Below are 72,089 nucleotides of genomic sequence, written 5' to 3'. Positions count from 1 at the left end.
TAAAAGGATTTGATTTGGACTTGACAGGGCGTGGTCCAGGTATGCCAGGTGGTTGACATCTCTGTACAGGTAAGAAATATCTTGTGATCCTATGTTATATATATATATATAGTAGACTTAGACACGGTGCACACGGACAAACAAAAGGCAATGCCTGTAAGCTGGTTAAAAACATCAATAGTAATAATTAAAAGGAAAACCGCACCAACGGGACTTTGTATGAAATAAACAAAAAAGTTTTATTGATCAACGTTTCGGCTCAACAGCTAGAGCCATCTTCAGGAACTAAAACCAAAGTACTGTTGGTGCGGTTTTCCTTTTGATTATTACTATATATATATATATATATATATATATATATATATATATATATATATATATATTATTTGTGTGTGTGTGTAACTGCACTAAAACAATATAGAATCGCTGCAAATATACAGAGAAGGAATGTTCTGGGCACACAATAAGCTATACCCTCATACTGTACTGTCTAAGGGAAACAATATGGCACCTCCTTCCCATATGTATAAATACAAATATACAGAGAAGGAATGTTCTGGGCACACAATAAGCTATACCCTCATACTGTACTGTCTAAGGGAAACAATATAGCACCTCCTTCCCATATGTATAAATACAAATATACAGAGAAGGAATGTTCTGGGCACACAATAAGCTATACCCTCATACTGTACTGTCTAAGGGAATCAATATGGCACCTCCTTCCCATATGTACTGTCTAAGGGGAGCAATATGGCACCTCCTTCCCATATGTATACAGAGAAGGAATGTTCTGGGCACACAATAAGCTATACCCTCATACTGTACTGTCTAAGGGAAACAATATGGCACCTCCTTCCCATATCTATAAATACAAATATACAGAGAAGGAATGTTCTGGGCACATAATAAGCTATACCCTCATACTGTACTGTCTAAGGGAACAATATGGCACCTCCTTCCCATATGTATAAATACAAATATACAGAGAAGGAATGTTCTGGGCACACAATAAGCTATACCCTCATACTGTACTGTCTAAGGGAAACAATATGGCACCTCCTTCCCATATCTATAAATACAAATATACAGAGAAGGAATGCTCTGGGCACATAATAAGTTATACCCTCATACTGTACTGTCTAAGGGAACAATATGGCACCTCCTTCCCATATGTATAAATACAAATATACAGAGAAGGAATGTTCTGGGCACATAATAAGCTATACCCTCATACTGTACTGTCTAAGGGAAACAATATGGCACCTCCTTCCCATATGTATAAATACAAATATACAGAGAAGGAATGTTCTGGGCACACAATAAGCTATACCCTCATACTGTACTGTCTAAGGGAAACAATATGGCACCTCCTTCCAATATGTATAAATACAAATATACAGAGAAGGAATGTTCTGGGCATACAATAAGCTATACCCTCATACTGTACTGTCTAATGGAAACAATATGGCACCTACTCCCATATATATAAATACAAATATACAGAGAAGGAATGTTCTGGGCACACTTCCATACCCTCATACTGTACTGTCTAAGGGAAACAATATGGCACCTCCTTCCCATATGTATAAATACAAATATACAGAGAAGGAATGTTCTGGGCACACAATAAGCTATACCCTCATAATGTACTGTCTAAGGGAAACAATATGGCACCTCCTTCCCATATGTATAAATACAAATATACAGAGAAGGAATGTTCTGGGCACACAATAAGCTATACCCTCATATTTTACTGTCTAAGGGAAACAATATGGCACCTCCTTCCCATATGTATAAATACAAATATACAGAGAAGGAATCTGTCAATGACTCACAGTGTGACTGTCTTGTTTGAAGCTAGAAACAAAGTTTGGTTGAGAAACTCAAATAAATATACAGTACAAATATAGGATCCGTTATCTGGGAACCACTCATCTAGAAAGCTCCAAATAACGTCTCTTTCAATTTAATCAAATAATTAAAAATTACATCTGTAATAATAAAACAGTAGCTTGTACTTGATCCCAACTAAGATATAATGAATCCTTATTTGAAGCAAAACCAGCCTATTGGGGTTATTTAATGTTTAAATGATATTTTTTAGTAGACTTAAGGTATGAGGTATTACAGCAAGATCCCTTATCCAGAAAACCTCAGGTCGTGAGCATTCTGGATAACTGTATATACCTGTATATAACAAAAACGATATCGATAACATTTGCATTATAATCATAGACTTCCTATGTTGTAATAGCTTTAACTGGCAGCTCTGCACTTGGGTATGACAGTTTTCATTAAAAATGCATTCACCTTGGCATAGTAACGCATATCATTTGCTTTAATTATGCGCAGTATGTGCTTTTGCAAATTCCTCCGTTCTGTTTAACAACCCGAATCATGCCCCAGCCCTAAATGATGGCGCAGATGGTTGGCATTTTATAACTTTTTTTTTTTTTAGAATGCGAAGTTCAAAAATTTCATGACAGTGCAATTCTTAATGGTTAAAAGGGCAGGCCAATTAGTTTAAACTGGAGGATGCGCGGGGCACTTTCTTTCCATAATGTCAATTATCTGCCTGCAATAATGCATAATATAACGAAATCCTTCTGGCTGTAATTATTCCTGGGGAAAAATGACTTTATGATGGCAATTTCCCTCCTATTATCTGTTTAAAAATGACTTTGCTTGAATTTGCAGCCACTTAAAACATTATTTTATTGGTGGTGATTGACCCTTAAAGGGTTTTATTTCTTGGTTGGGGTTGAAACTTCACTTTGACTGTACAATCAAACATTTGTCAAGTCCAAAAAATATTATAATTTCGTTTTTTTTTCTTCTCAAGATTAAATGATCACAAAGGGCCAGGGACCCTGTTTACACATTTATAATTCAATGCATAGAAAACATGGTGTTAATAAAAACACTGTTCTGTCCAACTGTGTTGTAAAAAGAACATGCAAATTAGGGTTTACTTATCCTTTAAAATGTCAAAGACTTTTATTGCCCTAAAAGGGGTGGTTCACCTTTAAGTTAACTTTTAGTGTGTTGTTGAATGGCCAATTCTAAGCAGATTTGCAATTGGTCTTCATTATGTTTGAATCATCTTCTCTGACTCTTTCTAGCTTTTAAATGGGGGTCACTGACCCCGTCTAAAAAAAACAAAAGCTCTGTAAGGCTTCAAATGTATTGTTATTGCTACTTTTTATTACTCATCTTTCTAGTCAGACCTCTCCTAATCATATTCCAGTCTCTTCTTTAAATCAACGCATGGTTGCTATGGTAATTTGGACCCTGGCAACTAGATTGCTGAAATTACGAACTGGAGAGCTGCTGAATAAAAAGCTAAATAACTCAAAAACCACAAATAATAAAAAATGAAAAACAATTGCAAATTGTCTCATAATATCCCTCTCTACATCATACTAAAAGTTAATTTAAAGGTGAACAAACCCTTTAAAAGAGAAATGTGATAATATTCAAAACGACATTCTGTGGCGTTGGCCTAATATAAAAATAAAACCCAGACAAAAGCAAATATCTTCAATAGAGGAGGTTTTTTTTTTCGTTTCTCTGCGGCCTTTGATGATTATTAGTACAATTCTGATTGCACCACTGGGGGGCACAGAGTTCCCTGCAGGGGGGAGTCCGTCCCCTTTGTTTGCCTTAGAAACATTAAACTAGATAAACATGTTAGAAAGGCATCAGCACAATAAATCCGATATTTTCTTTTCTCTAGACAGACACAGGGTGCAGGTCGCTGTGATGTTTCCTTTAAACCTAATGTTTGTATTTCTGATTAAAACAAAGCAGCACACTCGCATAAATAGTCCTCTTTATTAAGGAAAAAGGTCATCTTTTAAATGTTTGAGCTCTTTAGATCTTATGTTTTTCTATCGTCTCACCGTTTCTTTATATGAATAAGAAGAAAGAGTTAAAAAGGACATTGGAATCCTTTCTAGTGACTTGGAGCAAACAATAATAATAGTGCATCAAAGTGTAGGGACGCCGATGTCCTTCAGCAGCCGCTCCTAGACAATCTCAAGGTAACGGATGAATTTCCCAGGGATGAAACGTTTATTTTCCTCCCAGGGGCTCTGAGCGGCAGAACAAGCCGAAATGACTCATGATTGCAGAGTTAAACTCGCTCCTATCAGTGCTCCGATTAGCAGGTTCCCCACACTGACTGCAGATAAACTGATGGGGAAGCTCAAGCTGTAGAATATCTTATAGGAAACATTAAATCCATTTATTTGTGGTTGGCTTTTGTTATTCTCCTTTTCACCTACAACCAGTACTATGTTTGTAGTAATAAGGCACAGGGCAGAACTATCTTAATTTGGGTTCATTATTTTCTAAATTCCCATATCCATCCTTGTGATAACTCCTCTCTTCCTACTATACCTGCTATCCCACAGTCACACTCCCTTCCCAGAGACTATTATCCACTGTTACTATAGGCACCATCTCACCCTACTATACCTGCTATCCCACAGTCACACTCCCTTCCCAGAGACTATTATCCACTGTTACTATAGGCACCATCTCTCCCTACTATACCTGCTATCCCACAGTCACACTCCCTTCCCAGAGACTATTATCCACTGTTACTATAGGCACCATCTCACCCTACTATACCTGCTATCCCACAGTCACACTCCCTTCCCAGAGACTATTATCCCACTGTTACTATAGGCACCATCCCTCCCTACTATACCTGCTATCCCACAGTCACACTCCCTTCCCAGAGACTATTATCCACTGTTACTATAGGCACCATCTCTCCCTACTATACCTGCTATCCCACAGTCACACTCCCTTCCCAGAGACTATTATCCCACTGTTACTATAGGCACCATCCCTCCCTACTATACCTGCTATCCCACAGTCACACTCCCTTCCCAGAGACTATTATCCCACTGTTACTATAGGCACCATCTCTCCCTACTATACCTGCTATACCACAGTCACACTCCCTTCCCAGAGACTATTATCCCACTGTTACTATAGACACCATCTCTCCCTACTATACCTGCTATCCCACAGTCACACTCCCTTCCCAGAGACTATCATCCACTGTTACTATAGGCACCATCTCTCCCTACTATACCTGCAATCCCACAGTCACACTCCCTTCCCAGAGACTATTATCCCACTGTTACTATAGGCACCATCCCTCCCTACTATACCTGCTATCCCACAGTCACACTCCCTTCCCAGAGACTATTATCCCACTGTTACTATAGACACCATCTCTCCCTACTATACCTGCTATCCCACAGTCACACTCCCTTCCAGAGACTATTATCCACTGTTACTATAGGCACCATCTCTCCCTACTATACCTGCTATCCCACAGTCACACTCCCTTCCCAGAGACTATTATCCCACTGTTACTATAGGCACCATCCCTCCCTACTATACCTGCTATCCCACAGTCACACTCCCTTCCCAGAGACTATTATCCCACTGTTACTATAGGCACCATCTCTCCCTACTATACCTGCTATACCACAGTCACACTCCCTTCCCAGAGACTATTATCCCACTGTTACTATAGACACCATCTCTCCCTACTATACCTGCTATCCCACAGTCACACTCCCTTCCCAGAGACTATCATCCACTGTTACTATAGGCACCATCTCTCCCTACTATACCTGCAATCCCACAGTCACACTCCCTGTGGATATATAGGAACTAATACTAACATGTGGCATGGTTTTTGCAGCTCCTGAAAAGATGAAATCTTTGAGTAGAAAGCTTTACTTAACCAGATGAGACCTATAATTGCTTGTCTCATTTTAGTCATATATTCCACCTATTTGCAGGACGAAGTAAAGAATTAAAATGCTTTCTGCATTCTGAAAACACTTATCATGGAGATGGTTATTATGCCTGGGTTTTCAATGACTCATCTTCATAAAAATAAAGTCAAGTGGCTGAAAGATCCTTTTCCCTAATTGCAGCCCAGTCATTTCCCAAACTTGCTCCTCAATTCTGCATATTTAAACAGCCTAAGTAATGAGCTGAGTTTGACCTGAACATCATCGAATTTGTCTTCAGAGGAATTTTATCTGCTGCGGGGAAAATTAACTTTTCATATTAGAATCGTGCTGTGATTCATTTTTTACTCAGGTAGACTCTCTACATTATACTAACAATTAACTCAAACCCCTTTAATTTCACAAGGAGAGCCCTTCAATAACAGTCATGATGGGCCCTGAACCCCGCAGTCCAACCCTCGCTATCGTAGCAAGTGACAAAATCCAGGACCCCCATGTTCTCTCAAACTCGGCAGGTGCTCCTCTTAGTTGGTTCATCCACATTTTGTTTCCCCATAAAATAACAAAAGTCTAAACTAATGTGTTCTCTGGTGCTAATCCGTGGTACCAAGGAGTCTACTAGGCCTAACAGACATATTTTAGGATCCAGAGTCTAGTTCTGCCAAAAATGTTAGACCAGGCTTTCTGGAAATAGTGGTATTTCCATAACAAATAGACAAAGCTGCCTACATCTGTATGTGCTACATCTCTAAACAGTTGGGGGAGGACATTCAGTGGTGTGAGATATGTTTGGTGTAGTATCTTGCAGGCTTTCCCTGGTGCCTTTATATAGTTTCTACTACTTCCTCCCAGTTGTCGTCCTCTAATGTTGGGCTGATAGGGTCCCATTTGACATTCACTTAGGACAGTGGGTCATATAAATTGCCCGTCAAGCAGTGTCGCACTGGCCCACCAGGATACCAGGAAAAGTCCCGGTGGGCCAAAGTGTCAGTGGTCCCTCATGCTGCTAAACATTTGGCCTATTTCATGGTCATTCCCTATTTCTATGAGAAAAAGAGGCTAAATAGATGGAATAATGGATTATAGTATGTAAAGAAAAGAGGTTGAGTAAGGAAATGGGCCCCTGGTCTAAGGTTTTTGGGTGGGCCCCTGGTGTTCCAGTCAGACACTGCTGTCAATACATAGTAGGTGTACTATTAGGAGTAGGTGTACATTATCAGTCCTCTAGTGAGGAGTATGCACTTCTGCTCCAGTGGACCTTCTTCACTCCATTATTCCTAGGTGGCAAAGGAAGGCAACTAAATTAATGAAGAGACTTTTAGATTGCAGGTATAACGACAGTTCATCTAAATACGGATGGTTAAAAAATATGTATTATTAATGTGTCTATATAACTGTTACATAACATTCTCTCCAGGGTCCAGTACATGCCTTTGTTGGGGTGAAGGATAGGCTCCCCTAAGGGATAAAAAAATCTTAAGTATTTTTTTTATACAATGTTTAAACATCATTGTCCTTGCTTTGACCGCTGAGTTACTTTGAGTAAGTGCTTTATCAACGTGAAAATATGTTGAATCCTCCATATTTTAGGGATATAGAAAGGTTGCCAGTTATGCTGATGCAGCGGAATAGATAGTACAGGGATACCTGTCAAGGCTGGGATATTGGCAAAGACACAGAATGAGCTCAGGGCTCTTAAAGCAATATGAACAGCCTTTGGCAACTACTATAATATATATAAAGTATAATTTAGTGAATAAAGTACCCCCTCTTGTAAAATATAAGGATATTACTAAGTTACCGAGGAGTATCATGACCATATAAAAACACAAGGCCGGTACAGGTCATGGAACTCCGAGATAACTTCTAATATCCTCATATTTTGCAACAGGGGGTACTTTATTTATTATAATACACAAGTTTCAGTGAGTCATGTGACAGAAATGACACCGTTTATAACTGATGACATCAGAACTCACCGTTACAAGATATTCATAGCCTTTGTGTATTATATATATATATATAGAGAGAGAGAGAGAAATACAAGAGTCCTCTGCACTCAACCCAATATCAATATATTTAAGACATTGAGACATTTTGTGCATACAGCTACTAAAAAATGCCTTACCCTTTAAACAAAACAGGGACTGTTTGTCCATATTTTGCAATATATTTAAGCTGAACAACTACATCAAAGTCATCCCATATCTGGCCAGTCCTACACTCAAATTGCATCTGATTCATTAAGAATTCTATTGCCTCCTTTGTAGAATGTATAGGGACTAGGGATGCACCGAATCCAGGATTCGGTTCGGGATGCGGCCAGGATTCGGCCTTTTTCAGCAGGATTCGGATTCGGCCGAATCCTTCTGCCTGGCCGAACCTAATCCATATGCAAATTAGGGGCGGGGAGGGAAATTGCGTGACGTTTTGTCACAAAACAAGGAAGTAAAAAGTGTTTTCCCCTTCCCACCCCTAATTTACATATGCAAATTAGGGTTCGGTATTCGGCCAAATCTTTTGTGAAGGATTCTGGGGTTCGGCCGAATCCAAAATAGTGGATTCGGTGCATCCCTAATAGGGACGCAATAGAATTCTTAATGAATCAGATGCAAGTTGACTTAAACCTCATTTTTCCACTGAACTACCTAATTAATTTCTTCATTATAGTTTTAAAAAAAAAAATACAGTATTGGGGGTTTTTAAATCCTTTGTCAGCTGATTTGTCAATAACTTTAGTAAGTGGCTTACTGGCATTCTTTATACTTCTTTATCATTTTTAATCATAATTATTTATAATACATGTGTTATAAATATCCTGTAAATTATATCCTTATAAAGGGTGCTTAGTGATATCTTTTGTCACTTGACTCACAAACTTGTGTATTAAAAATAAAGGCAAAATATGAGGGTATTAGAAGTCACTGTGAACCACAGTGACTCTAATATCCTTATTTAAATTAAGGGCTACATTATCCCTTATAATACATAAGTGATACTCAGAGTTCCCTGTATAACTCAGCCTGCAGCCTTGTGCCTTTATATGGTCACAGAACAACCCCTCAGTGACTTCTAATATCCTTATCATTTACAGTAGGGGTACATTATCCCTTATAATACACAAGTGATACTCAGAGTTCCCTGTATAACTCAGCCTGCAGCCTTGTGCCTTTATATGGTCACAGAACCCCTCAGTGACTTCTAATATCCTTATCACTTACAGTAGGGGGTACATTATCCCTTATAATACATGAGTTATACTCGGGAGTTCCCTGACCTGTAAATGCAAACACTGAAGGGTCCTTTCTTTGCTGATAGGGTCCCAAAGACCTTTAGGGGATGCTGGGAAATTGTAGAACTTCTTCCATGATTTATTTATTGTAGAGAAGATGCGGTTGGTAACAGGGCAGCTACTTGCACAGATTTGGAGACTAAATGCTCATTGGGTTTTCCTGGTGCCAAAAGCTGGTTTCTCTGGAGTCAGTGCTTTCAAATATTAATCAGTCCAGACTAACAAATAAATAGATTTATCTCTGCGCCACTTTGTTTCCTGCAGTTTTCTGAATTACAGGCATAGATTACCAGTTTATTTTCTTTACTGTGTTTTTTTTCCCTTTTTTTAGCAGGACAAGACTGTCCATTTTATGGGCTATATTTTACTTTAATAATCCTGCAAAAGTAATCTTACAGGGGACATGCTGATATCTCTATATCACAGATAGCAACAAAATGGCTATATTCACTGCAATAAATACTGGCTGGCGTTAAATATAGCTTGGGGAAAATATTTATAACTTTATTTTTAATACACTTTTCCTACTTAAACTTTAATGGTCACTCTTGTGTTTTTTTTTTATAGGAACCAGTATTTTTTTTTCAATAAAAGTCTGCCCTTTTCAGAGAATCAGATTTCTTTTCTGGTGCCAATGGCCACTAATATAAATAAGAAGTTTTATACTATAATAGTAGTCCTATTTTAGCAATTTCATTGACCAATTTGTTCTGCAAGGGAACTGGACAATACTGGGCAAGGGTTGAGATTTGGTGAGAATAGAGAGGGAACTTATTTAGATTAAATAGGTTGGAATGTGATCTGGCTAACTTTCAGGCTGAAGGATAAGAGAGAAAGATGAATCTGGCATAACTGGGATTAAATGGGGTGAAATGAGATCTGGTTAACATTCAGGCTGAAGGATGAGAGCTAACGATGAATCTGGCAAAACTAGAATTGGATAGAATTGTAGGGGGCATGACCAGAATTCACACTGAAAGCCAAGAGAGAGAGAGAGAAACCCCCTGGCCGCAAAACCCCTCCCCTCTGTTGCCCCCCTGGCCTACCTGTCCCCCTGGGCAAATGCCCCTAACTTGTTACTCACCCCTCTGCGCAGGTCCTGTCCACGGAGTTCACAGGCGCCATCTTCTTCCACGAGATCTTCTTCCTGCTTTGACCGGCGTCTTCTGGCGCATGCGCAGTAGGAACATTTACAGGTATGGATCTACTGCACATGCGTCGAATGTCACGAAGTGAAATCGGAAGACTTTGTGACATTCGGCGCATACGCAGTAGATCTGCTGCTACTGCTAAAGGGCTGTGGTTGCCTTGGGCTGGTACAGAAGCACAAAACATAATGTACAACATTTCTAGCTACTTCTTTAGTAGGTTTTAGTTCTCCTTTAAAAGTTAACCACCCCTTTAACACATATGGATTTAATAAGAAATGCCAAAGACTGTTTAATACCCATAACCGTGTGTCTTAAAACATCTTCTGCATCTCAAACAGACGCACAAACTGCTGAAACCAAAGCGAATGTTAATGATGCAAATGCCACTTTCCTATTTAGGGTAAGAACTGAATTCTCTTAGGAAGTTTATATTAAAATTGCATGTTGCCGTTTGAAAGATCCCTTTATTCCACTCCAATTCCGTCTAATTACATCTCATTTTTGTGATTAGCAGCTTTTTCATACACAATTCTCAATTCTCCTGTAAAACTACATTAGGCTGAAATTTGAGATTCCCCCAGCACAACATTTTATAAGTTTTTTTTGTAATCCACCGAAAAGATTCTTTCTCTTGTGACTTTGTCTCCCTCCAGCCTGATAAGTGATCGTGATTTTCTCCGTTCAGGAACTTAACTATGCAAAGATAAGTCTGAATGTCTATTTTATTCATTCTCCCGGGGCCCAGGCTAAATTAAATGCAAAGTGAGTAAAACTGCCAGCTCTTTATCAGAGCAATCTATAGACCATGTATTGGGGCCAACAGAGCTGAAAAAGAAAATTAGTTTTGGCTGCACCTCCCAAATGCCAAGTCAGCATTAAAGCATGAAAATATATCTTGTGCCTCTTGTAGACAGAATTGTTAAAGCTGAAACTTTTACTGTATGGCTTAAATCTGCTTCTGTGAGACTCCTGCTCATCCGCAGCTTTGAATATGTAACTAACACTGCCCAATTGTGATGTCTACTTATGCGGATGTAAATATGACATTTTATCTGAATCTCATTGGCTGTCACATTATTAAGTCAAAGGTTACTTTCTAGAAAATACATTTGGAATGCATTAAATCAATTTTTTGGCCTATAGTAAAATTTAATAAATGAGGTTGGAAAAAGACTCGCCGCCATCAAGTTTGGCCCTTTGCTCCATTCCTATGAACAACTAGGGGGTCCAGACGAAGGCAAAAACAGTTTAAACTTGTCACTGGGAGATGGGGGGTGGTAGATAGGAAGTTAAAAACCATTCCATCCTCCTATAGTCACCCTGCTATAGTCCCAGGGGTACCCAGGGCACTAATAAGCACTCACCCCAAATCTCCCCCTAATTGGCCTTCAGACTGGGCCCCCTTAGCTCATGACAAGGTTACAGATATATAGAAACATTGGGGTAACAGTCATCCTGCTATATTTCCAGGGGTACCCAGGGTACAAATAAGCACTCACCCCAAATCTCCCCTTAACTGGCCTTCAGGCTGGGCCCCCTTAGCTCATAACAAGGTTACAGATATATAGAAACATTGGGGTAACAGTCACCCTGCTATAGTTCCAGGGGTACCCAGGGAAGAAATAAGCACTCACCCCAAATCTCCCCCTAACTGGCCTACAGGTTGGGCCTCCTTAGCTCATAACAAGGTTACAGATATATAGAAACATTGGGGTAACAGTCATCCTGCTATAATTAAAGGGGTACCCAGGGCACAAATAAGTACTCACCCCAAATCTCTCCCTAACTGACCTTCAGTCTAAGCCCCTTAGCTCATAACAAGGTTACAGATATATAGAAACATTGGGGTAACATTCATCCTGCTATAGTTCCAGGGGTACCCAGGGCACAAATAATCACTCTCCCCAAATCTCCCCCTAACTGGCCTTCAGACTGGGCCCCTTAGCTCATAACAAGGTTACAGATATATAGAAACATTGGGGTAACAGTCATCCTGCTATAATTACAGGGGTACCCAGGGCACAAATAAACAAATCTAAGAGAGCAAATATTCATTCTCCCTAAAAGTGAGCCGAGCCCAAAGCCAGGGTCCAGTCGCACAGTTTGGGAACCACTGCCTTAGGCAATGTCTGCTGCAAAAAGTTATTCTGGGTGGCAGAATATAAACAGACAATTATATAAAAGGAGAGAGCTGTATGATAACCAAAACAAGCCATGCCATTTCAGGGGGATACTAAAATATTTTTCTTGATTTTTACTTATAATAAAGATGATGAGAAAAACATAGATACATACAGTAAATAACGTCCCCAGCCACCTAGGAACAGATGCACATTCCAGGCTACTTAAGAAATCTATGTTCTTCAACTCTGGTTAAAAAACAAAATCAAATCCAAGTGACACCTCATAAAATGTGTGAGCTCTGGCCTAAAGGCTTCAAGCAGAACAAACGGAAGGGAAATAAGGGATGATGCATGTACTTTACAGGCACACCGGGCACTCGTATGGTTGATGTTCGTACCTAGGGTTAAAGAGAAATAAGAAACTTTCTAAATATAATCAATTAAAGATTCTGTACCATTTATGAAATAATCAAGTTACTCCACTTTCCCCCTCTGCTCAGCCAGTCTCTTTCTTCATTCTGTCTGTATGCAGTAGGTGCAGTGGGTGGATACAGTTGGGTCTAATACAGTGATCCCCAACCAGTAGCTCGTGAGCAACATGTTGCTCTCCAACCCCTTGGATTTTGCTCTCAGGGTCCTCAAAGCAGGTGATTATTTTTGAATTCCTGACTTGGAGGCAAGTTTTAATTGCATAAAAACTATGTATTGTGCCAAGTAGAGCCTCCTGAAGGCTGCCAGTCCACATAGGGGCTACCAAATCGCCAATCACAGCCTTTATTTGGCACCCCAAGGGACTCTACATGCTTGTGTTGCTCCCCAACTCTTTTTACATTTGCATGTGGCTCACGGGTAAAAAAGGTTGGGGATCCCTGGTCTAATACATCCTTTGGGGGGGGGGGGGTTGCACCCTTAACCTAGGTGCTCACTATTTTTAAAAATAACTGGCTCTGCTGGAAATCCTGTTTCTCTGCTTGCAGGGTGTTTGCCAGAGTATGTTATTTTGTTACCTGCTGGTTGAGTTAATTTGTTAAGAAAGGGAGTGACCCTAAAGAGACGTATTGGAGCTTCCTGTCAATCAAAATCTGACCCAGACCTCAGCATGAGAAGAGCATGAAGAGTGACAGGTTGTGGAGCGTGAGATAGTGAAGCGTAACTGGATTATTTCTTCAACGGTACAGAATTTTTATTTGATTGTAAATTTGTTGGCATTTTTCATAGGAATGCACCGAATCCTAATTTGCATATGCAAGGAAATAGAAAATGTTTTCCCCTTCCCACCACTAATTTGCACATGCAAATTAGGATTCAGTTCGGTGTTCGGCCCAATCTTTCGTGATGGATTCGGGGGTTTGGCCAAATCCAAAATAGTGGATTCGGCGTAATTTTTGCGATCAAAAATAGTAAATGGGATTTTCAGTATACAGGGTTAATAGGGGAACTATGGGCTCTTCTCTATAAAAACCGCATCTAACTCCCATTTACATACATGCTTTATTAAAAATCCATCTTAATGGGCTGATTAATTAAATGCCATCAGTATCTTTATCACTTACTGGGAATACCTTACAGCGGTGCAAGAAATGAAGGCAATTACATAGGGTGTAATCACTGGGCTGGGTTAAAAATCTCTTATTAACATGCTGTGAGACTAAATATTTTATTCTGTATTGATCCCCCCCCCCCCCCCCAAACTGTTCTTCATTAAGTAAACGCTGATCATCTGCCCGGCTTATAGATTCTTTAGGGAAATTTGCACTCAAATATTTATTTATTGAGATTGAAATGCATTTTGGGACTGTGAGTAGATTTATGTACCTGTAAGGTGTATGGGCAGGGATTAAAGGGGTTGTTCACCTTTAAGTTAACTTGTAATATGTTATAGAATGGCTAATTCTAAGCAACTTTTCAATTGGTTTCCATTTTGTATTTTATACAGTGTTTTATTTTTAATTATTTGCCACCTTCTGATTCTTTCCAGCTTTTAAATGGGGGTCACTGACCCCATCTAAACAACAAATACTCTCAACAAAAAAAACTCTCTAAAGTTACAGATTTATTATTGCTATTACTTTTTATTACTCCTCTCCTATTCATATCGCAGTCCCTTTCTCAAATCAATGCATAGTTGCTAGGGTAAATTTGGACCCTAGCTACCAGATTGCTGAATATGCAAATTGTAGTGGTTATGAATAAAAAGCTAAATAACCACTATACATTCATTCCACATTATTCTCACTGGTTTTAAAGTTACTGATAGAGGTAATTGCTATTTAAAGCAGTGACATTTTTAGCAATCCTGTCTCTGACTCCTGAAACAGTGTAGACAGCCATCTGATAAAAGCTTTTAAAGGGTCTGTTTATCTTTAAATTGACTTTTAGTGTGGCGTATTTTGAGATATTTGTGGTTTTTGAGTTATTTAGATTTTTATTCAGCACCTTTTCAGTTTGCAGTTTCATCAGTCTGGGTGCTAGGCTCCCTATTCCCCTAGCAACCATGCATCAATTTAAATAAGAGACTGGAATATGAATAGGAGAGGCCTGAATAGAAAGATGAGTAATAAAAAGTAGCAATAACAATAAATGTGTAGCCTTACAGAGCATTTGTTTTTATATGGGGTCAGTGACCCCCATTTGAAAGCTGGGTAGAGTCAGAAGACGAAAGGCAAATATTCAACTACAAAAAAAAAAAAAACGGTTGAAATGTTGCTTAGAATGAGCCATTCTAGTTAACTTGAAGTTCAAAGTTAACTCAAAGCGGAACCACACCTTTAACATCATCCAACTGTTTTTAATTCCAAGTTCTAGTTGATTAACACTACTACCACCTCTTCAACCTTAGGGTGACGGCAAGAGGGGTGCTTGGTCACCCGTGGGAAATTGCATCTTTTATTGACATACTGATTTTAGTATATGACCATAAATATTTCTGTTAGATAAAATACAATGGAACAAAGTGTTTGCTTGGCCTTTATTTCCATGACTTTGCTGCAGACAAGGAGCCAGGCTGAAACACCAGGAGTTGTTATGGCACAAAAGCAAAATCTCCCCCCCAATGACAGAATACCTTGATCTAATTGTCATTCACCCTGACGGGATTCTTAATTAATGTTTTTACACAGTGTGCCATTTAATTAGCGGAGGCAGGAGTTCTGAAAGGCATCCATTTTTAGCAGGATCATTGTATGAAACGACTTCTCAAAAAAGGAGCAGCGGGCTCGGTTCCGCTGAACGGGAGGTGCTCACTCAAGCGCCCCGTGCCGAATAGAGGCCTTGGATAATGGGCACGGGATAATGTCGGAGACACATGCTTCCTGCATTCTGTGCTTCACTCCATACACCATTTGGCTCTGTTGCACTTTCAAACTGACTGCAAGCTGCCCAAATGCTTGCGCTCATATCGAGTCCATTTGGCATCAAGAGCGTTCTCATTCGTGCTTAGCCACATGTGAAGCAGAGATCATTGTAGAGGATTTTGGAAGCAGAGCAGGAGACATGTGCCTACTGGGGAAATAATTGTGTGTATTGTAAGGCAAGATATCAGGGGAAAGGCTGTAACATATTTATCATAGGCAGGGGCGGATTAATGCCTAGGCTACCCTAAGCTATAGCACTAGGTTAGCCACACACTCGGTCAGATGCAGGCAGAGCAGACACGCAGTCTGATTGTCTGTCTTCTTCGTGACTCCACTGTCACTCTCACTCACCATCATAACTCCTCTGAGTCTTGCCTTTTTTTTTTTTACCAAGAAGCTGCTGCCCAAGTTAAAGTTGCCTATTACTGGCTGCACTATGCTGGAACTTGTCTCAGTCCCAGGCAGCTAGCCTAGCTAGAAAGCAAGACACGGGGGGGGGGGGGGCCCAATGGGCCACGGGGCCAGCCAGCCAGAGTGGTGGTAACAGTACCTAGGTCCAGGGTCCTGCAGGCTGCAGCAGTCAGTGCCAGTGGGCACCGGGCAGAGATTTTTTTTTAAAATTAAAAGCTACTATGAGGCAGGGGGTCAGCCAGCAGCAGGGGGCACCCACCGGGCCCAGCAAGCTCTAGAGGCACAGCCAGCCTGCGCCTAAAACAGTCTCTGTCTGTGAAGTAATTTTTGCTGTACTGCACTGCAGCCAGAGAAAATTTGCAGCATGCAATTTTTGTAGCCTGCAGAGAGTGAAATAATTTCTGCAGACAGTGAAATCATTTTTGTAGCCTGCAGACAGTGAAATCATTTCTGCTGACAGTGAAATCATTTTTGCAGCCTGCAAACAGTGAAATCATTTCTGCAGACTGAAATCATTTTTGTTATTTTTTTTTCGCTGCGTAAATACGCTAGCGTCATGTGCCATTGCCTAAGTTTGAATCTGCTAGCATATTTACACGCTGCGCGTACTACTCCGAAATAAAGTCCAACCCGAGAAGGGGGCCCCGTGGAAAGTGTAGCCTAGGGGCCTCACATGTCCTTAATCCGCCACTGATCATAGGCACTTGAGATCCCTTGCCAAGGGCAGCCACTTCAGGGTGGTGGTCTTCTGTAGCTAACGATTAGGTCCTTGCGACTTGGGGTACCTGAACTCCACTAAAGGATTATGTGCATTTTATCATTTTGATCATGTGCTGATCAAGACGGGTGGGGGTTAGTACCCAAAAGTGGCAACACACACGGGCCAATAAAAGCTGCAGACAGACCGAGTTGGCAGCTTATTGGCGTGTGCAGGAGACCCTCTGACTGGCTTCCCTGGTCAGATGTCGATCAAGTAGGGGTAAAAATCCTTTTGGATCGTGGACTGCATCTGTTCGTTGATGAGATCCCGCAGTCCACCACCTGTATAACTTTCATTGTGGAGGCCGATATGCCCCTTGTGAACCCCCCACCTCATACCTCCACTCCCACCAGGTTCCTATTCATTCCGCTGCAAAGTTCAACAGAACCATCACCCCAGAGATCTCAAGTAGCCGAAACTAGGTGTTGCACATATGAAAACGAATTCAGAGTGCGAGGGTAGGGTAAGAGAGAAGTAATTCCATTTATTGCAGGGAGCTGAAAGACAACAGGAACACTCTCTTAATCCTGCACATGGGAACTGGTGCATCATGTAAAAGTTCCTAAACTAGGTAAATATGTATACTTCTATACAAGTAATTCAGTATACAGGTAATATAACATAATACTGTTCTAGCAATACTGTTCTGGAAATACAAATAGCAATCCTATAAATATACTAGTGTGGCTTTTATAAAATAATAGACGTTATATCATGCAACATAAAGGATCTATCATCAGCATTAATTACTGTGCAACATGTGCACTGATTCTGCAGGTGTAACTATCTGTCTGCAGGCTGTATGTGCTGGAGTATAAGTGTTCCTGGCAAATATGGTTTTACAGGAAACAAAATGAAAGTAAGTGCTGAACTTGTTCTCTTGCACAAATTTTATTAGGGGGGTACAGTTGCCACCTTTCTAACCAGTGGAGAACTGGCAGGGGGTGGAGCCAGGACCATGATGTGGAGGGGCAGGGATGTGACATCGGGGGTCGGGCTATGATGCTGCGATTGATGAACATGAACCAAGTTGTCATCGAGATAGGGTTGACAAATCTCATCTATAAATCCTGGCAGACATTCTTCAATGCTCCTTATTCTGCCGGTGCTGAGCTGAGGCTAAGGGGAATACAAACCCATTCATACAAAATGCATGGTGTTATGAAAGCTGTTAATGGTCGACTGGATTCTTCTACAAAGCCTTGATGATAGGCCTTCCCTTGGTCAAGCACTGCGAACCATGAGCTTCCTGCCAAGCTATCAAGCATGTCTTGGATTCTTGGTATTGGGTGACAATCGGGGGGTTGACTTTTGGTTCAATTCTCTGTAGTCACAACAAAGTCTTATGCTGTCATCCTTTTTTCTTACACATAAAAATGGGTGAAGAGTATGAGGATTTCAATGTGTGATCCACCCATGGTTTAGTAAGTCCTGCAGATACTCCACCTCCTTGTGCAGTGGCTTTGGGACTGATATACTGTATACGTCCGCTTCACAAGAGTGTTATCCTTGATCCGGATACTTGGCTGTAAGGAAGGGATACATCCAATATCGGAGTCATCTTTTGCAAAGGAATGACACTCCTTTCTTAACATTTGCCTCACAGTGTCTTGTTGCTCTTTTGTTAAGTGTTCTAAGGACACTGGTGGGTCCCACAACTCTTCAGTAGGACTTGGTGACCTACAATTTAGTTTTCTGCCAGTAGGCTCTTTTGCGATTACTGTAGAATGCTCAGTCTCCTGGCTTACTGAGCTGACTTGTGCCACTGGACATCCTTTTGGTTCCACTTCTGTTGGTATAGATAATCTGTAAAGGGTACCTCTCTGGAGAGAAATTAAAGTTTCCCTTGCAGCGCCTCACAGGTAACTGACACAAATCATAGGGTGTGAACAGCATAGTCTGCTTCTGCTGGGATGTTACTGTGCGGACAGTACATTTTATTCTAATGGTGGAATTTGCAGAAATCATTTTGTCTCTGGTGCCAGTCTTTAACATTGAACCCACAGGTTCTGTACAGTTAGTTGTTACTAGTTTTAGGAAACTGTCTTTACTTTGGGCAGAGAAAAGAATGTTCCTATAGTTTCCACTAGACGTGGAACTTTCAGTTGTCCCTGTGGAGTCGTTCATGATTTCTTCAATCACATTGTATCCAATGAATGGCCGTTCGGCAATTTTTGGGTCTTCAGAAATGAATACTGGCACTAACAATTGTTTGGTGCCGTTGACCTTTGAAGCGAGTTGGAACTGGACTTCAATCCATCCTGTGTAAGGAATGTCTGTTTGCCGCTTTTGCACACAGGGTTGCAGGTTCTAGCAGTTCCTCTATTGCTGTGTGTGGAAGGACTGTTTTTCTCCAAGCATCATTGATAATGGTAACTTCACAAGATATCTCTTTCTAATGAGTTGAAGCTTGGACTGGTACTTGGGAGCAATACAATTTACTTGACCTACTATACTTGCAAACATTTGTCTTTTTTTGAGGGGTTAGGCGCTCTGGAGTCTGGGCTCACCCCTGATGTATAGCTGGTCTGCAGCAACCACCACCCATTTCCTGAATGCTGCTTCATTCTTATGTATCCTTTGGTTAGATGTCCACACTGACCACATTTAAAGCAATGGTTACAATTTTGCTCTTGATTGGCTGCTTTGCAGTCTTCACAGCTGTTTGAAAGTTCTTTGCATGGTCTTAAAATGTGTTTTCCCTGTTACCAACTGCTGTTATGAAGAGTGCTTTCATCTGATATTTGTTTCTGTAGCTGCATGATTGCATTCTGCATGTCAGATTTGGTAACTGATGTAACTGCATATGGGCATTAGTATTCTGCTTTCTGTTTGCCATTGCTGGGACAACACTGGGTGCTGAACTTAACTCCATAGAACTGGATTGGGTCACTTGGCACTCACTTGATTTGCTTGGAGGTTCTTTCTTTTGCTTTTGTTCCGTCTCCAGCAGTTTCATTCATTTTCTCTATCAGTAACTCATCATAAATTGAAAGATTGTCCAATTATGGCTTTAACTGAAATTTGAGATTAATTTGGATTTGGATTAATTCTGCCCTCTTACCTATCTGGCAACAAATCTTAAAGTCTTTCCTTATTGTGACTTCAGGTAACTTACTGTAAAGGGAGATTCTCTGAGCTATATCCTGTCCATTGCTCCCTGTACACTTTACCTTTTTGCTTAGTACTCTGGTGTCCTGCTGGCCAAGTCTAAACATAGGCAGGATGTTGTCAGGATAAGAGCCTATAATTGTGGATGAGTACATATAGATAGTAAGATCCAATGGAAGGGCATTAACTTTAGTTAGTATCCAATGCACACTCTACTTGTTTAAAAAAAAATCACCAAAAATTTCCTTCTTTCTATTAGCATATTGAGTTCTGTTTTATATTGATTTTGGTCTATGTAGGCAGGGCCGCCATTAGAAATCATGGGGCCCCATACAATAACATTTTCTGGGCCCCACCCACCCTGGCACCCGAGCCCCGCCCCAGACCGCACCCACTCCACACCACAGTTAAAAGACCACACAGACATCAGCACTAAAAAAGTAACCCGCCCCCCACAAACACAAGTTATAATAAGCTATTGATGATCAGTGCCCCCTTATAAGTTTAAAAAAAAAAACATTGGTGCCAGGGCCGCCCATAAAAGTTTTTTTTTAAAAAAAGCATTGGTATCAGGGCCCCCCTTACAAGTAAAAAAAATAGGGTCCCAAAAAAATATTTATTAAAAAAACATTGGCACCAGGGCCCCCATACAAGTGCTGGCAAGGGGGGCCTGCCTCTTTCTAAACTGCAGCACTGCCTGGCCCCCCTTCGTGCCTGGGCCTGGGATACTTGTTCCCCCTGCCCCACCCTGATGGCGGCCCTGTATGTTGGTTCCATATTTACATAGTAAGTAATATAGTAAATTATGTTGAAAAGACACGTCCATCAAGTTCAACATTTTAACTATTTTAATCTGCCTAACTGCCAGTTGATCAAGAGGAAGCCAAAAAAAAAAACATTTGAAGCCTCTCAAATTTGTCTCAGAAGGTGAAAAATTCCCTCCTGACTCCAAGATGCAATGGGACCAGTCCCTGGATCAACTTGTACTATGAGCTATCTCCCATATCCCTGTATTCCCTCACTTGCTAAACACCATCCAACCCCTTCTTATACCTATCTAATGTATCAGCGTGTACCACTGATTCAGGGAGACAATTCCACATCTTCAAAGTTCTCATTGCCAAAAACCTTTTCCGAATATTTAGGCAGAACCTCTTCTCTTTTAATCGGAATGGGTGACCTCTTGTCAGCTGTAAAGACCTACTGGTAAATAAAGCATTAGAGAGATTATTATATGATCCCCTTATATATTTATACATAGTTATCACATCACCCCTTAAGCGTCTCTTCTCCATTGTGAACAACCCCAATTTGACCAGTCTTTCCTCATAGCTAAGATTTTTCATACCTTTCACCAGCTTAAAGTCAAACCAAAGACAACACAAAGCAGTATATGGAAACTGCAGCAATATCCTATGTAATATTCCATTGTTTGTACCATAATAAGAGTAAGAGCGGGGGAGGTAAGGCAGGAGGAACTGCGCCAAGAGTCTTAGGGAGATGGTAATTACTGGTTGGGAAATACAGGGATCTTGGCCTATCTGCCATGTAAGTGTTCCTTCAGCAGGCAGTATGGTACTAATTGCCATTCCAATTTCAAAATTGTGTGTGCTATTAATAGTGACGGGCGAATAAATTCACCTGTCACAAATTCGGGGTGAATTTCCGCATTTCACCTCCAATGAATAAATTGCTGAATCTCCCGAGAAAATTTGACTCCATCAAAAAATCACCATGTGTCCAACACTATTTGGACGCCCATTGACTTTAACGCCAATATCAGAATTGATGCGAGTGACTTTTTGGATGCATGCCCAAAATTGGACGCAGGCGTCAATTTTCGATTTTCACAATTTCACAAAGCAAAATTCAGTTTCTTCCCCCCAGCCATACTGAAGAATAACAAGTACGGGCAGCTTAATTAATGTAATTATCAACCAGCAAGAGATTACGGTTCAGTTCTTGAATAAAAAGCAGTTCAATACATCCGATGGCAACGATCATTCTGTAGACTCTGGCAAACGGCATCCAATTAATTTCCTTTCTTGGTTGAATAAGCTTCTGATACAGACATAAAAACGTGAAGTACACTTGGGGGGGATTGATGCTCACCCACGGAAAACATTTAAATCACAATTCTAGAGAACCAACGTATTTCCTTTAGATCCTCAAACTGACGCCACTGTTTATTAGTGATTTGTGTTGGCCCATATAGGGTACAGTAGGTCAATTTATTGAAATTGCAAAGGGCGAATCAATAAACACAATACAGAAATTAGCATTGGCATTTGACTCTTTGTGGAATTGTTTTAAGGGAATCTCGTTTACTTGCCAAGGTCTATCTAATTAAGGTTCCTGCACTGGTGGAACCTCCATGGGGTTGTGGACTCCACTACCTCCACTCCATTCAGTGCAGAATTGGGCTGAGGGGCCCACCGGGGCTGCTGCCTCAGACCCCCCACACATGCCCAGGTTCCCTGCCTGAGCCACAATGCCCCTCCTGTTGCCCGTTTTTCTTGATGCAGCCATTACAAGGGGCTGGTAGGGAGGTCGGAAGCAGCAGCAAAGGAAGTGCCAAATGGGTTTTTTTTTTAGTTACCCTGATTTAATCTGTCATCCATGACTGAAACTTAAAAATTTGAATTCAAAAAGATCAACCGAAATTAAGTTGGTTTTTTTTGGCCGAATAGGTCAGTTTTCAATAGAATAGGTCCCTATTTGGCTGAATTCGAATAGAATAATATCAAATTAATCGAATGATAAATTTCAATATTCAAATCTTCCCATTTTTTTCAAATTCGAATCGAATTTGGGTTATTCCCTAGTCAAAGTACACAAAAATAGCTCGAAATAAGAATTTTTTGAGTTTAAAAACTCACCTTGACCTTTGGTAAATCTTGATGTATCTTTTTAAATGTCATGGTATCTCTTCTATTCCCAAGAAATTCAAACAAATGCATCGTCGATGCCCCCAAGACTCCACATTAGTCACTAATAATAAAATCCGTCTAACCGGGTTTCATATTTTCGCTTTCATATATTAAGGCTGATTTTTTTGATTTATCAGACCCCCAATCATCAGATTTATCAGACTCCGATTCATCGGACGTAGATTTCGCTTTCTCCTTTTCGTTCTCACTATCAGTTGTGGTCTCCATCCGCAATATTGACACTATCCTTCCTGCAAACAAAATAAGGACAATACATTCTAATACTCTTCAGAATAAGAGGGACATTTATCAGACAAATAACCTAATGAGGCTGATTTTTTTTGGATTTCTCAGACTCCCAATCATGGGATTTATCAGACTCCGATTCATCGGACGTAGATTTTGCTTTCTCCTTTTCGTTCTCACTATCAGTTGTGGTCTCCATCCGCAATATTGACACTATCCTTCCTGCAAACAAAATAAGGACAATACATTCTAATACTCTTCAGAATAAATAACCCAATAAATCCATATTATAAAGAATAGAAATAATATAAAGTGATGCATGTAGAGCTCACCTGAGGCTTGCTTTTGGTCTTTAATGGTAATTTTGGTTTTGGAAAAGACTTCATGCAACCTGCCATCTAGCAGAGCAGGGCCAACCCGGCCAGGCGTTCTAGGCAACCTGGCGGGCCACGGCGCCGGCTCTGTGCGCGCTTGACTGTGCAATGCGCGAAATATGTGCACATGCGCAGAAGAGCATTTAACGCAAGCCACCAGCGGCAGACGGGACCGGACACGGGGTAGGCGACAGAGCAGGTACGTGCCTGGCGCCCCCCCTCAGCTTTGCGCCCTAGGCACGTGCCTACTATGCCTACCCCTAGTTCCGGCCCTGCATATAGTGACATCCAAACTTTAAAAACCCCGCTGTCTTTGGCATCGGTGGGATTAATAATCAAGGTGCAGTTACCTTTCTTTACAAGAGGTACAAAGAGCCCAAATTTGTGACCGCTCTCTGGGTGCCTTCTGATTCCGTCGCTATTCAGTAAAACATTGAAATTTCGGATTTTCATAGCTGAAAGAGAGTAAAAAGCATTGTACAGTTACTGTCGCTAAACATTCTCTATATTCACACTCAAGCGGTTCAGCTTGAACAGCCATGTAGCTTACTAGTGGCCAATAAAGGGGTATATATGGCTTTAAACACATTCATTATCACTAGAGAGAAATCCGTTAGAATGTGACACCTGGTGCACAATTAACGACTGTATGAACAATGATTATTAAAATGTAGATGAAATAATTGTATCTGGGAGCCATCACCGCTGCACAGATCTTGCGCTTCTTCTGCTGTACGGAAGAAAAGGGTTTATTTTTAATATTATGTAAATAAATGGTAGAACATAATGTAATGCCAGGACAGGCTAGACCCAAGGGTAAACCCAACCTATGAATATCTAACTCCCACTAATCTAAATCACCAACCACATCAGTCACTAATAATAAAAACGACTTTATTCCAAAAATCTTTTTGGTATATGATAAATGTATTTATTCATAAAATATATTCGCTGAAGGTGAATAAACATTTCAAGTCTTCTTAGTCACTTTCATCCGTCTAACCAGGTTTCTCACTTGATTCCTCTTCTGAACTCGTTTCGCTTTCATATTCTGAGGAGGATTTATCAGATTTATCAAACTCCGAATAATCAGATTTATCAGACAATGATTCATCGGACGTAGATTTCTCTTCCTCCTTTTCGTTCTCACTATCAGTTTTTGTCTCCATCCGCAATATTGACACTATCCTTCCTGCAAACAAAATAAGGACAATACATTCTAATACTCTTCAGAATAAATAACCCAATAAATCCATATTATAAAGAATAAAAATAATATAAAGTGATGCATGTAGAGCTCACCTGAGGCTTGCTTTTGGTCTTTAATGGTAATTTTGGTTTTGGAAAAGGCTTCATGCAACCTGCCATCTAGCAGAGCCGGGCCAACCCGGCCAGGCGCCCTAGGCAACCTGGCGGGCCACGGCGCCGGCTCTGTGCGCGCTTGACCGTGCAATGCGCAAAATATGTGCGCATGCGCAGAAGAGCATTTAAGCGCAAGCCACCAGCGGCAGACGGGACCGGACACGGGGTAGGCGACAGAGCAGGTACGTGCCTGGCACCCCCTCAGCTTTGCGCCCTAGGCACGTGCCTACTATGCCTACCCCTAGTTCCGGCCCTGCATCTAGTGACATCCAAACTTCAAAAACCCAGCTGTCTTTGGCATCAGTGGGATTAATAATCAAGGTGCAGTTCCCTTTCTTTACAAGAGGTACAAAGAGCCCAAATTTGTGGCCGCTCTCTGGGTGCCTTCTGATTCCGTCGCTATTCAGTAAAACATTGAAATTTCGGCTTTTCATAGCTGAAAGAGTAAAAAGCAGTGTACAGTTACCGTCGCTAAACATTCTCTATATTCACACTCAAGCGGTTCAGCTTGAACAGCCATGTAGCTTACTAGTGGCCAATAAAGGGGTATATATGTCTTTAAACACATTCGTTATCACTAGAGGGAAATCCGTTAGAATGTTACACTTACCTGGTGCACATTTAACGACTGTATGAACATTCCAATGATTATTAAAATGTAGATGAAATAATTGTATCTGGGAGCCATCACCTCTGCACAGATCTCGCGTTTCTGCTGTACGGAAGAAAAGGGTTTATTATTAATATTATGTAAATAAATGGTAGAACATAATGTAATGCCAGGACAGGCTAGACCCAAGGGTAAACCCAACCTATGAATATCTAACTCCCACTAATCTAAATCACCAACCACATCAGTCACTAATAATAAAAACGACTTTATTCCAAAAATCTTTTTGGTATATGATAAATGTATTTATTCAGAAAATATATTCGCTGAAGGTGAATAAACATTTCAAGTCTTCTTAGTCACTTTCAACTGTCTAACCAGGTTTCTCACTTGATTCCTCTTCTGAACTCGTTTCGCTTTCATATTCTGAGGCGGATTTATCAGATTTATCAAACTCCGAATCATCAGATTTATCAGACAATGATTCATCGGACGTAGATTTCTCTTCCTCCTTTTCGTTCTCACTATCAGTTGTTGTCTCCATATGCAATATTGACACTATCCTTCCTGCAAACAAAATAAGGACAATACATTCTAATACTCTTCAGAATAAGAGGGACATTTATCAGACAAATAACACAATGAGGCTGATTTCTTGGATTTATCAAACTCCGAATCATCAGATTTATTCAGACTCTGATTCATTGGACGTAGATTTCTCTTCCTCCTTTTGTTCTCACTATCAGTCGTTGTCTCCATCTGCAATATTGACACTATCCTTCCTGCAAACAAAATAAGGACAATACATTCTAATGCTCTTCAGAATAAGAGGGACATTTATCAGACAAACCACAACTATATATGAAATATTATCACTTCAATATTATAAAGACTAGAAATAATATAAAGTGATGCGTGTAGTTTCTTTTTAAATCTTCTTGCTTTTGAAAAATCTTGATTGAATAAAGAATTAAGATATATTTGAAAATATAGGTTTAAGAACAAAATAAGATGTGGTCTCGTGAATGTCTAACGACAAACTGATAACTCAAAAACAACAAATAATAAAAAATAAACTAATTGCAAATTGTCTCAGAATATCACTCTATACATCATACTAAATGTTAATTTAAAGGTGAACAACTCATTTAAAACTCTAGTCACTTGTCTGACTTACCACATAATCGCTATCAGTGCCATTACGGACAGAAATGATAGTACAGGTATAGGATCCCTTATCCGGAAACCCGATATCCAGAAAGCTCCGAATTACAGAATGGCTGTCTCCTATAGACTCCATTTTATCCAAATAATCCAAATTTTTAAAAATTATTTCCTTTTTTTCTATAGTAATAAAACAGTAGCTTGTACTTGATCCCAACAAAGATATAATTAATCCTTATTGGAGGCAAAACCAGCCTACTGGGTTTATTAAATGTTTAGATTAATTTCTAGTAGACTTGAGGCATGAAGACCCAAATTACGGAAAGATCCGTTATCCAGAAAACCCCAGCGTAACAAAAAAATCGGTTTGGTTTGAGGCCGTCTCATTAGCAGTTGTACGCATAATGGATGTCGCCATTACAGTCGGTTTAATGTTCGCACGGGAGGCACCTATATAAAAAGAAAGACGGGTAAGTGACGGCTGGTATTTACAACACCACAACTATATAAGAAATATTATCACTTCCATATTATAAAGAATATAAATAGTATAAAGTGATGCATGTAGAGCTCACCTGAGGCTTGCTTTTGGTCTGAAATGGTAATTTTGGTTTTGGAAAAGGCTTTGTGCAACCTGCCATCTAGTGATATCCATACTTCATAAACGCCCGTGTCTTTGGCATAGATGGGATTGTTAATCAAGGTACAGTTGCCTTTCTTTACAAGAGATACAAAGAGCCCAAATCTGTGGCCGATCTCTGGGTTCCTTCTGATTCCCTCGCTATTCAATTGGATGAGAGGGGTGTATCTTCCTTCCTCTAAAGAGAGTTTACCCAATTCCAGTTTCATTTTAGTTCAGGATCAGGTGTGTTTGCAAAACATTGAAATTTCGGATTTGCATATCTGAAAGAGAGTAAAAAGCAGTGTACAGTTACAGTCGCTAAACATTCTCTATAGTCACACGCAAGCGGTTCGGCATTGAACAGCCGCGTAGCTTACTAGTGGCCAATAAAGGGGTATATATGGCTTTAAACACATTCGTTATCACTAGAGGGAAATCCGTTAGAATGCGACATTTACCTGGTGCACAATTACACGACTGTATCAACATTCCAATGATTATTAAAATGTAGATGAAATAATTGTATCTGGGAGCCATCACTGCTGCACAGATCTCGCGCTTCTTCTGCTGTACGGAAGAAAAGGGTTTATTATTAATATCATGTAAATAAATGGTAGAACATAATGTAATGCCTGCACAGGCTAGACCCAAGGGTAAACCCAACCTATGAATATCTAACTCCCACTAATCTAAATCACCAACCACATCAGTCACTAATAATAAAAACGACTTTATTCCAAAAATCTTTTTGGTATATGATAAATGTATTTATTCAGAAAATATATTCACTGAAGGTGAATAAACATTTCAAGTCTTCTTAGTCACTTTCATCCGTCTAACCAGGTTTCTCACTTGATTCCTCTTCTGAACTCGTTTCGCTTTCATATTCTGAGGCGGATTTATCAGATTTATCAAACTCCGAATCATCAGATTTATCAGACAATGATTCATCGGACGTAGATTTCTCTTCCTCCTTTTCGTTCTCACTATCAGTTGTTGTCTCCATCCGCAATATTGACACTATCCTTCCTGCAAACAAAATAAGGACAATACATTCTAATACTCTTCAGAATAAGAGGGACATTTATCAGACAAATAACCTAATGAGGCTGATTTTTTTTGGATTTCTCAGACTCCCAATCATGGGATTTATCAGACTCCGATTCATCGGACGTAGATTTTGCTTTCTCCTTTTCGTTCTCACTATCAGTTGTGGTCTCCATCCGCAATATTGACACTATCCTTCCTGCAAACAAAATAAGGACAATACATTCTAATACTCTTCAGAATAAATAACCCAATAAATCCATATTATAAAGAATAGAAATAATATAAAGTGATGCATGTAGAGCTCACCTGAGGCTTGCTTTTGGTCTTTAATGGTAATTTTGGTTTTGGAAAAGGCTTCATGCAACCTGCCATCTAGCAGAGCAGGGCCAACCCGGCCAGGCGTTCTAGGCAACCTGGCGGGCCACGGCGCCGGCTCTGTGCGCGCTTGACTGTGCAATGCGCGAAATATGTGCACATGCGCAGAAGAGCATTTAACGCAAGCCACCAGCGGCAGACGGGACCGGACACGGGGTAGGCGACAGAGCAGGTACGTGCCTGGCGCCCCCCCTCAGCTTTGCGCCCTAGGCACGTGCCTACTCTGCCTACCCCTAGTTCCGGCCCTGCATATAGTGACATCCAAACTTTAAAAACCCCGCTGTCTTTGGCATCGGTGGGATTAATAATCAAGGTGCAGTTACCTTTCTTTACAAGAGGTACAAAGAGCCCAAATTTGTGACCGCTCTCTGGGTGCCTTCTGATTCCGTCGCTATTCAGTAAAACATTGAAATTTCGGATTTTCATAGCTGAAAGAGAGTAAAAAGCATTGTACAGTTACTGTCGCTAAACATTCTCTATATTCACACTCAAGCGGTTCAGCTTGAACAGCCATGTAGCTTACTAGTGGCCAATAAAGGGGTATATATGGCTTTAAACACATTCATTATCACTAGAGAGAAATCCGTTAGAATGTGACACCTGGTGCACAATTAACGACTGTATGAACAATGATTATTAAAATGTAGATGAAATAATTGTATCTGGGAGCCATCACCGCTGCACAGATCTTGCGCTTCTTCTGCTGTACGGAAGAAAAGGGTTTATTATTAATATTATGTAAATAAATGGTAGAACATAATGTAATGCCAGGACAGGCTAGACCCAAGGGTAAACCCAACCTATGAATATCTAACTCCCACTAATCTAAATCACCAACCACATCAGTCACTAATAATAAAAACGACTTTATTCCAAAAATCTTTTTGGTATATGATAAATGTATTTATTCAGAAAATATATTCACTGAAGGTGAATAAACATTTCAAGTCTTCTTAGTCACTTTCATCCGTCTAACCAGGTTTCTCACTTGATTCCTCTTCTGAACTCGTTTCGCTTTCATATTCTGAGGCGGATTTATCAGATTTATCAAACTCCGAATCATCAGATTTATCAGACAATGATTCATCGGACGTAGATTTCTCTTCCTCCTTTTCGTTCTCACTATCAGTTGTTGTCTCCATATGCAATATTGACACTATCCTTCCTGCAAACAAAATAAGGACAATACATTCTAATACTCTTCAGAATAAGAGGGACATTTATCAGACAAATAACACAATGAGGCTGATTTCTTGGATTTATCAAACTCCAAATCATCAGATTTATTCAGACTCTGATTCATTGGACGTAGATTTCTCTTCCTCCTTTTGTTCTCACTATCAGTCGTTGTCTCCATCTGCAATATTGACACTATCCTTCCTGCAAACAAAATAAGGACAATACATTCTAATGCTCTTCAGAATAAGAGGGACATTTATCAGACAAACCACAACTATATATGAAATATTATCACTTCAATATTATAAAGACTAGAAATAATATAAAGTGATGCGTGTAGTTTCTTTTTAAATCTTCTTGCTTTTGAAAAATCTTGATTGAATAAAGAATTAAGATATATTTGAAAATATAGGTTTAAGAACAAAATAAGATGTGGTCTCGTGAATGTCTAACGACAAACTGATAACTCAAAAACAACAAATAATAAAAAATAAACTAATTGCAAATTGTCTCAGAATATCACTCTATACATCATACTAAATGTTAATTTAAAGGTGAACAACTCATTTAAAACTCTAGTCACTTGTCTGACTTACCACATAATCGCTATCAGTGCCATTACGGACAGAAATGATAGTACAGGTATAGGATCCCTTATCCGGAAACCCGATATCCAGAAAGCTCCGAATTACAGAATGGCTGTCTCCTATAGACTCCATTTTATCCAAATAATCCAAATTTTTAAAAATTATTTCCTTTTTTTCTATAGTAATAAAACAGTAGCTTGTACTTGATCCCACAAAGATATAATTAATCCTTATTGGAGGCAAAACCAGCCTACTGGGTTTATTAAATGTTTAGATTAATTTCTAGTAGACTTGAGGCATGAAGACCCAAATTACGGAAAGATCCGTTATCCAGAAAACCCCAGCGTAACAAAAAAATCGGTTTGGTTTGAGGCCGTCTCATTAGCAGTTGTACGCATAATGGATGTTGCCATTACAGTCGGTTTAATGTTCGCACGGGAGGCACCTATATAAAAAGAAAGACGGGTAAGTGACGGCTGATATTTACAACACCACAACTATATAAGAAATATTATCACTTCCATATTATAAAGAATATAAATAGTATAAAGTGATGCATGTAGAGCTCACCTGAGGCTTGCTTTTGGTCTGAAATGGTAATTTTGGTTTTGGAAAAGGCTTTGTGCAACCTGCCATCTAGTGATATCCATACTTCATAAACGCCCGTGTCTTTGGCATAGATGGGATTGTTAATCAAGGTACAGTTGCCTTTCTTTACAAGAGATACAAAGAGCCCAAATCTGTGGCCGATCTCTGGGTTCCTTCTGATTCCCTCGCTATTCAATTGGATGAGAGGGGTGTATCTTCCTTCCTCTAAAGAGAGTTTACCCAATTCCAGTTTCATTTTAGTTCAGGATCAGGTGTGTTTGCAAAACATTGAAATTTCGGATTTGCATATCTGAAAGAGAGTAAAAAGCAGTGTACAGTTACAGTCGCTAAACATTCTCTATAGTCACACGCAAGCGGTTCGGCATTGAACAGCCGCGTAGCTTACTAGTGGCCAATAAAGGGGTATATATGGCTTTAAACACATTCGTTATCACTAGAGGGAAATCCGTTAGAATGCGACATTTACCTGGTGCACAATTACACGACTGTATCAACATTCCAATGATTATTAAAATGTAGATGAAATAATTGTATCTGGGAGCCATCACTGCTGCACAGATCTCGCGCTTCTTCTGCTGTACGGAAGAAAAGGGTTTATTATTAATATCATGTAAATAAATGGTAGAACATAATGTAATGCCTGCACAGGCTAGACCCAAGGGTAAACCCAACCTATGAATATCTAACTCCCACTAATCTAAATCACCAACCACATCAGTCACTAATAATAAAAACGACTTTATTCCAAAAATCTTTTTGGTATATGATAAATGTATTTATTCAGAAAATATATTCACTGAAGGTGAATAAACATTTCAAGTCTTCTTAGTCACTTTCATCCGTCTAACCAGGTTTCTCACTTGATTCCTCTTCTGAACTCGTTTCGCTTTCATATTCTGAGGCGGATTTATCAGATTTATCAAACTCCGAATCATCAGATTTATCAGACAATGATTCATCGGACGTAGATTTCTCTTCCTCCTTTTCGTTCTCACTATCAGTTGTTGTCTCCATCCGCAATATTGACACTATCCTTCCTGCAAACAAAATAAGGACAATACATTCTAATACTCTTCAGAATAAGAGGGACATTTATCAGACAAATAACCTAATGAGGCTGATTTTTTTTGGATTTCTCAGACTCCCAATCATGGGATTTATCAGACTCCGATTCATCGGACGTAGATTTTGCTTTCTCCTTTTCGTTCTCACTATCAGTTGTGGTCTCCATCCGCAATATTGACACTATCCTTCCTGCAAACAAAATAAGGACAATACATTCTAATACTCTTCAGAATAAATAACCCAATAAATCCATATTATAAAGAATAGAAATAATATAAAGTGATGCATGTAGAGCTCACCTGAGGCTTGCTTTTGGTCTTTAATGGTAATTTTGGTTTTGGAAAAGGCTTCATGCAACCTGCCATCTAGCAGAGCAGGGCCAACCCGGCCAGGCGTTCTAGGCAACCTGGCGGGCCACGGCGCCGGCTCTGTGCGCGCTTGACTGTGCAATGCGCGAAATATGTGCACATGCGCAGAAGAGCATTTAACGCAAGCCACCAGCGGCAGACGGGACCGGACACGGGGTAGGCGACAGAGCAGGTACGTGCCTGGCGCCCCCCCTCAGCTTTGCGCCCTAGGCACGTGCCTACTCTGCCTACCCCTAGTTCCGGCCCTGCATATAGTGACATCCAAACTTTAAAAACCCCGCTGTCTTTGGCATCGGTGGGATTAATAATCAAGGTGCAGTTACCTTTCTTTACAAGAGGTACAAAGAGCCCAAATTTGTGACCGCTCTCTGGGTGCCTTCTGATTCCGTCGCTATTCAGTAAAACATTGAAATTTCGGATTTTCATAGCTGAAAGAGAGTAAAAAGCATTGTACAGTTACTGTCGCTAAACATTCTCTATATTCACACTCAAGCGGTTCAGCTTGAACAGCCATGTAGCTTACTAGTGGCCAATAAAGGGGTATATATGGCTTTAAACACATTCATTATCACTAGAGAGAAATCCGTTAGAATGTGACACCTGGTGCACAATTAACGACTGTATGAACAATGATTATTAAAATGTAGATGAAATAATTGTATCTGGGAGCCATCACCGCTGCACAGATCTTGCGCTTCTTCTGCTGTACGGAAGAAAAGGGTTTATTATTAATATTATGTAAATAAATGGTAGAACATAATGTAATGCCAGGACAGGCTAGACCCAAGGGTAAACCCAACCTATGAATATCTAACTCCCACTAATCTAAATCACCAACCACATCAGTCACTAATAATAAAAACGACTTTATTCCAAAAATCTTTTTGGTATATGATAAATGTATTTATTCAGAAAATATATTCGCTGAAGGTGAATAAACATTTCAAGTCTTCTTAGTCACTTTCAACTGTCTAACCAGGTTTCTCACTTGATTCCTCTTCTGAACTCGTTTCGCTTTCATATTCTGAGGCGGATTTATCAGATTTATCAAACTCCGAATCATCAGATTTATCAGACAATGATTCATCGGACGTAGATTTCTCTTCCTCCTTTTCGTTCTCACTATCAGTTGTTGTCTCCATATGCAATATTGACACTATCCTTCCTGCAAACAAAATAAGGACAATACATTCTAATACTCTTCAGAATAAGAGGGACATTTATCAGACAAATAACACAATGAGGCTGATTTCTTGGATTTATCAAACTCCAAATCATCAGATTTATTCAGACTCTGATTCATTGGACGTAGATTTCTCTTCTCCTTTTGTTCTCACTATCAGTCGTTGTCTCCATCTGCAATATTGACACTATCCTTCCTGCAAACAAAATAAGGACAATACATTCTAATACTCTTCAGAATAAGAGGGACATTTATCAGACAAATAACACAATGAGGCTGATTTCTTGGATTTATCAAACTCCAAATCATCAGATTTATTCAGACTCTGATTCATTGGACGTAGATTTCTCTTCCTCCTTTTGTTCTCACTATCAGTCGTTGTCTCCATCTGCAATATTGACACTATCCTTCCTGCAAACAAAATAAGGACAATACATTCTAATGCTCTTCAGAATAAGAGGGACATTTATCAGACAAACCACAACTATATATGAAATATTATCACTTCAATATTATAAAGACTAGAAATAATATAAAGTGATGCGTGTAGTTTCTTTTTAAATCTTCTTGCTTTTGAAAAATCTTGATTGAATAAAGAATTAAGATATATTTGAAAATATAGGTTTAAGAACAAAATAAGATGTGGTCTCGTGAATGTCTAACGACAAACTGATAACTCAAAAACAACAAATAATAAAAAATAAACTAATTGCAAATTGTCTCAGAATATCACTCTATACATCATACTAAATGTTAATTTAAAGGTGAACAACTCATTTAAAACTCTAGTCACTTGTCTGACTTACCACATAATCGCTATCAGTGCCATTACGGACAGAAATGATAGTACAGGTATAGGATCCCTTATCCGGAAACCCGATATCCAGAAAGCTCCGAATTACAGAATGGCTGTCTCCTATAGACTCCATTTTATCCAAATAATCCAAATTTTTAAAAATTATTTCCTTTTTTTCTATAGTAATAAAACAGTAGCTTGTACTTGATCCCACAAAGATATAATTAATCCTTATTGGAGGCAAAACCAGCCTACTGGGTTTATTAAATGTTTAGATTAATTTCTAGTAGACTTGAGGCATGAAGACCCAAATTACGGAAAGATCCGTTATCCAGAAAACCCCAGCGTAACAAAAAAATCGGTTTGGTTTGAGGCCGTCTCATTAGCAGTTGTACGCATAATGGATGTTGCCATTACAGTCGGTTTAATGTTCGCACGGGAGGCACCTATATAAAAAGAAAGACGGGTAAGTGACGGCTGATATTTACAACACCACAACTATATAAAGAATATAAATAGTATAAAGTGATGCATGTAGAGCTCACCTGAGGCTTGCTTTTGGTCTGAAATGGTAATTTTGGTTTTGGAAAAGGCTTTGTGCAACCTGCCATCTAGTGATATCCATACTTCATAAACGCCCGTGTCTTTGGCATAGATGGGATTGTTAATCAAGGTACAGTTGCCTTTCTTTACAAGAGATACAAAGAGCCCAAATCTGTGGCCGATCTCTGGGTTCCTTCTGATTCCCTCGCTATTCAATTGGATGAGAGGGGTGTATCTTCCTTCCTCTAAAGAGAGTTTACCCAATTCCAGTTTCATTTTAGTTCAGGATCAGGTGTGTTTGCAAAACATTGAAATTTCGGATTTGCATATCTGAAAGAGAGTAAAAAGCAGTGTACAGTTACAGTCGCTAAACATTCTCTATAGTCACACGCAAGCGGTTCGGCATTGAACAGCCGCGTAGCTTACTAGTGGCCAATAAAGGGGTATATATGGCTTTAAACACATTCGTTATCACTAGAGGGAAATCCGTTAGAATGCGACATTTACCTGGTGCACAATTACACGACTGTATCAACATTCCAATGATTATTAAAATGTAGATGAAATAATTGTATCTGGGAGCCATCACTGCTGCACAGATCTCGCGCTTCTTCTGCTGTACGGAAGAAAAGGGTTTATTATTAATATCATGTAAATAAATGGTAGAACATAATGTAATGCCTGCACAGGCTAGACCCAAGGGTAAACCCAACCTATGAATATCTAACTCCCACTAATCTAAATCACCAACCACATCAGTCACTAATAATAAAAACGACTTTATTCCAAAAATCTTTTTGGTATATGATAAATGTATTTATTCAGAAAATATATTCACTGAAGGTGAATAAACATTTCAAGTCTTCTTAGTCACTTTCATCCGTCTAACCAGGTTTCTCACTTGATTCCTCTTCTGAACTCGTTTCGCTTTCATATTCTGAGGCGGATTTATCAGATTTATCAAACTCCGAATCATCAGATTTATCAGACAATGATTCATCGGACGTAGATTTCTCTTCCTCCTTTTCGTTCTCACTATCAGTTGTTGTCTCCATCCGCAATATTGACACTATCCTTCCTGCAAACAAAATAAGGACAATACATTCTAATACTCTTCAGAATAAGAGGGACATTTATCAGACAAATAACCTAATGAGGCTGATTTTTTTTGGATTTCTCAGACTCCCAATCATGGGATTTATCAGACTCCGATTCATCGGACGTAGATTTTGCTTTCTCCTTTTCGTTCTCACTATCAGTTGTGGTCTCCATCCGCAATATTGACACTATCCTTCCTGCAAACAAAATAAGGACAATACATTCTAATACTCTTCAGAATAAATAACCCAATAAATCCATATTATAAAGAATAGAAATAATATAAAGTGATGCATGTAGAGCTCACCTGAGGCTTGCTTTTGGTCTTTAATGGTAATTTTGGTTTTGGAAAAGGCTTCATGCAACCTGCCATCTAGCAGAGCAGGGCCAACCCGGCCAGGCGTTCTAGGCAACCTGGCGAGCCACGGCGCCGGCTCTGTGCGCGCTTGACTGTGCAATGCGCGAAATATGTGCACATGCGCAGAAGAGCATTTAACGCAAGCCACCAGCGGCAGACGGGACCGGACACGGGGTAGGCGACAGAGCAGGTACGTGCCTGGCGCCCCCCCTCAGCTTTGCGCCCTAGGCACGTGCCTACTCTGCCTACCCCTAGTTCCGGCCCTGCATATAGTGACATCCAAACTTTAAAAACCCCGCTGTCTTTGGCATCGGTGGGATTAATAATCAAGGTGCAGTTACCTTTCTTTACAAGAGGTACAAAGAGCCCAAATTTGTGACCGCTCTCTGGGTGCCTTCTGATTCCGTCGCTATTTAGTAAAACATTGAAATTTGGGATTTTCATAGCTGAAAGAGAGTAAAAAGCATTGTACAGTTACTGTCGCTAAACATTCTCTATATTCACACTCAAGCGGTTCAGCTTGAACAGCCATGTAGCTTACTAGTGGCCAATAAAGGGGTATATATGGCTTTAAACACATTCATTATCACTAGAGAGAAATCCGTTAGAATGTGACACCTGGTGCACAATTAACGACTGTATGAACAATGATTATTAAAATGTAGATGAAATAATTGTATCTGGGAGCCATCACCGCTGCACAGATCTTGCGCTTCTTCTGCTGTACGGAAGAAAAGGGTTTATTTTTAATATTATGTAAATAAATGGTAGAACATAATGTAATGCCAGGACAGGCTAGACCCAAGGGTAAACCCAACCTATGAATATCTAACTCCCACTAATCTAAATCACCAACCACATCAGTCACTAATAATAAAAACGACTTTATTCCAAAAATCTTTTTGGTATATGATAAATGTATTTATTCAGAAAATATATTCGCTGAAGGTGAATAAACATTTCAAGTCTTCTTAGTCACTTTCATCCGTCTAACCAGGTTTCTCACTTGATTCCTCTTCTGAACTCGTTTCGCTTTCATATTCTGAGGAGGATTTATCAGATTTATCAAACTCCGAATAATCAGATTTATCAGACAATGATTCATCGGACGTAGATTTCTCTTCCTCCTTTTCGTTCTCACTATCAGTTTTTGTCTCCATCCGCAATATTGACACTATCCTTCCTGCAAACAAAATAAGGACAATACATTCTAATACTCTTCAGAATAAATAACCCAATAAATCCATATTATAAAGAATAAAAATAATATAAAGTGATGCATGTAGAGCTCACCTGAGGCTTGCTTTTGGTCTTTAATGGTAATTTTGGTTTTGGAAAAGGCTTCATGCAACCTGCCATCTAGCAGAGCCGGGCCAACCCGGCCAGGCGCCCTAGGCAACCTGGCGGGCCACGGCGCCGGCTCTGTGCGCGCTTGACCGTGCAATGCGCAAAATATGTGCGCATGCGCAGAAGAGCATTTAAGCGCAAGCCACCAGCGGCAGACGGGACCGGACACGGGGTAGGCGACAGAGCAGGTACGTGCCTGGCACCCCCTCAGCTTTGCGCCCTAGGCACGTGCCTACTATGCCTACCCCTAGTTCCGGCCCTGCATCTAGTGACATCCAAACTTCAAAAACCCAGCTGTCTTTGGCATCAGTGGGATTAATAATCAAGGTGCAGTTCCCTTTCTTTACAAGAGGTACAAAGAGCCCAAATTTGTGGCTGCTCTCTGGGTGCCTTCTGATTCCGTCGCTATTCAGTAAAACATTGAAATTTCGGCTTTTCATAGCTGAAAGAGTAAAAAGCAGTGTACAGTTACCGTCGCTAAACATTCTCTATATTCACACTCAAGCGGTTCAGCTTGAACAGCCATGTAGCTTACTAGTGGCCAATAAAGGGGTATATATGTCTTTAAACACATTCGTTATCACTAGAGGGAAATCCGTTAGAATGTTACACTTACCTGGTGCACATTTAACGACTGTATGAACATTCCAATGATTATTAAAATGTAGATGAAATAATTGTATCTGGGAGCCATCACCTCTGCACAGATCTCGCGTTTCTGCTGTACGGAAGAAAAGGGTTTATTATTAATATTATGTAAATAAATGGTAGAACATAATGTAATGCCAGGACAGGCTAGACCCAAGGGTAAACCCAACCTATGAATATCTAACTCCCACTAATCTAAATCACCAACCACATCAGTCACTAATAATAAAAACGACTTTATTCCAAAAATCTTTTTGGTATATGATAAATGTATTTATTCAGAAAATATATTCGCTGAAGGTGAATAAACATTTCAAGTCTTCTTAGTCACTTTCAACTGTCTAACCAGGTTTCTCACTTGATTCCTCTTCTGAACTCGTTTCGCTTTCATATTCTGAGGCGGATTTATCAGATTTATCAAACTCCGAATCATCAGATTTATCAGACAATGATTCATCGGACGTAGATTTCTCTTCCTCCTTTTCGTTCTCACTATCAGTTGTTGTCTCCATCCGCAATATTGACACTATCCTTCCAGCAAACAAAATAAGGACAATACATTCTAATACTCTTCAGAATAAGAGGGACATTTATCAGACAAATAACCCAATGAGGCTGATTTTTTTTGGATTTCTCAGACTCCCAATCATGGGATTTATCAGACTCCGATTCATCGGACGTAGATTTTGCTTTCTCCTTTTCGTTCTCACTATCAGTTGTGGTCTCCATCCGCAATATTGACACTATCCTTCCTGCAAACAAAATAAGGACAATACATTCTAATACTCTTCAGAATAAATAACCCAATAAATCCATATTATAAAGAATAGAAATAATATAAAGTGATGCATGTAGAGCTCACCTGAGGCTTGCTTTTGGTCTTTAATGGTAATTTTGGTTTTGGAAAAGGCTTCATGCAACCTGCCATCTAGCAGAGCAGGGCCAACCCGGCCAGGCGTTCTAGGCAACCTGGCGGGCCACGGCGCCGGCTCTGTGCGCGCTTGACTGTGCAATGCGCGAAATATGTGCACATGCGCAGAAGAGCATTTAAGCGCAAGCCACCAGCGGCAGACGGGACCGGACACGGGGTAGGCGACAGAGCAGGTACGTGCCTGGCACCCCCTCAGCTTTGCGCCCTAGGCACGTGCCTACTATGCCTACCCCTAGTTCCGGCCCTGCATCTAGTGACATCCAAACTTCAAAAACCCCGCTGTCTTTGGCATCAGTGGGATTAATAATCAAGGTGCAGTTCCCTTTCTTTACAAGAGGTACAAAGAGCCCAAATTTGTGGCCGCTCTCTGGGTGCCTTCTGATTCCGTCGCTATTCAGTAAAACATTAAAATTTCGGCTTTTCATAGCTGAAAGAGTAAAAAGCAGTGTACAGTTACAGTCGCTAAACATTCTCTATATTCACACTCAAGCGGTTCAGCTTGAACAGCCATGTAGCTTACTAGTGGCCAATAAAGGGGTATATATGTCTTTAAACACATTCGTTATCACTAGAGGGAAATCCGTTAGAATGTTACACTTACCTGGTGCACATTTAACGACTGTATGAACATTCCAATGATTATTAAAATGTAGATGAAATAATTGTATCTGGGAGCCATCACCTCTGCACAGATCTCGCGTTTCTGCTGTACGGAAGAAAAGGGTTTATTATTAATATTATGTAAATAAATGGTAGAACATAATGTAATGCCAGGACAGGCTAGACCCAAGGGTAAACCCAACCTATGAATATCTAACTCCCACTAATCTAAATCACCAACCACATCAGTCACTAATAATAAAAACGACTTTATTCCAAAAATCTTTTTGGTATATGATAAATGTATTTATTCAGAAAATATATTCGCTGAAGGTGAATAAACATTTCAAGTCTTCTTAGTCACTTTCATCCGTCTAACCAGGTTTCTCACTTGATTCCTCTTCTGAACTCGTTTCGCTTTCATATTCTGAGGAGGATTTATCAGATTTATCAAACTCCGAATAATCAGATTTATCAGACAATGATTCATCGGACGTAGATTTCTCTTCCTCCTTTTCGTTCTCACTATCAGTTTTTGTCTCCATCCGCAATATTGACACTATCCTTCCTGCAAACAAATAAGGACAATACATTCTAATACTCTTCAGAATAAATAACCCAATAAATCCATATTATAAAGAATAAAAATAATATAAAGTGATGCATGTAGAGCTCACCTGAGGCTTGCTTTTGGTCTTTAATGGTAATTTTGGTTTTGGAAAAGGCTTCATGCAACCTGCCATCTAGCAGAGCCGGGCCAACCCGGCCAGGCGCCCTAGGCAACCTGGCGGGCCACGGCGTCGGCTCTGTGCGCGCTTGACCGTGCAATGCGCAAAATATGTGCGCATGCGCAGAAGAGCATTTAAGCGCAAGCCACCAGCAGCAGACGGGACCGGACACGGGGTAGGCGACAGAGCAGGTACGTGCCTGGCACCCCCTCAGCTTTGCGCCCTAGGCACGTGCCTACTATGCCTACCCCTAGTTCCGGCCCTGCATCTAGTGACATCCAAACTTCAAAAACCCCGCTGTCTTTGGCATCAGTGGGATTAATAATCAAGGTGCAGTTCCCTTTCTTTACAAGAGGTACAAAGAGCCCAAATTTGTGGCCGCTCTCTGGGTGCCTTCTGATTCCGTCGCTATTCAGTAAAACATTGAAATTTCGGCTTTTCATAGCTGAAAGAGTAAAAAGCAGTGTACAGTTACAGTCGCTAAACATTCTCTATATTCACACTCAAGCGGTTCAGCTTGAACAGCCATGTAGCTTACTAGTGGCCAATAAAGGGGTATATATGGCTTTAAACACATTCATTATCACTAGAGGGAAATCCGTTAGAATGTTACACTTACCTGGTGCACATTTAACGACTGTATGAACATTCCAATGATTATTAAAATGTAGATGAAATAATTGTATCTGGGAGCCATCACCTCTGCACAGATCTCGCGTTTCTGCTGTACGGAAGAAAAGGGTTTATTATTAATATTATGTAAATAAATGGTAGAACATAATGTAATGCCAGGACAGGCTAGACCCAAGGGTAAACCCAACCTATGAATATCTAACTCCCACTAATCTAAATCACCAACCACATCAGTCACTAATAATAAAAACGACTTTATTCCAAAAATCTTTTTGGTATATGATAAATGTATTTATTCAGAAAATATATTCGCTGAAGGTGAATAAACATTTCAAGTCTTCTTAGTCACTTTCAACTGTCTAACCAGGTTTCTCACTTGATTCCTCTTCTGAACTCGTTTCGCTTTCATATTCTGAGGCGGATTTATCAGATTTATCAAACTCCGAATCATCAGATTTATCAGACAATGATTCATCGGACGTAGATTTCTCTTCCTCCTTTTCGTTCTCACTATCAGTTGTTGTCTCCATATGCAATATTGACACTATCCTTCCTGCAAACAAAATAAGGACAATACATTCTAATACTCTTCAGAATAAGAGGGACATTTATCAGACAAATAACACAATGAGGCTGATTTCTTGGATTTATCAAACTCCAAATCATCAGATTTATTCAGACTCTGATTCATTGGACGTAGATTTCTCTTCCTCCTTTTGTTCTCACTATCAGTCGTTGTCTCCATCTGCAATATTGACACTATCCTTCCTGCAAACAAAATAAGGACAATACATTCTAATGCTCTTCAGAATAAGAGGGACATTTATCAGACAAACCACAACTATATATGAAATATTATCACTTCAATATTATAAAGACTAGAAATAATATAAAGTGATGCGTGTAGTTTCTTTTTAAATCTTCTTGCTTTTGAAAAATCTTGATTGAATAAAGAATTAAGATATATTTGAAAATATAGGTTTAAGAACAAAATAAGATGTGGTCTCGTGAATGTCTAACGACAAACTGATAACTCAAAAACAACAAATAATAAAAAATAAACTAATTGCAAATTGTCTCAGAATATCACTCTATACATCATACTAAATGTTAATTTAAAGGTGAACAACTCATTTAAAACTCTAGTCACTTGTCTGACTTACCACATAATCGCTATCAGTGCCATTACGGACAGAAATGATAGTACAGGTATAGGATCCCTTATCCGGAAACCCGATATCCAGAAAGCTCCGAATTACAGAATGGCTGTCTCCTATAGACTCCATTTTATCCAAATAATCCAAATTTTTAAAAATTATTTCCTTTTTTTCTATAGTAATAAAACAGTAGCTTGTACTTGATCCCAACAAAGATATAATTAATCCTTATTGGAGGCAAAACCAGCCTACTGGGTTTATTAAATGTTTAGATTAATTTCTAGTAGACTTGAGGCATGAAGACCCAAATTACGGAAAGATCCGTTATCCAGAAAACCCCAGCGTAACAAAAAAATCGGTTTGGTTTGAGGCCGTCTCATTAGCAGTTGTACGCATAATGGATGTCGCCATTACAGTCGGTTTAATGTTCGCACGGGAGGCACCTATATAAAAAGAAAGACGGGTAAGTGACGGCTGGTATTTACAACACCACAACTATATAAGAAATATTATCACTTCCATATTATAAAGAATATAAATAGTATAAAGTGATGCATGTAGAGCTCACCTGAGGCTTGCTTTTGGTCTGAAATGGTAATTTTGGTTTTGGAAAAGGCTTTGTGCAACCTGCCATCTAGTGATATCCATACTTCATAAACGCCCGTGTCTTTGGCATAGATGGGATTGTTAATCAAGGTACAGTTGCCTTTCTTTACAAGAGATACAAAGAGCCCAAATCTGTGGCCGATCTCTGGGTTCCTTCTGATTCCCTCGCTATTCAATTGGATGAGAGGGGTGTATCTTCCTTCCTCTAAAGAGAGTTTACCCAATTCCAGTTTCATTTTAGTTCAGGATCAGGTGTGTTTGCAAAACATTGAAATTTCGGATTTGCATAGCTGAAAGAGAGTAAAAAGCAGTGTACAGTTACAGTCGCTAAACATTCTCTATAGTCACACGCAAGCGGTTCAGCTTGAACAGCCATGTAGCTTACTAGTGGCCAATAAAGGGGTATATATGGCTTTAAACACATTCATTATCACTAGAGGGAAATCCGTTAGAATGTTACACTTACCTGGTGCACATTTTAACGACTGTATGAACATTCCAATGATTATTAAAATGTAGATGAAATAATTGTATCTGGGAGCCATCACTGCTGCACAGATCTCGCGCTTCTTCTGCTGTACGGAAGAAAAGGGTTTATTATTAATATCATGTAAATAAATGGTAGAACATAATGTAATGCCAGGACAGGCTAGACCCAAGGGTAAACCCAACCTATGAATATCTAACTCCCACTAATCTAAATCACCAACCACATCAGTCACTAATAATAAAAACGACTTTATTCCAAAAATCTTTTTGGTATATGATAAATGTATTTATTCAGAAAATATATTCGCTGAAGGTGAATAAACATTTCAAGTCTTCTTAGTCACTTTCATCCGTCTAACCAGGTTTCTCACTTGATTCCTCTTCTGAACTCGTTTCGCTTTCATATTCTGAGGCGGATTTATCAGATTTATCAAACTCCGAATCATCAGATTTATCAGACAATGATTCATCGGACGTAGATTTCTCTTCCTCCTTTTCGTTCTCACTATCAGTTGTTGTCTCCATCCGCAATATTGACACTATCCTTCCTGCAAACAAAATAAGGACAATACATTCTAATACTCTTCAGAATAAGAGGGACATTTATCAGACAAATAACCCAATGAGGCTGATTTTTTTTGGATTTCTCAGACTCCCAATCATGGGATTTATCAGACTCCGATTCATCGGACGTAGATTTTGCTTTCTCCTTTTCGTTCTCACTATCAGTTGTGGTCTCCATCCGCAATATTGACACTATCCTTCCTGCAAACAAAATAAGGACAATACATTCTAATACTCTTCAGAATAAATAACCCAATAAATCCATATTATAAAGAATAGAAATAATATAAAGTGATGCATGTAGAGCTCACCTGAGGCTTGCTTTTGGTCTTTAATGGTAATTTTGGTTTTGGAAAAGGCTTCATGCAACCTGCCATCTAGCAGAGCAGGGCCAACCCGGCCAGGCGTTCTAGGCAACCTGGCGGGCCACGGCGCCGGCTCTGTGCGCGCTTGACTGTGCAATGCGCGAAATATGTGCACATGCGCAGAAGAGCATTTAAGCGCAAGCCACCAGCGGCAGACGGGACCGGACACGGGGTAGGCGACAGAGCAGGTACGTGCCTGGCACCCCCTCAGCTTTGCGCCCTAGGCACGTGCCTACTATGCCTACCCCTAGTTCCGGCCCTGCATCTAGTGACATCCAAACTTCAAAAACCCCGCTGTCTTTGGCATCAGTGGGATTAATAATCAAGGTGCAGTTCCCTTTCTTTACAAGAGGTACAAAGAGCCCAAATTTGTGGCCGCTCTCTGGGTGCCTTCTGATTCCGTCGCTATTCAGTAAAACATTGAAATTTCGGCTTTTCATAGCTGAAAGAGTAAAAAGCAGTGTACAGTTACAGTCGCTAAACATTCTCTATATTCACACTCAAGCGGTTCAGCTTGAACAGCCATGTAGCTTACTAGTGGCCAATAAAGGGGTATATATGTCTTTAAACACATTCATTATCACTAGAGGGAAATCCGTTAGAATGTTACACTTACCTGGTGCACATTTAACGACTGTATGAACATTCCAATGATTATTAAAATGTAGATGAAATAATTGTATCTGGGAGCCATCACCTCTGCACAGATCTCGCGTTTCTGCTGTACGGAAGAAAAGGGTTTATTATTAATATTATGTAAATAAATGGTAGAACATAATGTAATGCCAGGACAGGCTAGACCCAAGGGTAAACCCAACCTATGAATATCTAACTCCCACTAATCTAAATCACCAACCACATCAGTCACTAATAATAAAAACGACTTTATTCCAAAAATCTTTTTGGTATATGATAAATGTATTTATTCAGAAAATATATTCGCTGAAGGTGAATAAACATTTCAAGTCTTCTTAGTCACTTTCATCCGTCTAACCAGGTTTCTCACTTGATTCCTCTTCTGAACTCGTTTCGCTTTCATATTCTGAGGAGGATTTATCAGATTTATCAAACTCCGAATAATCAGATTTATCAGACAATGATTCATCGGACGTAGATTTCTCTTCCTCCTTTTCGTTCTCACTATCAGTTTTTGTCTCCATCCGCAATATTGACACTATCCTTCCTGCAAACAAAATAAGGACAATACATTCTAATACTCTTCAGAATAAATAACCCAATAAATCCATATTATAAAGAATAAAAATAATATAAAGTGATGCATGTAGAGCTCACCTGAGGCTTGCTTTTGGTCTTTAATGGTAATTTTGGTTTTGGAAAAGGCTTCATGCAACCTGCCATCTAGCAGAGCCGGGCCAACCCGGCCAGGCGCCCTAGGCAACCTGGCGGGCCACGGCGCCGGCTCTGTGCGCGCTTGACCGTGCAATGCGCAAAATATGTGCGCATGCGCAGAAGAGCATTTAAGCGCAAGCCACCAGCAGCAGACGGGACCGGACACGGGGTAGGCGACAGAGCAGGTACGTGCCTGGCACCCCCTCAGCTTTGCGCCCTAGGCACGTGCCTACTATGCCTACCCCTAGTTCCGGCCCTGCATCTAGTGACATCCAAACTTCAAAAACCCCGCTGTCTTTGGCATCAGTGGGATTAATAATCAAGGTGCAGTTCCCTTTCTTTACAAGAGGTACAAAGAGCCCAAATTTGTGGCCGCTCTCTGGGTGCCTTCTGATTCCGTCGCTATTCAGTAAAACATTGAAATTTCGGCTTTTCATAGCTGAAAGAGTAAAAAGCAGTGTACAGTTACAGTCGCTAAACATTCTCTATATTCACACTCAAGCGGTTCAGCTTGAACAGCCATGTAGCTTACTAGTGGCCAATAAAGGGGTATATATGGCTTTAAACACATTCATTATCACTAGAGGGAAATCCGTTAGAATGTTACACTTACCTGGTGCACATTTAACGACTGTATGAACATTCCAATGATTATTAAAATGTAGATGAAATAATTGTATCTGGGAGCCATCACCTCTGCACAGATCTCGCGTTTCTGCTGTACGGAAGAAAAGGGTTTATTATTAATATTATGTAAATAAATGGTAGAACATAATGTAATGCCAGGACAGGCTAGACCCAAGGGTAAACCCAACCTATGAATATCTAACTCCCACTAATCTAAATCACCAACCACATCAGTCACTAATAATAAAAACGACTTTATTCCAAAAATCTTTTTGGTATATGATAAATGTATTTATTCAGAAAATATATTCGCTGAAGGTGAATAAACATTTCAAGTCTTCTTAGTCACTTTCAACTGTCTAACCAGGTTTCTCACTTGATTCCTCTTCTGAACTCGTTTCGCTTTCATATTCTGAGGCGGATTTATCAGATTTATCAAACTCCGAATCATCAGATTTATCAGACAATGATTCATCGGACGTAGATTTCTCTTCCTCCTTTTCGTTCTCACTATCAGTTGTTGTCTCCATATGCAATATTGACACTATCCTTCCTGCAAACAAAATAAGGACAATACATTCTAATACTCTTCAGAATAAGAGGGACATTTATCAGACAAATAACACAATGAGGCTGATTTCTTGGATTTATCAAACTCCAAATCATCAGATTTATTCAGACTCTGATTCATTGGACGTAGATTTCTCTTCCTCCTTTTGTTCTCACTATCAGTCGTTGTCTCCATCTGCAATATTGACACTATCCTTCCTGCAAACAAAATAAGGACAATACATTCTAATGCTCTTCAGAATAAGAGGGACATTTATCAGACAAACCACAACTATATATGAAATATTATCACTTCAATATTATAAAGACTAGAAATAATATAAAGTGATGCGTGTAGTTTCTTTTTAAATCTTCTTGCTTTTGAAAAATCTTGATTGAATAAAGAATTAAGATATATTTGAAAATATAGGTTTAAGAACAAAATAAGATGTGGTCTCGTGAATGTCTAACGACAAACTGATAACTCAAAAACAACAAATAATAAAAAATAAACTAATTGCAAATTGTCTCAGAATATCACTCTATACATCATACTAAATGTTAATTTAAAGGTGAACAACTCATTTAAAACTCTAGTCACTTGTCTGACTTACCACATAATCGCTATCAGTGCCATTACGGACAGAAATGATAGTACAGGTATAGGATCCCTTATCCGGAAACCCGATATCCAGAAAGCTCCGAATTACAGAATGGCTGTCTCCTATAGACTCCATTTTATCCAAATAATCCAAATTTTTAAAAATTATTTCCTTTTTTTCTATAGTAATAAAACAGTAGCTTGTACTTGATCCCACAAAGATATAATTAATCCTTATTGGAGGCAAAACCAGCCTACTGGGTTTATTAAATGTTTAGATTAATTTCTAGTAGACTTGAGGCATGAAGACCCAAATTACGGAAAGATCCGTTATCCAGAAAACCCCAGCGTAACAAAAAAATCGGTTTGGTTTGAGGCCGTCTCATTAGCAGTTGTACGCATAATGGATGTTGCCATTACAGTCGGTTTAATGTTCGCACGGGAGGCACCTATATAAAAAGAAAGACGGGTAAGTGACGGCTGATATTTACAACACCACAACTATATAAGAAATATTATCACTTCCATATTATAAAGAATATAAATAGTATAAAGTGATGCATGTAGAGCTCACCTGAGGCTTGCTTTTGGTCTGAAATGGTAATTTTGGTTTTGGAAAAGGCTTTGTGCAACCTGCCATCTAGTGATATCCATACTTCATAAACGCCCGTGTCTTTGGCATAGATGGGATTGTTAATCAAGGTACAGTTGCCTTTCTTTACAAGAGATACAAAGAGCCCAAATCTGTGGCCGATCTCTGGGTTCCTTCTGATTCCCTCGCTATTCAATTGGATGAGAGGGGTGTATCTTCCTTCCTCTAAAGAGAGTTTACCCAATTCCAGTTTCATTTTAGTTCAGGATCAGGTGTGTTTGCAAAACATTGAAATTTCGGATTTGCATATCTGAAAGAGAGTAAAAAGCAGTGTACAGTTACAGTCGCTAAACATTCTCTATAGTCACACGCAAGCGGTTCGGCATTGAACAGCCGCGTAGCTTACTAGTGGCCAATAAAGGGGTATATATGGCTTTAAACACATTCGTTATCACTAGAGGGAAATCCGTTAGAATGCGACATTTACCTGGTGCACAATTACACGACTGTATCAACATTCCAATGATTATTAAAATGTAGATGAAATAATTGTATCTGGGAGCCATCACTGCTGCACAGATCTCGCGATTCTTCTGCTGTACGGAAGAAAAGGGTTTATTATTAATATCATGTAAATAAATGGTAGAACATAATGTAATGCCTGCACAGGCTAGACCCAAGGGTAAACCCAACCTATGAATATCTAACTCCCACTAATCTAAATCACCAACCACATCAGTCACTAATAATAAAAACGACTTTATTCCAAAAATCTTTTTGGTATATGATAAATGTATTTATTCAGAAAATATATTCACTGAAGGTGAATAAACATTTCAAGTCTTCTTAGTCACTTTCATCCGTCTAACCAGGTTTCTCACTTGATTCCTCTTCTGAACTCGTTTCGCTTTCATATTCTGAGGCGGATTTATCAGATTTATCAAACTCCGAATCATCAGATTTATCAGACAATGATTCATCGGACGTAGATTTCTCTTCCTCCTTTTCGTTCTCACTATCAGTTGTTGTCTCCATCCGCAATATTGACACTATCCTTCCTGCAAACAAAATAAGGACAATACATTCTAATACTCTTCAGAATAAGAGGGACATTTATCAGACAAATAACCTAATGAGGCTGATTTTTTTTGGATTTCTCAGACTCCCAATCATGGGATTTATCAGACTCCGATTCATCGGACGTAGATTTTGCTTTCTCCTTTTCGTTCTCACTATCAGTTGTGGTCTCCATCCGCAATATTGACACTATCCTTCCTGCAAACAAAATAAGGACAATACATTCTAATACTCTTCAGAATAAATAACCCAATAAATCCATATTATAAAGAATAGAAATAATATAAAGTGATGCATGTAGAGCTCACCTGAGGCTTGCTTTTGGTCTTTAATGGTAATTTTGGTTTTGGAAAAGGCTTCATGCAACCTGCCATCTAGCAGAGCCGGGCCAACCCGGCCAGGCGCCCTAGGCAACCTGGCGGGCCACGGCGCCGGCTCTGTGCGCGCTTGACCGTGCAATGCGCAAAATATGTGCGCATGCGCAGAAGAGCATTTAAGCGCAAGCCACCAGCAGCAGACGGGACCGGACACGGGGTAGGCGACAGAGCAGGTACGTGCCTGGCACCCCCTCAGCTTTGCGCCCTAGGCACGTGCCTACTATGCCTACCCCTAGTTCCGGCCCTGCATCTAGTGACATCCAAACTTCAAAAACCCCGCTGTCTTTGGCATCAGTGGGATTAATAATCAAGGTGCAGTTCCCTTTCTTTACAAGAGGTACAAAGAGCCCAAATTTGTGGCCGCTCTCTGGGTGCCTTCTGATTCCGTCGCTATTCAGTAAAACATTGAAATTTCGGCTTTTCATAGCTGAAAGAGTAAAAAGCAGTGTACAGTTACAGTCGCTAAACATTCTCTATATTCACACTCAAGCGGTTCAGCTTGAACAGCCATGTAGCTTACTAGTGGCCAATAAAGGGGTATATATGGCTTTAAACACATTCATTATCACTAGAGGGAAATCCGTTAGAATGTTACACTTACCTGGTGCACATTTAACGACTGTATGAACATTCCAATGATTATTAAAATGTAGATGAAATAATTGTATCTGGGAGCCATCACCTCTGCACAGATCTCGCGTTTCTGCTGTACGGAAGAAAAGGGTTTATTATTAATATTATGTAAATAAATGGTAGAACATAATGTAATGCCAGGACAGGCTAGACCCAAGGGTAAACCCAACCTATGAATATCTAACTCCCACTAATCTAAATCACCAACCACATCAGTCACTAATAATAAAAACGACTTTATTCCAAAAATCTTTTTGGTATATGATAAATGTATTTATTCAGAAAATATATTCGCTGAAGGTGAATAAACATTTCAAGTCTTCTTAGTCACTTTCAACTGTCTAACCAGGTTTCTCACTTGATTCCTCTTCTGAACTCGTTTCGCTTTCATATTCTGAGGCGGATTTATCAGATTTATCAAACTCCGAATCATCAGATTTATCAGACAATGATTCATCGGACGTAGATTTCTCTTCCTCCTTTTCGTTCTCACTATCAGTTGTTGTCTCCATATGCAATATTGACACTATCCTTCCTGCAAACAAAATAAGGACAATACATTCTAATACTCTTCAGAATAAGAGGGACATTTATCAGACAAATAACACAATGAGGCTGATTTCTTGGATTTATCAAACTCCAAATCATCAGATTTATTCAGACTCTGATTCATTGGACGTAGATTTCTCTTCCTCCTTTTGTTCTCACTATCAGTCGTTGTCTCCATCTGCAATATTGACACTATCCTTCCTGCAAACAAAATAAGGACAATACATTCTAATGCTCTTCAGAATAAGAGGGACATTTATCAGACAAACCACAACTATATATGAAATATTATCACTTCAATATTATAAAGACTAGAAATAATATAAAGTGATGCGTGTAGTTTCTTTTTAAATCTTCTTGCTTTTGAAAAATCTTGATTGAATAAAGAATTAAGATATATTTGAAAATATAGGTTTAAGAACAAAATAAGATGTGGTCTCGTGAATGTCTAACGACAAACTGATAACTCAAAAACAACAAATAATAAAAAATAAACTAATTGCAAATTGTCTCAGAATATCACTCTATACATCATACTAAATGTTAATTTAAAGGTGAACAACTCATTTAAAACTCTAGTCACTTGTCTGACTTACCACATAATCGCTATCAGTGCCATTACGGACAGAAATGATAGTACAGGTATAGGATCCCTTATCCGGAAACCCGATATCCAGAAAGCTCCGAATTACAGAATGGCTGTCTCCTATAGACTCCATTTTATCCAAATAATCCAAATTTTTAAAAATTATTTCCTTTTTTTCTATAGTAATAAAACAGTAGCTTGTACTTGATCCCAACAAAGATATAATTAATCCTTATTGGAGGCAAAACCAGCCTACTGGGTTTATTAAATGTTTAGATTAATTTCTAGTAGACTTGAGGCATGAAGACCCAAATTACGGAAAGATCCGTTATCCAGAAAACCCCAGCGTAACAAAAAAATCGGTTTGGTTTGAGGCCGTCTCATTAGCAGTTGTACGCATAATGGATGTCGCCATTACAGTCGGTTTAATGTTCGCACGGGAGGCACCTATATAAAAAGAAAGACGGGTAAGTGACGGCTGGTATTTACAACACCACAACTATATAAGAAATATTATCACTTCCATATTATAAAGAATATAAATAGTATAAAGTGATGCATGTAGAGCTCACCTGAGGCTTGCTTTTGGTCTGAAATGGTAATTTTGGTTTTGGAAAAGGCTTTGTGCAACCTGCCATCTAGTGATATCCATACTTCATAAACGCCCGTGTCTTTGGCATAGATGGGATTGTTAATCAAGGTACAGTTGCCTTTCTTTACAAGAGATACAAAGAGCCCAAATCTGTGGCCGATCTCTGGGTTCCTTCTGATTCCCTCGCTATTCAATTGGATGAGAGGGGTGTATCTTCCTTCCTCTAAAGAGAGTTTACCCAATTCCAGTTTCATTTTAGTTCAGGATCAGGTGTGTTTGCAAAACATTGAAATTTCGGATTTGCATAGCTGAAAGAGAGTAAAAAGCAGTGTACAGTTACAGTCGCTAAACATTCTCTATAGTCACACGCAAGCGGTTCAGCTTGAACAGCCATGTAGCTTACTAGTGGCCAATAAAGGGGTATATATGGCTTTAAACACATTCATTATCACTAGAGGGAAATCCGTTAGAATGTTACACTTACCTGGTGCACATTTTAACGACTGTATGAACATTCCAATGATTATTAAAATGTAGATGAAATAATTGTATCTGGGAGCCATCACTGCTGCACAGATCTCGCGCTTCTTCTGCTGTACGGAAGAAAAGGGTTTATTATTAATATCATGTAAATAAATGGTAGAACATATTGTAATGCCAGGACAGGCTAGACCCAAGGGTAAACCCAACCTATGAATATCTAACTCCCACTAATCTAAATCACCAACCACATCAGTCACTAATAATAAAAACGACTTTATTCCAAAAATCTTTTTGGTATATGATAAATGTATTTATTCAGAAAATATATTCGCTGAAGGTGAATAAACATTTCAAGTCTTCTTAGTCACTTTCATCCGTCTAACCAGGTTTCTCACTTGATTCCTCTTCTGAACTCGTTTCGCTTTCATATTCTGAGGCGGATTTATCAGATTTATCAAACTCCGAATCATCAGATTTATCAGACAATGATTCATCGGACGTAGATTTCTCTTCCTCCTTTTCGTTCTCACTATCAGTTGTTGTCTCCATCCGCAATATTGACACTATCCTTCCTGCAAACAAAATAAGGACAATACATTCTAATACTCTTCAGAATAAGAGGGACATTTATCAGACAAATAACCCAATGAGGCTGATTTTTTTGGATTTCTCAGACTCCCAATCATGGGATTTATCAGACTCCGATTCATCGGACGTAGATTTTGCTTTCTCCTTTTCGTTCTCACTATCAGTTGTGGTCTCCATCCGCAATATTGACACTATCCTTCCTGCAAACAAAATAAGGACAATACATTCTAATACTCTTCAGAATAAATAACCCAATAAATCCATATTATAAAGAATAGAAATAATATAAAGTGATGCATGTAGAGCTCACCTGAGGCTTGCTTTTGGTCTTTAATGGTAATTTTGGTTTTGGAAAAGGCTTCATGCAACCTGCCATCTAGCAGAGCAGGGCCAACCCGGCCAGGCGTTCTAGGCAACCTGGCGGGCCACGGCGCCGGCTCTGTGCGCGCTTGACTGTGCAATGCGCGAAATATGTGCACATGCGCAGAAGAGCATTTAACGCAAGCCACCAGCGGCAGACGGGACCGGACACGGGGTAGGCGACAGAGCAGGTACGTGCCTGGCGCCCCCCTCAGCTTTGCGCCCTAGGCACGTGCCTACTCTGCCTACCCCTAGTTCCGGCCCTGCATATAGTGACATCCAAACTTTAAAAACCCCGCTGTCTTTGGCATCGGTGGGATTAATAATCAAGGTGCAGTTACCTTTCTTTACAAGAGGTACAAAGAGCCCAAATTTGTGACCGCTCTCTGGGTGCCTTCTGATTCCGTCGCTATTCAGTAAAACATTGAAATTTCGGCTTTTCATAGCTGAAAGAGTAAAAAGCAGTGTACAGTTACAGTCGCTAAACATTCTCTATATTCACACTCAAGCGGTTCAGCTTGAACAGCCATGTAGCTTACTAGTGGCCAATAAAGGGGTATATATGTCTTTAAACACATTCGTTATCACTAGAGGGAAATCCGTTAGAATGTTACACTACCTGGTGCACATTTAACGACTGTATGAACATTCCAATGATTATTAAAATGTAGATGAAATAATTGTATCTGGGAGCCATCACCTCTGCACAGATCTCGCGTTTCTGCTGTACGGAAGAAAAGGGTTTATTATTAATATTATGTAAATAAATGGTAGAACATAATGTAATGCCAGGACAGGCTAGACCCAAGGGTAAACCCAACCTATGAATATCTAACTCCCACTAATCTAAATCACCAACCACATCAGTCACTAATAATAAAAACGACTTTATTCCAAAAATCTTTTTGGTATATGATAAATGTATTTATTCAGAAAATATATTCGCTGAAGGTGAATAAACATTTCAAGTCTTCTTAGTCACTTTCATCCGTCTAACCAGGTTTCTCACTTGATTCCTCTTCTGAACTCGTTTCGCTTTCATATTCTGAGGAGGATTTATCAGATTTATCAAACTCCGAATAATCAGATTTATCAGACAATGATTCATCGGACGTAGATTTCTCTTCCTCCTTTTCGTTCTCACTATCAGTTTTTGTCTCCATCCGCAATATTGACACTATCCTTCCTGCAAACAAAATAAGGACAATACATTCTAATACTCTTCAGAATAAATAACCCAATAAATCCATATTATAAAGAATAAAAATAATATAAAGTGATGCATGTAGAGCTCACCTGAGGCTTGCTTTTGGTCTTTAATGGTAATTTTGGTTTTGGAAAAGGCTTCATGCAACCTGCCATCTAGCAGAGCCGGGCCAACCCGGCCAGGCGCCCTAGGCAACCTGGCGGGCCACGGCGCCGGCTCTGTGCGCGCTTGACCGTGCAATGCGCAAAATATGTGCGCATGCGCAGAAGAGCATTTAAGCGCAAGCCACCAGCAGCAGACGGGACCGGACACGGGGTAGGCGACAGAGCAGGTACGTGCCTGGCACCCCCTCAGCTTTGCGCCCTAGGCACGTGCCTACTATGCCTACCCCTAGTTCCGGCCCTGCATCTAGTGACATCCAAACTTCAAAAACCCCGCTGTCTTTGGCATCAGTGGGATTAATAATCAAGGTGCAGTTCCCTTTCTTTACAAGAGGTACAAAGAGCCCAAATTTGTGGCCGCTCTCTGGGTGCCTTCTGATTCCGTCGCTATTCAGTAAAACATTGAAATTTCGGCTTTTCATAGCTGAAAGAGTAAAAAGCAGTGTACAGTTACAGTCGCTAAACATTCTCTATATTCACACTCAAGCGGTTCAGCTTGAACAGCCATGTAGCTTACTAGTGGCCAATAAAGGGGTATATATGGCTTTAAACACATTCATTATCACTAGAGGGAAATCCGTTAGAATGTTACACTTACCTGGTGCACATTTAACGACTGTATGAACATTCCAATGATTATTAAAATGTAGATGAAATAATTGTATCTGGGAGCCATCACCTCTGCACAGATCTCGCGTTTCTGCTGTACGGAAGAAAAGGGTTTATTATTAATATTATGTAAATAAATGGTAGAACATAATGTAATGCCAGGACAGGCTAGACCCAAGGGTAAACCCAACCTATGAATATCTAACTCCCACTAATCTAAATCACCAACCACATCAGTCACTAATAATAAAAACGACTTTATTCCAAAAATCTTTTTGGTATATGATAAATGTATTTATTCAGAAAATATATTCGCTGAAGGTGAATAAACATTTCAAGTCTTCTTAGTCACTTTCAACTGTCTAACCAGGTTTCTCACTTGATTCCTCTTCTGAACTCGTTTCGCTTTCATATTCTGAGGCGGATTTATCAGATTTATCAAACTCCGAATCATCAGATTTATCAGACAATGATTCATCGGACGTAGATTTCTCTTCCTCCTTTTCGTTCTCACTATCAGTTGTTGTCTCCATATGCAATATTGACACTATCCTTCCTGCAAACAAAATAAGGACAATACATTCTAATACTCTTCAGAATAAGAGGGACATTTATCAGACAAATAACACAATGAGGCTGATTTCTTGGATTTATCAAACTCCAAATCATCAGATTTATTCAGACTCTGATTCATTGGACGTAGATTTCTCTTCCTCCTTTTGTTCTCACTATCAGTCGTTCTCCATCTGCAATATTGACACTATCCTTCCTGCAAACAAAATAAGGACAATACATTCTAATGCTCTTCAGAATAAGAGGGACATTTATCAGACAAACCACAACTATATATGAAATATTATCACTTCAATATTATAAAGACTAGAAATAATATAAAGTGATGCGTGTAGTTTCTTTTTAAATCTTCTTGCTTTTGAAAAATCTTGATTGAATAAAGAATTAAGATATATTTGAAAATATAGGTTTAAGAACAAAATAAGATGTGGTCTCGTGAATGTCTAACGACAAACTGATAACTCAAAAACAACAAATAATAAAAAATAAACTAATTGCAAATTGTCTCAGAATATCACTCTATACATCATACTAAATGTTAATTTAAAGGTGAACAACTCATTTAAAACTCTAGTCACTTGTCTGACTTACCACATAATCGCTATCAGTGCCATTACGGACAGAAATGATAGTACAGGTATAGGATCCCTTATCCGGAAACCCGATATCCAGAAAGCTCCGAATTACAGAATGGCTGTCTCCTATAGACTCCATTTTATCCAAATAATCCAAATTTTTAAAAATTATTTCCTTTTTTCTATAGTAATAAAACAGTAGCTTGTACTTGATCCCACAAAGATATAATTAATCCTTATTGGAGGCAAAACCAGCCTACTGGGTTTATTAAATGTTTAGATTAATTTCTAGTAGACTTGAGGCATGAAGACCCAAATTACGGAAAGATCCGTTATCCAGAAAACCCCAGCGTAACAAAAAAATCGGTTTGGTTTGAGGCCGTCTCATTAGCAGTTGTACGCATAATGGATGTCGCCATTACAGTCGGTTTAATGTTCGCACGGGAGGCACCTATATAAAAAGAAAGACGGGTAAGTGACGGCTGGTATTTACAACACCACAACTATATAAGAAATATTATCACTTCCATATTATAAAGAATATAAATAGTATAAAGTGATGCATGTAGAGCTCACCTGAGGCTTGCTTTTGGTCTGAAATGGTAATTTTGGTTTTGGAAAAGGCTTTGTGCAACCTGCCATCTAGTGATATCCATACTTCATAAACGCCCGTGTCTTTGGCATAGATGGGATTGTTAATCAAGGTACAGTTGCCTTTCTTTACAAGAGATACAAAGAGCCCAAATCTGTGGCCGATCTCTGGGTTCCTTCTGATTCCCTCGCTATTCAATTGGATGAGAGGGGTGTATCTTCCTTCCTCTAAAGAGAGTTTACCCAATTCCAGTTTCATTTTAGTTCAGGATCAGGTGTGTTTGCAAAACATTGAAATTTCGGATTTGCATAGCTGAAAGAGAGTAAAAAGCAGTGTACAGTTACAGTCGCTAAACATTCTCTATAGTCACACGCAAGCGGTTCAGCTTGAACAGCCATGTAGCTTACTAGTGGCCAATAAAGGGGGTATATATGGCTTTAAACACATTCATTATCACTAGAGGGAAATCCGTTAGAATGTTACACTTACCTGGTGCACATTTAACGACTGTATGAACATTCCAATGATTATTAAAATGTAGATGAAATAATTGTATCTGGGAGCCATCACTGCTGCACAGATCTCGCGCTTCTTCTGCTGTACGGAAGAAAAGGGTTTATTATTAATATCATGTAAATAAATGGTAGAACATAATGTAATGCCAGGACAGGCTAGACCCAAGGGTAAACCCAACCTATGAATATCTAACTCCCACTAATCTAAATCACCAACCACATCAGTCACTAATAATAAAAACGACTTTATTCCAAAAATCTTTTTGGTATATGATAAATGTATTTATTCAGAAAATATATTCGCTGAAGGTGAATAAACATTTCAAGTCTTCTTAGTCACTTTCATCCGTCTAACCAGGTTTCTCACTTGATTCCTCTTCTGAACTCGTTTCGCTTTCATATTCTGAGGCGGATTTATCAGATTTATCAAACTCCGAATCATCAGATTTATCAGACAATGATTCATCGGACGTAGATTTCTCTTCCTCCTTTTCGTTCTCACTATCAGTTGTTGTCTCCATCCGCAATATTGACACTATCCTTCCTGCAAACAAAATAAGGACAATACATTCTAATACTCTTCAGAATAAGAGGGACATTTATCAGACAAATAACCTAATGAGGCTGATTTTTTTTGGATTTCTCAGACTCCCAATCATGGGATTTATCAGACTCCGATTCATCGGACGTAGATTTTGCTTTCTCCTTTTCGTTCTCACTATCAGTTGTGGTCTCCATCCGCAATATTGACACTATCCTTCCTGCAAACAAAATAAGGACAATACATTCTAATACTCTTCAGAATAAATAACCCAATAAATCCATATTATAAAGAATAGAAATAATATAAAGTGATGCATGTAGAGCTCACCTGAGGCTTGCTTTTGGTCTTTAATGGTAATTTTGGTTTTGGAAAAGGCTTCATGCAACCTGCCATCTAGCAGAGCAGGGCCAACCCGGCCAGGCGTTCTAGGCAACCTGGCGGGCCACGGCGCCGGCTCTGTGCGCGCTTGACTGTGCAATGCGCGAAATATGTGCACATGCGCAGAAGAGCATTTAACGCAAGCCACCAGCGGCAGACGGGACCGGACACGGGGTAGGCGACAGAGCAGGTACGTGCCTGGCGCCCCCCCTCAGCTTTGCGCCCTAGGCACGTGCCTACTCTGCCTACCCCTAGTTCCGGCCCTGCATATAGTGACATCCAAACTTTAAAAACCCCGCTGTCTTTGGCATCGGTGGGATTAATAATCAAGGTGCAGTTACCTTTCTTTACAAGAGGTACAAAGAGCCCAAATTTGTGACCGCTCTCTGGGTGCCTTCTGATTCCGTCGCTATTTAGTAAAACATTGAAATTTGGGATTTTCATAGCTGAAAGAGAGTAAAAAGCATTGTACAGTTACTGTCGCTAAACATTCTCTATATTCACACTCAAGCGGTTCAGCTTGAACAGCCATGTAGCTTGCTAGTGGCCAATAAAGGGGTATATATGGCTTTAAACACATTCATTATCACTAGAGAGAAATCCGTTAGAATGTGACACCTGGTGCACAATTAACGACTGTATGAACAATGATTATTAAAATGTAGATGAAATAATTGTATCTGGGAGCCATCACCGCTGCACAGATCTTGCGCTTCTTCTGCTGTACGGAAGAAAAGGGTTTATTTTTAATATTATGTAAATAAATGGTAGAACATAATGTAATGCCAGGACAGGCTAGACCCAAGGGTAAACCCAACCTATGAATATCTAACTCCCACTAATCTAAATCACCAACCACATCAGTCACTAATAATAAAAACGACTTTATTCCAAAAATCTTTTTGGTATATGATAAATGTATTTATTCAGAAAATATATTCGCTGAAGGTGAATAAACATTTCAAGTCTTCTTAGTCACTTTCATCCGTCTAACCAGGTTTCTCACTTGATTCCTCTTCTGAACTCGTTTCGCTTTCATATTCTGAGGAGGATTTATCAGATTTATCAAACTCCGAATAATCAGATTTATCAGACAATGATTCATCGGACGTAGATTTCTCTTCCTCCTTTTCGTTCTCACTATCAGTTTTTGTCTCCATCCGCAATATTGACACTATCCTTCCTGCAAACAAAATAAGGACAATACATTCTAATACTCTTCAGAATAAATAACCCAATAAATCCATATTATAAAGAATAAAAATAATATAAAGTGATGCATGTAGAGCTCACCTGAGGCTTGCTTTTGGTCTTTAATGGTAATTTTGGTTTTGGAAAAGGCTTCATGCAACCTGCCATCTAGCAGAGCCGGGCCAACCCGGCCAGGCGCCCTAGGCAACCTGGCGGGCCACGGCGCCGGCTCTGTGCGCGCTTGACCGTGCAATGCGCAAAATATGTGCGCATGCGCAGAAGAGCATTTAAGCGCAAGCCACCAGCGGCAGACGGGACCGGACACGGGGTAGGCGACAGAGCAGGTACGTGCCTGGCACCCCCTCAGCTTTGCGCCCTAGGCACGTGCCTACTATGCCTACCCCTAGTTCCGGCCCTGCATCTAGTGACATCCAAACTTCAAAAACCCAGCTGTCTTTGGCATCAGTGGGATTAATAATCAAGGTGCAGTTCCCTTTCTTTACAAGAGGTACAAAGAGCCCAAATTTGTGGCCGCTCTCTGGGTGCCTTCTGATTCCGTCGCTATTCAGTAAAACATTGAAATTTCGGCTTTTCATAGCTGAAAGAGTAAAAAGCAGTGTACAGTTACCGTCGCTAAACATTCTCTATATTCACACTCAAGCGGTTCAGCTTGAACAGCCATGTAGCTTACTAGTGGCCAATAAAGGGGTATATATGTCTTTAAACACATTCGTTATCACTAGAGGGAAATCCGTTAGAATGTTACACTTACCTGGTGCACATTTAACGACTGTATGAACATTCCAATGATTATTAAAATGTAGATGAAATAATTGTATCTGGGAGCCATCACCTCTGCACAGATCTCGCGTTTCTGCTGTACGGAAGAAAAGGGTTTATTATTAATATTATGTAAATAAATGGTAGAACATAATGTAATGCCAGGACAGGCTAGACCCAAGGGTAAACCCAAACTATGAATATCTAACTCCCACTAATCTAAATCACCAACCACATCAGTCACTAATAATAAAAACGACTTTATTCCAAAAATCTTTTTGGTATATGATAAATGTATTTATTCAGAAAATATATTCGCTGAAGGTGAATAAACATTTCAAGTCTTCTTAGTCACTTTCAACTGTCTAACCAGGTTTCTCACTTGATTCCTCTTCTGAACTCGTTTCGCTTTCATATTCTGAGGCGGATTTATCAGATTTATCAAACTCCGAATCATCAGATTTATCAGACAATGATTCATCGGACGTAGATTTCTCTTCCTCCTTTTCGTTCTCACTATCAGTTGTTGTCTCCATATGCAATATTGACACTATCCTTCCTGCAAACAAAATAAGGACAATACATTCTAATACTCTTCAGAATAAGAGGGACATTTATCAGACAAATAACACAATGAGGCTGATTTCTTGGATTTATCAAACTCCAAATCATCAGATTTATTCAGACTCTGATTCATTGGACGTAGATTTCTCTTCCTCCTTTTGTTCTCACTATCAGTCGTCTCCATCTGCAATATTGACACTATCCTTCCTGCAAACAAAATAAGGACAATACATTCTAATGCTCTTCAGAATAAGAGGGACATTTATCAGACAAACCACAACTATATATGAAATATTATCACTTCAATATTATAAAGACTAGAAATAATATAAAGTGATGCGTGTAGTTTCTTTTTAAATCTTCTTGCTTTTGAAAAATCTTGATTGAATAAAGAATTAAGATATATTTGAAAATATAGGTTTAAGAACAAAATAAGATGTTGTGGTCTCGTGAATGTCTAACGACAAACTGATAACTCAAAAACAACAAATAATAAAAAATAAACTAATTGCAAATTGTCTCAGAATATCACTCTATACATCATACTAAATGTTAATTTAAAGGTGAACAACTCATTTAAAACTCTAGTCACTTGTCTGACTTACCACATAATCGCTATCAGTGCCATTACGGACAGAAATGATAGTACAGGTATAGGATCCCTTATCCGGAAACCCGATATCCAGAAAGCTCCGAATTACAGAATGGCTGTCTCCTATAGACTCCATTTTATCCAAATAATCCAAATTTTTAAAAATTATTTCCTTTTTTTCTATAGTAATAAAACAGTAGCTTGTACTTGATCCCAACAAAGATATAATTAATCCTTATTGGAGGCAAAACCAGCCTACTGGGTTTATTAAATGTTTAGATTAATTTCTAGTAGACTTGAGCCATGAAGACCCAAATTACGGAAAGATCCGTTATCCAGAAAACCCCAGCGTAACAAAAAAATCGGTTTGGTTTGAGGCCGTCTCATTAGCAGTTGTACGCATAATGGATGTCGCCATTACAGTCGGTTTAATGTTCGCACGGGAGGCACCTATATAAAAAGAAAGACGGGTAAGTGACGGCTGGTATTTACAACACCACAACTATATAAGAAATATTATCACTTCCATATTATAAAGAATATAAATAGTATAAAGTGATGCATGTAGAGCTCACCTGAGGCTTGCTTTTGGTCTGAAATGGTAATTTTGGTTTTGGAAAAGGCTTTGTGCAACCTGCCATCTAGTGATATCCATACTTCATAAACGCCCGTGTCTTTGGCATAGATGGGATTGTTAATCAAGGTACAGTTGCCTTTCTTTACAAAAGATACAAAGAGCCCAAATCTGTGGCCGATCTCTGGGTTCCTTCTGATTCCCTCGCTATTCAATTGGATGAGAGGGGTGTATCTTCCTTCCTCTAAAGAGAGTTTACCCAATTCCAGTTTCATTTTAGTTCAGGATCAGGTGTGTTTGCAAAACATTGAAATTTCGGATTTGCATAGCTGAAAGAGAGTAAAAAGCAGTGTACAGTTACAGTCGCTAAACGTTCTCTATAGTCACACGCAAGCGGTTCAGCTTGAACAGCCATGTAGCTTACTAGTGGCCAATAAAGGGGTATATATGGCTTTAAACACATTCATTATCACTAGAGGGAAATCCGTTAGAATGTTACACTTACCTGGTGCACATTTTAACGACTGTATGAACATTCCAATGATTATTAAAATGTAGATGAAATAATTGTATCTGGGAGCCATCACTGCTGCACAGATCTCGCGCTTCTTCTGCTGTACGGAAGAAAAGGGTTTATTATTAATATCATGTAAATAAATGGTAGAACATAATGTAATGCCAGGACAGGCTAGACCCAAGGGTAAACCCAACCTATGAATATCTAACTCCCACTAATCTAAATCACCAACCACATCAGTCACTAATAATAAAAACGACTTTATTCCAAAAATCTTTTTGGTATATGATAAATGTATTTATTCAGAAAATATATTCGCTGAAGGTGAATAAACATTTCAAGTCTTCTTAGTCACTTTCATCCGTCTAACCAGGTTTCTCACTTGATTCCTCTTCTGAACTCGTTTCGCTTTCATATTCTGAGGCGGATTTATCAGATTTATCAAACTCCGAATCATCAGATTTATCAGACAATGATTCATCGGACGTAGTTTTCTCTTCCTCCTTTTCGTTCTCACTATCAGTTGTTGTCTCCATCCGCAATATTGACACTATCCTTCCTGCAAACAAAATAAGGACAATACATTCTAATACTCTTCAGAATAAGAGGGACATTTATCAGACAAATAACCCAATGAGGCTGATTTTTTTTGGATTTCTCAGACTCCCAATCATGGGATTTATCAGACTCCGATTCATCGGACGTAGATTTTGCTTTCTTCTTTTCGTTCTCACTATCAGTTGTGGTCTCCATCCGCAATATTGACACTATCCTTCCTGCAAACAAAATAAGGACAATACATTCTAATACTCTTCAGAATAAATAACCCAATAAATCCATATTATAAAGAATAGAAATAATATAAAGTGATGCATGTAGAGCTCACCTGAGGCTTGCTTTTGGTCTTTAATGGTAATTTTGGTTTTGGAAAAGGCTTCATGCAACCTGCCATCTAGCAGAGCAGGGCCAACCCGGCCAGGCGTTCTAGGCAACCTGGCGGGCCACGGCGCCGGCTCTGTGCGCGCTTGACTGTGCAATGCGCGAAATATGTGCACATGCGCAGAAGAGCATTTAAGCGCAAGCCACCAGCGGCAGACGGGACCGGACACGGGGTAGGCGACAGAGCAGGTACGTGCCTGGCACCCCCTCAGCTTTGCGCCCTAGGCACGTGCCTACTATGCCTACCCCTAGTTCCGGCCCTGCATCTAGTGACATCCAAACTTCAAAAACCCCGCTGTCTTTGGCATCAGTGGGATTAATAATCAAGGTGCAGTTCCCTTTCTTTACAAGAGGTACAAAGAGCCCAAATTTGTGGCCGCTCTCTGGGTGCCTTCTGATTCCGTCGCTATTCAGTAAAACATTGAAATTTCGGCTTTTCATAGCTGAAAGAGTAAAAAGCAGTGTACAGTTACAGTCGCTAAACATTCTCTATATTCACACTCAAGCGGTTCAGCTTGAACAGCCATGTAGCTTACTAGTGGCCGATAAAGGGGTATATATGTCTTTAAACACATTCGTTATCACTAGAGGGAAATCCGTTAGAATGTTACACTTACCTGGTGCACATTTAACGACTGTATGAACATTCCAATGATTATTAAAATGTAGATGAAATAATTGTATCTGGGAGCCATCACCTCTGCACAGATCTCGCGTTTCTGCTGTACGGAAGAAAAGGGTTTATTATTAATATTATGTAAATAAATGGTAGAACATAATGTAATGCCAGGACAGGCTAGACCCAAGGGTAAACCCAACCTCTGAATATCTAACTCCCACTAATCTAAATCACCAACCACATCAGTCACTAATAATAAAAACGACTTTATTCCAAAAATCTTTTTGGTATATGATAAATGTATTTATTCAGAAAATATATTCGCTGAAGGTGAATAAACATTTCAAGTCTTCTTAGTCACTTTCAACTGTCTAACCAGGTTTCTCACTTGATTCCTCTTCTGAACTCGTTTCGCTTTCATATTCTGAGGCGGATTTATCAGATTTATCAAACTCCGAATCATCAGATTTATCAGACAATGATTCATCGGACGTAGATTTCTCTTCCTCCTTTTCGTTCTCACTATCAGTTGTTGTCTCCATATGCAATATTGACACTATCCTTCCTGCAAACAAAATAAGGACAATACATTCTAATACTCTTCAGAATAAGAGGGACATTTATCAGACAAATAACACAATGAGGCTGATTTCTTGGATTTATCAAACTCCAAATCATCAGATTTATTCAGACTCTGATTCATTGGACGTAGATTTCTCTTCCTCCTTTTGTTCTCACTATCAGTCGTTGTCTCCATCTGCAATATTGACACTATCCTTCCTGCAAACAAAATAAGGACAATACATTCTAATGCTCTTCAGAATAAGAGGGACATTTATCAGACAAACCACAACTATATATGAAATATTATCACTTCAATATTATAAAGACTAGAAATAATATAAAGTGATGCATGTAGTTTCTTTTTAAATCTTCTTGCTTTTGAAAAATCTTGATTGAATAAAGAATTAAGATATATTTGAAAATATAGGTTTAAGAACAAAATAAGATGTGGTCTCGTGAATGTCTAACGACAAACTGATAACTCAAAAACAACAAATAATAAAAAATAAACTAATTGCAAATTGTCTCAGAATATCACTCTATACATCATACTAAATGTTAATTTAAAGGTGAACAACTCATTTAAAACTCTAGTCACTTGTCTGACTTACCACATAATCGCTATCAGTGCCATTACGGACAGAAATGATAGTACAGGTATAGGATCCCTTATCCGGAAACCCGATATCCAGAAAGCTCCGAATTACGGAATGGCTGTCTCCTATAGACTCCATTTTATCCAAATCCAAATTTTTAAAAACTATTTCCTCTTTTTCTTTAGTAATAAAACAGTAGCTTGTACTTGATCCCAACTAAGATATAATTAATCCTTATTGGAGGCAAAACCAGCCTACTGGGTTTATTTAATGTTTAGATTAATTTCTAGTAGACTTGAGGCATGAAGACCCAAATTACGGAAAGATCCGTTATCCAGAAAACCCCAGCGTAACAAAAAAATCGGTTTGGTTTGAGGCCGTCTCATTAGCAGTTGTACTCATTATGGATGTCGCCATTACAGTCGGTTTAATGTTCACACGGGAGGCACCTATATAAAAAGAAAGACGGTTAAGTGACGGCTGATATTTACAACACCACAACTATATAAGAAATATTATCACTTCCATATTATAAAGAATAGAAATAATATAAAGTGATGCATGTAGAGCTCACCTGAGGCTTGCTTTTGGTCTGAAATGGTAATTGTGGTTTTGGGATAGGCTTCGTGCAACCTGCCATCTAGTGATATCCATACTTCATAAACGCCCGTGTCTTTGGCGTCGACGGGATCGATAATCAAGGTGCAGTTGCCTTTCTTTACAAGAGGTACAAAGAGTCCAAATCTGTGGCCGATCTCTGGGTTCCTTCTGATTCCCTCGCTATTCAGTTGGATGAGAGGGGTGTATCTTCCTTCCTCTAAAGAGAGTTTACCCAATTCCAGTTTCATTTTAGTTCAGGATCAGGTGTGTTTGCAAAACTTTGAAATTTCGGATTTGCATAGCTGAAAGAGAGTAAAAAGCAGTGTACAGTTACAGTCGCTAAACATTCTCTATAGTCACACGCAAGCGGTTCGGCATTGAACAGCCGCGTAGCTTACTAGTGGCCAATAAAGGGGTATATATGGCTTTAAACACATTTGTGTCACTAGAGGGAAATCCGTTAGAATGTGACATTTACCTGGTGCACAATTACACGACTGTATCAACATTCCAATGATTATTAAAATGTAGTTGAAATAATTGTATCTGGGAGCCATCACTGCTGCACAGATCTCGTGCTTCTTCTGCTGTACGGAAGAAAAGGGTTTATTATTAATATCATGTAAATAAATGGTAGAACATAATGTAATGCCTGCACAGGCTATACCCAACCTATGAATATCTAACTCCCACTAATCGAAATCACCAACTTGTCGCCACTTTCCTAAAGTTGTTGTTCGCCTTTGCGATAACTTTTAGTATGATGGAGAGAGGGAAAGGTTTTAATTTTTTATTATTTGTAGCTTTTGAGTTATTGTGCTTTTTATTATATATATGTATTGCAATTTCAGCAATCTGGTTGCTAGGGTTCAAATTACCCTAGCAACCATGCATTAATTGGCATAAGAGACAGAAATGTTAATAGGAGAGATGAATAATAAAAAGTAGAATTAACTATATATTTGTAGCCTTGCAAAGCACTTGTTTTTAGATCGGGTCAGTGACCCATATTTGAAGGTTGGAAAGAGTCAGAAGAAGGTGGCAAATACATCAAAAGGGATGAACAAAATAAATCATGAAATCCAATTGAAAATTTGCTTAGGTTGGGGCCGTTCTATACCTACTACTTTATATGTGGTACATGGCCTTATGTTTGGTTACCAGAGAATAGTTATGGTACCTGTACTATTGCTACTTTAGCTCCTGCCATAGCAATTGTAGATTAGGATGATGTAACAGCAACTATTTTTTTTTTAATCTCACGCCACAATCTTTTTAAGAGAATTGTTTACCAAAGTAAAGTTGAATAATTTTTGGGGAATTGTAAATAAGATTAAAGAGTTACAATATGAAGCAAGAGCTAGTAGGCATAAGGGGTGGAACCCTTTTAAAGGTTTACAATTTGGTAATATATTTAGTTCTATTGGAAGTTTACATAAGCAAGCGAGTGTTTTGTTGTTCATGATTTTCATTATATTGCTATTATTTTATGCCCTTTATAAACTTACTGTGTTTATAATCTCTCAAAGTACAAAACCTAATGCTAAACATATCTACCGTGTCAAGATTCAAGATCCTGACTCTGAAATTCTTTATAAAAGTAGTTTCTAACATGATTTGTTTACCTCTATAGATAAACAACTGAGCATGTGGAAGATTTTGGCAATCGTTTTTCTTGCATCATGTTTGTATGATTATGATGATTTTAAATGAACTCTATTGATAATTCGAAATCTGTGATAGATGGGAACCATTCCTATTTCACAGTTCCCTTTAATTACGGATTTCTTTTCCATACCTCTTTCCAAAGCACTTTAAAGAAAGTGTTTGCTGATACCGACTATATCATGGAGAGGGAGATGCACGTATCCTAAGTTCCTGTCACTAGGATTCATCACTTTTAAGAAATATACTTGGGACAATATCTTTACAGATGCCTTTACTATGAATAAGTTGGAACCATCTTTTCTAAACATCACTAGAACATGGATAAAGAGACTTATGTTTATTGACCGCAATATTTCTAAATACATGGCATGTAATCTTTTGGGTGTAGGTAGAATTAGATATGTAATACTTCATGTTACATCTTTTCAACTGAAGTAGTTTGTGTAGTTAGGCAAATAACAAGATTGGGATGGATTAGGAACTCTCCAGCATGTAGTTGTGTTAATTCTGCCGGTCAAGAATGAGTTCTTGGTTTTGAAGACAGGCCTAGCCCCTCTTCAGAGCATAGTAGTCTCAATACGGTTATTTGCATTTAGGTGATTAAGGTTTTAGTTCAGTATTAGTTTTGGTCATGGGTGTGACCAAAAGGGGGGAATGATAAGGTAGCCTTTATTGTAGTCACATATATACTATATCTAATATATGCCTGTATACTACTTTAAGCTAAGTCTCTTTCTTGAATAATATTCTATAATATTCTAGGTCAGCATGACATGAGTAGAAAGTCCCCAAACTTCCATCAGGCTTATCATCATTAGTAAACATCCCCTAAGTTAATGATATCCAAATTCAGGGACAAACCCATGAGACAGAACTAGGTGAACGGTCATGTCGTATTTGTTGTTTCTAAACCTAAATACTCTTCTCTAATTGGTTATGGTGGGAAACCACCTTAAAGCATTAACTAATTCTGTATGTACTCCACCTATAAATAAACGGTCTGTCCACCAATATGGTAGAACAGAACAAATAAGACTCCTGGTCTGCGTATGTTCTCTTGCATGCAATCATCCTGCGGCTGAGATCCCTTCTTGTACTTATGGATGACCCTAACACTGTTCAGATCCTATCTGATCCCCATTGTAAGCAGCAGTCCTGTCCTGCTTTATTGGCATTCTGTCCCAGTGGCTGCACAGATCCTATCTGATCCCCATTGTAAGCAGCAGTCCTGTCCTGCTTTATTGGCCGAGATTCTAGCTATCTGTATAACAGAGCATTTTGTCCCAGTGGCTGCACAGATCCTATCTGATCCCCATTGTAAGCAGCAGTCCTGCCCTGCTTTATGGCAGCTGAGATTCTAGCTATCTGTATAACAGAGCATTCTGTCCCAGTGGCTGCACAGATCTTATCCCCATTGTAAGCAGCAGTCCTGACCTGCTTTATGGCTGAGATTCTAGCTATCTGTATAACAGAGCATTCTGTTCCAGTGGCTGCACAGATCCTATCTGATCCCCATTGTAAGCAGCAGTCCTGCCCTGCTTTATGGCAGCTGAGATTCTAGCTATCTGTATAACAGAGCATTCTGTTCCAGTGGCTGCACAGATCCTATCTGATCCCCATTGTAAGCAGCAGTCCTGTCCTGCTTTATGGCTGAGATTCTAGCTATCTGTATAACAGAGCATTCTGTCCCAGTGGCTGCACAGATCCTATCTGATCCCCATTGTAAGCAGCAGTCCTGTCCTGCTTTATGGCAGCTGAGATTCTAGCTATCTGTATAACAGAGCATTCTGTCCCAGTGGCTGCACAGATCTTATCCCCATTGTAAGCAGCAGTCCTGACCTGCTTTATGGCTGAGATTCTAGCTATCTGTATAACAGAGCATTCTGTCCCAGTGGCTGCACAGATCCTATCTGATCCCCATTGTAAGCAGCAGTCCTGCCCTGCTTTATGGCAGCTGAGATTCTAGCTATCTGTATAACAGAGCATTCTGTCCCAGTGGCTGCACAGATCCTATCTGATCCCCATTGTAAGCAGCAGTCCTGCCCTGCTTTATGGCAGCTGAGATTCTAGCTATCTGTATAACAGAGCATTATGTCCCAGTGGCTGCACATATCCTATCTGATCCCCATTGTAAGCAGCAGTCCTGCCCTGCTTTATGGCTGACATTCTAGTACATTTGGATTATTTGGATAAAATTGAGTCTATTGATTTGAATCAGAGACTGGAATATGAATAGGAGAGGCCCAAATAGAAAGAGGAGTAAGAAAAAGTGTTAATACCAATAAATGTGTATTCTTACAGAGTAGTGATGTGCGGGCCGGCCCAAAAACAGCAGGACCAGCGGGTCGGGTTCGTTTCAGCTGCCGCATCAAATCTTCGTGGACTGGTTGGGGTTAAGCGGTTTCTATCACTCTCCCCGCCCACGACATAACACTTCTGGCTCCTCAATTTATAAATTCACACTTACCCCGCCCCTTTTGTCATGTCACTGAGGGGCGGGCGCAGGTTTTTAAACTGATGAGCTGAGCCAGGTCAGGGCCAGGTGCGGGTCCTAAAAATGTGGACCCACACATCACTATGACAGAGCGTTTGTTATTTGGGGTCAGTTTGAAAGCTGGAAAGAGTGAGCTTTAGAATTACTATAAGTTAACTTAAAGGTGAAGCATACCTTTAGGGTCAGAGCACATGCTCAGATTCGGGGAGATGAGTCGCCCTGAACTGCCTTCCCCTACCTTCCCGCCGGCTATAATGAAAAATCACCAGCGGGATGGCACTTGCGGCTCTTTGTTTTCCGAAGTTGCCCGAAGTTTCTTCGTGAGGGTCAGGGCACACAGGCAGATTCGGGGAGATTAGTCGCTCGGTGACAAATCTCCTCGTCTCCCCAAACTGCCTCCCGCTAGAATGTAAATAGCCGGTGGGGTGGCACTCATTTTCCGAAGTTGCAACTTCCGAAAACGAAGTGCACCGATTGCCATCCCGCCAGCGATTTACACTCAAGCTGGTGGGAGGCAGTTTGGGGAGATTAGTCGCCCCGAAGAAGAGGAGATTTGTCACGGGGCGACTTATCTCCCAGAATCTGAGCGTGTGCCCTGACCCTTAAATGGATTTGGTGGAACCGGCTGAAAACGGGAAATGTAAGAGCTGCCATCGCTGCAGGAAATGTTGCATTCATTGGAAATTCTGTGCCGTCAGCTCCAATCTATATTTCACAAGCCGCCTCTGTAACGCGGTAAACATCTAATTCATCGCCTGCGGCTAATGTTGCATTAATTACAAACAAAGCTGCGAGGATCTCCCCCCGTGCAATCCGAAGTTCAGCCAGGCCGCAATTAGAAATGCATTGCCACGTGCAGCTGGTGCATGAGGAGATTTAGCAAGTAGCCCGCAGGATATATCAGATAGGGGCCCGTGCAATGAATGCAGAAATGTTCTCTCACCTTGGGGAGCACAGAATAAATTATCCCTGAGCCCAAGTAGTCGACATGTTCGGCAGTTCAGCAGTCACACTCAGGCCCGGACTGGCAATCTGTGGGTTCTGGCAAATGCCAGAGGGGCTGCTATAAGTTGCTATAGGCAGTCACTATATTTTGGGCTGGTGGGATGCTGTTTGGGCTGCTGTGTGGCCTGTTTGGGCCTCTGTGTACCTGAAATGCCAGGGCCTATTTTGAATCTCAGTCCAGGCCTGGTCACACTCATGTGCCACTTTTAGAAAAGCTAGAGGACTAGCCGAAACGTTAGCAGTTTTTTGCTCAATAAACACAATTTTTTAACCTTTAATAAGACCTGTGAGTGCATGCCTTATTAATGGACGTATGTGTTGCAGCAAATACATTACATTACACAAGCCCAGGGAACCTTAATAAAATAAACTAGAGTTATTATATTGCCCTACACATGAGCCCAGTGTATAGTTTATGTGCCATATGGTAGTATATGTATGGGGGAGCCCGGGTACCCAAAAAATATTTTATGATCTTTTGCAGCCTATCACCCTGAAAAAACTAAAAGGCGCCAGCGTTTTTTGGGACTTAGAAAATGTTTCAACTTAAAATTGAAGTAGCCCTATGCACTCCATTGCACTTCGCCTGGTCTGATCTGGCGAAGGCAAGTCTGGCGGAACAGGTAACGTTCAGTAAAATGCGCATCTAAGTGAATTTGCGGAGTAACACTCTTTCACCAGAGCGAAACTGTCA

General features: G+C 39.6%; 1 long non-coding RNA gene across 1 annotated transcript; it reads right to left on the bottom strand.

Moving 5' to 3' along the window:
- Positions 1-42,866: 42,866 nt before the first annotated feature.
- On the bottom strand, positions 42,867-47,808 carry LOC121398155. Its single transcript, XR_005964130.1, has 3 exons — positions 47,715-47,808; positions 43,623-47,319; positions 42,867-43,446 (listed from the first exon to the last, which is right to left on the bottom strand). It is a non-coding gene; the product is annotated as an uncharacterized LOC121398155 (long non-coding RNA).
- Between the last annotated feature and the right edge of the window lie 24,281 nt (positions 47,809-72,089).

This window comes from Xenopus laevis, chromosome 9_10L, assembly GCF_017654675.1.
Source record: "Xenopus laevis strain J_2021 chromosome 9_10L, Xenopus_laevis_v10.1, whole genome shotgun sequence".
NCBI classification, from domain to species: Eukaryota; Metazoa; Chordata; class Amphibia; order Anura; family Pipidae; genus Xenopus; species Xenopus laevis.
This window is presented reverse-complemented; position numbering and strand designations above follow the sequence as displayed.